At 46.8% G+C, this 72089-nt stretch overlaps 1 protein-coding gene and 1 pseudogene across 1 annotated transcript; one reads left to right on the forward strand and one right to left on the reverse strand.

The window, feature by feature from the left end:
• The first annotated feature begins 22802 nt into the window (after positions 1–22802).
• FOXF2 (forkhead box F2) lies at positions 22803–32774 on the forward strand. Its single transcript, XM_035126261.1, has 2 exons — positions 22803–23814; positions 32530–32774. Exons 1-2 carry the CDS (start codon positions 22854–22856, stop codon positions 32697–32699), a joined length of 1131 nt encoding a protein of 376 aa, XP_034982152.1. The 5' UTR covers positions 22803–22853; the 3' UTR covers positions 32700–32774.
• A 9173-nt stretch (positions 32775–41947) lies between these two features.
• On the reverse strand, positions 41948–42006 carry LOC132592597 (U6 spliceosomal RNA; annotated as a pseudogene).
• Positions 42007–72089: the final 30083 nt, after the last annotated feature.

The following is a 72089-nucleotide window of genomic DNA, read 5'->3' on the forward strand; positions in this document are numbered from 1 at the left end:
GAAATTAGATTTACTTCCAAGAAAACGTGCTCAGCCGGCTGGATTCCAGCCTCCACACAGGGAGTTCTGTTTATTGTAAGTGCACTTAAACAGATCGCTCTGGAGCGTAGATCCTTGCAAAAGAGACGGGGAAGGCGGCATTGGGTCAAGTCTTGATCAGAAACGAATGTCAGCTGCTTAGTTCTTTCACCTACAAGCGCCCTTTGCGCTCCTCCGAGTCTGCAATGGACCCTGGCGTTCGTGTTGCAGGCAGCTCAGCTCTTGCAAAGCCAGATTCTCCCAGGATCCAGGAACAGCCCGAGAAAGTATGAATGGGGGGGGGGTGTTTAAGAAACAGAAGTGAGAGACCGCCGCCCTCCTCCTGTGACACAAAAGCGAAACAAATAAACGGGTTGAAACAATCCTTGCCACCCCACCAACTTCTCCTGAGACATAAATCACCAGGGGAAGCTCCCTGTTGGATTGACCAGACCCTCTGGCTTGTAAACCTGCCTTCAAATGTGTGTACATTTCAAAAAAATATCGACTCAAGGGAAGGACACTCTCTCCGCAGTTGAAGGCTGAAATGGACGGAGATTCCCACCCCCCCTTGCCTGGAGGCAGCGACTAAGTTTGCTTCCTGCTAATTTTTGTAAACCGAGGCGCTTTTTTTTTATGGAGTTGTAGCGTTGCTGTTGCCTTTTTAAAACACAAACTTCTTCTTGACACTTGTTCCTTATTGTTATTTTCTATCACACTGCTGCTTTCACTTTTTTGTTTTTCTTGCTAGTCAGAGGTAGGTTGCACAGTCGCAACAACTGAATCATAGAATCGCAGAATTGGAAGGGACCCTGAGGATCATCTAGTCCAACCCCCTGCAATGCAGGAATATGCAGCTGTCCCATATAGGGATTGAACCTGCGACCTTGGTATTATTATCATCATCATCATCCAGGGCCACTCTTGCTGTTGGTATTCTAAATTTAACTCACATGTCTACATTCCTCCAAGGGGTGAATTGTTCTCCAGTTCCCCATTTTATCCTCACAACAACAACCCTGCGAGGTAGGTGGGGTGAAAGGCCAATAGGTGTTCAAGGGTTATCAAGAGAACTTCGTGCCTGAGGGTGAGGATTTAAACCCTGATCTCCCAGGAACTAATCCAACGCTCTAACCACTACACCGCACTGTCTCCTCATGCTCCATTCCCACTAGACCAAGGGAAGAAGAGTTTCTTTCCCACAATAACTTCATCCGCAAATCAGTTGTGCCTAAAAGTATAGGGGATCTCGGACTCCAACCCCCATCAATTCTGGCTTTGGGTCATGCTGACTGGGGCTGATGGGAGTAGAACTAGTTACAGCTGAAGCATAATGAAAAAGCTAGACTAAGGAGGTAGAATCTTGGACCGTACCACTACAGGCTGAAAGTTTGGGTTTTCCTTATTTTTAATGCTTCCGTCCTGCTAATAATACTTAAAAAATCATCCCTGCATGCAATAAGTTAGCTCACCCGGCAGAAAGGATTGGCACAGTCGTCTCCCTGCTATTCTAGTTTATTACATGCAGAGAGAGATTGGTTTTTTTTTCTTTAACGAGATTGAAAGCAGACAAAATGCTTCTCCTTCCTAATTTTATGTGGTAGCATCCAAAATTCTGCCATCTTCCCCTGTGCAAAATGCGGCTCAGGGCTTTCCACATTTCCATTTCCCAACCTCCCGCCCCCTTTTTCTTTTCTTTTCTTTTTAAAGAACCGTTCCTTAAAGCCACAGCAAAAGCTAGCTTCAGAAGTGGGTCGCCTTAACAAACCCTAAAGCTATGAAAGGGAAAAAAGGTTCAGAAGGAAAGCTGGAGTCGCACAGCGACGTTTTCCCGTAACAAAAACTTAGGATTTTGAGAGTGTTGACGTTTCTCTAGGAACCCAGAGATTGGCAGCCCTTTTAAGACAAGGTGTTAAAACGTGCGTGCTTACTCAGAAGTAATTTCCACCGTGTTCAGTGGGCATACTTCCAAGAAGTGTATAATAGGTTTGCAAACCCAGTTTGTTTTATTTGCAAATTGCAATCGACAGAACTTTCTTTCAATAGCACCTTGAAATGACGACCGCTTCAGGGCGCACTTAGAAATATAAATTCCAAGTGAGCTAGCGCGTGTGTTTAGGATTGCAGTGATTGTGATACTTATTCTGACATTATTGCTGAAATTAGTCTGCCAGCCTCAAAGCCGACATTTTATCCTTTCTACCTTCCTAACCACTTTCAGTTAATCTATTGGTGTAAATATTATTTGATACGTTTTGAAACAGAAACGCTAGCAGTTGGACTTTGCTTTTTAAAAATCAATAGCACGTGTGTTCGCTGTGTGCTTTATTCCTAATCGATGTCATCATGTTGGCCGAAACGTAGAGCTCATGCATGCATATACATAACTGCACAGAACACTTAATCAAATACGAAGAACGTCACGTTTCATTTTTTTAAAAAGGACATGTGTGCTCCTAGTCCTCAAGATCGCCAGTATGAGCTTTAAAAAAAAAACTATTGGGAGGTATAGTGGCATCCTGTTAACTTGCTTTTAGGATTAGTAATCGCTTAAAGCGATTGAAACATTTTACATGCACAATCCGGGTGGTTAAAAGGATGGATTTCCTTCGCTCTTTCAGTGTTTATATGACGAGCAGTGCTTCCAACGTGGTTTTGGGCTGCGGTTTGACGCACATGTATAGCCCAACCCTGTGCATGTTTACTACGAAGTTTAGTGCCTTCGAGCTCAGAGAGGCATTCTGCCACATGGACGGACAATCCTGTACACGTCTGCTCAGGAGGAAGTCGAACTGAGTTCGGTGGGGGTTCACTATCAGGGAGTGAACCCCATTGAACTGAATGGGGCGAACGTCTGGGCCACACACGCGCACTGAATTGCACTTCAAGTTTGATCTTCTGTATGTATTTCAGTCGAGCCAATCAACTCCCCCCCCCCCCGCCCAGCTTCCCCCTTTCTTTGTTCCAAGGCACCCAGATCTCAGGCAGCTAAAGAGCGCGCGTGCTGGGCTTTTAAGCATGTGTCAATGGCAGGGGCCCCAGTGCTCTTCAAACTCTCAGTCCCCCCCTTATCAGCCACTTCAAGGCCTTAAGTGGCTCTGCAGAGTGACGGGAGGCGGGTGGGAGCAAAAGGGACCATCAGCCGCCTAAGGCGGTGGTGCGTTGATGCTGCGCTCTGGTCCTCGGTTTCCGCAAGAGCCCAGCGCCCCCTAGCGGGAAGGTCGAGCCGAGAGACAGAAGCAACTAGAAGCGCCTCCCAAGGTTTGGGAGATCCTTGATGAACGCAAGAGCTTAGATGACAAAGCCATTCTGATACAGGGAGTTCCTGGTCGCCCCACCACCGCCTCCCCTCCCTCGCAATTATGTGCAGGGAGTCACTGACCTCCCAACCTTCTTGTCTCCTGCTTCCTCTGAGCTAGAGTGACTATATAAACGTCCTTTCCTGAGTCTGGTCAGTTCAGAGTAAAAGTGTTAGATTAGGCGTGTATAGCATTGCCTAGGAGCCAGAGGCCATGGGGCCTTCGCTCCCCCCCCCATAAAATATTTGAGGGGGGCCCCAAAGTTGTTTGGCATTGTCATTCAAGCAGAGCCGTCTTTCCCATAGGGCTTAGTGGTGTGTTGCGCCAGGGCGCCGGCCTCTCAGGGGCGCCCAAGCAAGTGGGGGAGTTGTGCAGCTTTGCCAGTGGCCTCCCCTTTCCCTGCACGCCTGCCAGCTGCACCCCGCCAACCATACGGCTGGTGGGCGTGCAGCTTCCCTCCCAAGACTCCCAAGACTCTGTGAGGATCGCTCTCCTCCCAAGGAGGCTTGGGAGGGGCACAATTTCACTTCCAAGCCTCTGCGGGGATCGCTGTCCTGCAGCGGCATGGGGGAGAGTTGCACACATCCCCCATGGCTGGCAGTGTGCAGCTGCAGCCACCCCAACACTATCCATGGTAATTTGGGGGCCTTGCACCCCGGCGCCGCATCTGCTAAAGACGGCCCTGCATTCACGTGGTGTGTGTGAACCACATCATGTGATCAATTATGTGATCCCAATATTTTATTCAATTTGGCACCCCTGCTTCTAAGCAATCAGCCTGTCCTTTGAGCTATTTCAGCACTATTGGTAGCATGGGAATAGTCTGGCCAGGATAGTGTTTCAATTTCCTAGGAGACGGTTACGAACCTTCACTGTAAGCAAAGTAACAATAATATTGCGTGATCTCTCTAAAGAAATCAAAAAGTTCGTGATTTCACTGTAAACAAGATCAAGGAGGAAAACTGTAGTCCTTCAGAGACTGATGTGCTCTTATCACCCAGATCCAAGATTCAATTAAGCAATTACAACTGTGTGAAAAATAGTTAATACTTGTATATGTACACTTCGAGTCCAATTATGAATGGGGGGGGCAGTTACAGGAGCCTTGTTGTCTTTTGCTTGTGGTTTGTGTAGCCCACATACATGGCTGAGTGTAGCTCTACAGGCCTTTCCTTGACCTGTATTAACCCTTTGCATAGCATAGTTGGAAAGGACTGGAATGAAACTCTAGAAGGATGGGGGAATGAATGGGTGTGTCTTGGTAGACATTGTTTGGGCAGTTAAGAGGCCTGCATTTGTGAGAAAGAAATGAAGTGTCCATAGGCTTCCTTTCATTGTCGTGTCTAGCAACAGATATACCACTCAGTAGTGCTGACATACTTTAATTTAAGCCACTGGGCTTCTTCAAGTAATGAGTCAGGACCCACAACTGGGTCATGGCCCAATCTACGGTATGGTGGGTTGCAACAGCAGCACTACCATCGTACAAATACATGGTAAAATTAAGAAATGCGTCCAGTTTACAGGTGGGACCCGAATCTGAAAAGGCTGAAAGTGACTGATTTAAGCCATTTGATTCATTTTGGTGGAACAAAATGGCTTCTTATCAAAGTCCTTGTCTTAGATGAGCCAAGGCTGTTGTGAGAGGGTGTTTCAAGGTCCATGTGCCATGTCATTCATGCTGGACCAAGATCTCCTGAGCCTTCTGCCTTTTTTCAGTTTTTGCTTATGGGTGATTGGGTACCCTACGAAGCACAGCGCTGGTGAGACCCAGCCAGTCACCATTGTAATTTGGCCAAAGATACATGCAATAGCTCTGTGTTCATCACTTTTGGCTCCCTGGGAGTTCTTATCTGTAACTTCTATCATCCCTGACCATTGCCAAAGGTGGTGGAAGTTGTAGTTCAACAATGGGGGAAGGGAGGTTCAAGGTTGAAGGACACTGCAATTGTTGTATGAGATGGCCAAGCAAAGGCTCCAGAAAATCCCATTGGTACCCTATCTTGGACAGCAAGAGAAGCCAGAGTTTTTGTTCTTGATCTTCTGAAAGTTGGCCTAAATGTTCCATCTATTTATATAAAAAAGCATCTGCAAAGCTTATGCAAATCTTAGTCACAGACCTTTGGTCCAAGTTTTTTGTTTTTAAGTACCTAGCAATGCATACTTCCAAAGCATACTTCCTGGGAAGTATGTTCCATTTAAATCAGTGAGATGTGGTTACGTAGGGTGGAAAATCAAAAATCCTGTACACGGGTATTGGAAAAGAAGTCCCACGAGTTTCAGTACAGCTTACAGTACAGTAACCATGTGAGGAAACTGAAAGTCATTCTTGCCTGCCCCAAAATAGCCAATAAAATGGATTTAAAATAACTTATTGTTAATGCCCCACCCCCTACACCTGGTCATCATAGAGTCCAGGAGGGAGACTGGGTTTCCCACAAAGTTATTATCTCAGGACTTGGCAAACTTTTTAGAGGTGCTTATATTTTTTTCCAAACTATTTTCATAATTCATTTAATAATCCAACACTCGGTAACTCAGCCCTACCTTTGAGCATGGGTTGTTATATTTTACGGGCCTTGACTTTTAAAGACAAAATTAAATGAAAACCTCTCACGAACAAGGAAAGGGAGAGAAAGCCCCAAACCTGCTGCTGATTATTAGCACATTTCCAAGTCTGGCTTGCGAACAGCTGGGAGAAGTGCAAAGCTTTCCATAGACTGAGCCAATCGTTCTCTTTGAATATGAATTAATCAATCTGCAATAACAACTGCCACCTGGTTCAGACTGGGTTCACACGAGCAAAGTGAAACAGCATTACTTCTGCAGCAATGACTTGGGTGCAGTTCATTTTTGGTACTGACTGAATATTATCCATGCACAACTCCTCTGTGTTTTTTGGGTAAGTAGGTTGCTGCTGACGCACTGAGAGCCAGAGTGGTCCAGCAGTTAGAATGCCAGGCGAAGAGTTGAGAAGACCCAGGTTCAAATCCCTGCTCAGTTAGGCAAGCTCACTGGGTGACGTTGAACCAATGTACTACCTCTCAGCATATCTTGCAGGGTTGTTGTGAACATAAAAGGGTGGAGGGCCATGTACGCCGCCTTGAGCTCCTTGGAAGAAAGCTGGCATATACATGTGATCTAAAAAGTACTTTTGGAGGCAACTGTGCACCCATGGGACAAACACAGTGTCTCTTTTGATCTGCCACCTCTGGTCAAGATCAAGATGGGAAGGGCCATGGTTCAGTGGTAAAAGAACATGTTTGGATAGAAGAAGATGCTAGGTCCACTTGGCAGCATCTCCAGTTAAAAGTATGTCGGGTCATCACCCATTTGGAAACCCCAGTGTACAACTTGGAAATTCCCTTCTTTGTTTGTTTTAACCCATGCAAACCCCTCTCACCAAGCTGAGTTGTGTTCCACTTCAACAACAATAAGCTGGTTTCATCCCTCTCTTGCAAGTTTCTGAAGCAATAAGGAAGCATGCAAAACCAACTTTGTTGTTGTTGTTGTTTAGTCGTGTCCGACTCTTCGTGACCCCATGGACCAGAGCACATCAGGCACTCCTGTCTTCCACTGCCTCCCGCAGTTTGGTCAGACTCATGTTCATAGCTTCGAGAACACTGTCCAACCATCTTGTCCTCTGTCGTCCCCTTCTCCTTGTGCCCTCAATCTTTCCCAACATCAGAGTCTTTTCCAGTGAGTCTTCTCTTCTCATGAGATGGCCAAAGTATTGGAGCCTCAGCTTCAGGATCTGTCCTTCCAGTGAGCACTCAGGGCTGATTTCCTTAAGAATGGATAGGTTTGATCTTCTTGCAGGCCATGGGACTCTCAAGAGTCTCCTCCAGCACCATAATTCAAAAGCATCAATTCTTTGGCGATGAGCCTTCTTTATGGTCCAGCTCTCACTTACATGGAAAACCATAGCTTTAACTATACGGACAACTTACTACAAGCCAAAATAGGATGCACGTCCATGCCAAGAAGTGCAATCAAACCCTCTTTCAGTCTCTGGGAAGCTAATGCCCATATCCAGTTCTAGCCATTCTCATTTCAGTCCCATCTTAACTACACATTGAACTGATTTAATACTCATTCCCTCTTCCCAATGAATCCTGTGAACTGTGAAGAGGGGCTGGAGAGTGCGAAAAGAGAGTTTTCAGCACCCTCCACAAACTATAGAAAAGGAAAGGGGGGGAAATATTTAGAATCATAGAACTGGAAGGGCCCATAAGGATCGTATAGTCCAACCCCCTGCAATGCAGTAATCTTTCGCTCAACATGGGACTCGAACCCACAATCCTGAGATTAAGAGTCTCATGCTCTCTGCCAAGATCCAGGGAAGTGATCCAGTTCCAAAAGAAATGTTGACTTTTCAAGGATGGTGCCTAGCAGAAGGCCCTAACTGTAAGCAATCTAACTAACCCCTGCTCATACATGATTGAGCCAATTAAAAAACTGAGCAGAAGCTGGTGGTCTGTACACTACCATTGCTAAGTGGCATATGAGATGGGAGAGGGCATGGTTTATACTGGGGGGCACTTTGGCCCTCCAGATGTTGCTAAACTAAAACTCCCATCAGCCCCAGCAAACATGGTAAATGTCCAGGAATGATGGGAGTTGTAGTTCAGCAAGTGGGGAGCCAAAAGTCCCCCACATCTGGTTTATACAGTGATCTTTGGTGACCTGTGCATGGTCAATGGACCATGCAGGGTGCTAGGAGAAACACTTGTCATTTATTAGCCACCACACACATAGGAACACAGCAGCTGTCCTATACAATGTGAGACTTGTTGGATGGTTTTAGATGAGCTGGAAGAGATGTTTTATTTATCAATTATCCTTCCTCTTCTTTCTTGTGTAAGAATGCAGATACGTATTTCAGCAGTAAAAAAAAAAAAAACCCACCAGCTTTTCTTTAGAAGCTTTTAGAAACAAGGTTGTGTAGCCTAGAACACTCATGATATTTAATTACGCTTTTGACAGGCTTGGACCATCTCCCTTCTACGTTTCCCTCTTAACAGACTTCTTGAGCAAACAAGAAAATGTAAGATTGACTCACATTGAAAGATGTGCCAGTGATGAAAATCAGGCAGGCAACACTCCTTAAAAGTTACAGAAGTCCATTGTCAAGCTCAAAATGGTGTGTGCTCCCTTGAGGAGAGATCACAGACATCTCTACCCCATCACAGGTAAGAAAAAAAGAGTGTGCAGTGACAGGAAGAAGATTACTGGTAAGTTTCCTCTTCTTCCCTCTCTTGCCACAGAAGGTTAGAGGATGTGACATCATACAGTCCCCTGTTTGTGACTCTCTAGCAATCATGCATTTGTAATTTGGGCTGCAGATCCTCCCACAAGACAGCTGATTCATTTATCCCAGTATTATAGCGACTGACAGCAGTCCCCCAGGGACTCAGGAAGAGGTATTTCACCTCAGCTAAAGAGACATTGTAGCTACTTCTTTTATATGCAGTAGGTGGCGGTGCCAAGTTCAGTCCCTTATATCTTCAGTTAACATCTGATGAAAGACCCATTTGAGATGCTGGAGAGTCTCAAGGGCCTAATGGACAAATAATCTGACCTGATGAGAGGCAAGGGATTAGCAAAGTACATGCTCGATCACTCTGCTATCGCCTAAAATATATTCCTAAAATATATTGACTGTTATAGCACAAGAATACTCCAAAACCCTACGTACTAGGGTTTAAACCAGGAATCTCAGAGTCTGGATCTTGTCCTGGAGAGCCTTCGTATCACCCAAAAAACTTTCTGATGGTGGCAATTCAAGAATTCAGCTATGACATACACATGCATGTGTGAATCAGACCATCAATGGAATATGTGAGTTGTTTTGATAGCTGTGTTTGAGATGATAATGCTAAATTATATACTGACTGTGGTGTTGATATGGCTATTGCACACATGGAGCTCATCAAGTAATGTTGCAGGTCTCATGTGATAAGCATACACTTATGAACATATCCTTAGTCGATATTGTGACCAGTCATTGACAGTCAACTGCAAGTCAACCTTAGAAGTGAAAGCCCATCATCAGCTGTGGCTTTTGAGCATGGTCTGAGTTAAACTTAAGATCAGAACTTTAACAAAACATCCCCTGTGTTGTCAGCTCTACCTCCAGGCAGAATTGCTGTGAATCCTCACATTGGAACATTGTGAGAGATATCTCAGAACACAGACAGAATTTCTTTAAGAAGATGTTTCACTTGGTTTACTTAAATTAGATTAAGGTAAAGGGACCCCTGTCCATTAGGTCCAGTCGTGACTGACTCTGGGGTTGCGGCGCTCATCTCACTTTATTGGCTGAGGGAGCCAGTGTACAGCTTCCAGGTCATGTGGCCAGCATGACAAAGCCGCTTCTGGCGAACCAGAGCAGCGCACGGAAAGGCCGTTTACCTTCCCGCTATTTATCTACTTGCACTTTGATGTGCTTCCGAACTGCTAGGTGGGCAGGAGCTGGGACCGAACAACAGGAGTTCACCCCATTGCAGGGATTCGAACCACCGACCTTCTGATCAGCAAGCCCTAGACTCTGTGGTTTAACCCACAGCGCCACCTGGGTCCTAACATTAGATTAGTTGCTCTTTAAACACATTTTGGTCAGCAAGCAATGTTGATCGCAAGTGATTGACGGATAGATGTTGACTACACCGACAGTAAAAAGAAAAGAAAAAGATTTTTGTTTTGTTTTGTGTTTTTAAATAATTGTTAATAATTGTCAGAAGAGAAACACGGAGTTACAGTCATTTCAAGTTAATGAATACTACCTTGAATAGGCCGGCTACCGTGATGGTGATGTTAGGATTAATAACTTGGATTGGAAGGAGATCTTGTCTATGCACTCTTTTATTTTTACTACTCATACCAGCCTCTCCAGCAGCCTGGGTTATTTCGCATTTACTTTTCCGCAGACGAAATCGTGGCGTTCAAAAGGGCCCCTCCCGCCTCTTTCAAGTCTGCAATCTGCATAGTTCTATATGAACTTTCCGGAGCATCAAAATAGACCCCCCGCCGCGGTCAGGATATAAGGCTGCCCTTGTCAAGGAAACATAACCCTTCCAAAAATATAAAAACTGCTCTGACGTTGCGGGGGGAGCAATCTTTTGTCCGGGCATCCTTTGCCTGTGTAAATAAAACGTGACCGAAGAGCCACAATAAAACTCACTCCAGATTATATTTACTTGAAATATATGGGAGCTAACCCTCATATAAGAAGAATTAATGGGGGGGGGGTGTCAAGACAGCGCAGGATCCCAGCCAGAGTTAAATAGGCTCAAGGAATAAACCCACGCTTAATTCTCCCGTTGAAATCAAGGGCACTAGCAGCGCTTTCCCAACCCATGTCTACTCAGAAGCAAATATTACTGAATTCAATGGAGCTTACTCCCAGGAAAGTGAGGTTGGGATTCATCAATGGGATTTACCTCCCAGTAAATCTGTTTAGGATTCTTCAGCAGGCGATTTTAAACTTGGCTGCGTCATTCCAACAAAAGACACGAGCCACTTTGCTCTCATTCGCAGCAGCGGGGCTTGCGCAGGAGAATCTCCCAAGGGACTGAGCCCACCAGGGACTAAAAACGCTATTAATAATTCTCCACCGCTGGTCACGATTCCCTCTTCTAACTTTGTGGAAGTCGGGGCAGTCCACGTCCATGCGTCACGACGCCGCTATCACGGGCATAGCCTTGATTTATGTACGGGGTGTAGGCTTCATGTTAGGGGGGGGGCAGAACCTCAGTTAAGGATTTTTATTGACATACTTGATGGGGGACAGCTGCCCCCCTTGGCTACGCCCATGGACGCTATTCCTACTTTCGATAAATTGGACTGGTGAGCCTGGCAGCAAGTCTGGTTTGATTTGGCCGGAATTTGGAAATAAGCCTCTAGGCTCTGCGACTTTATCTGGGAAAGAAACCCCACCGAGATCGATGGGATTTCCTTTACAGGAGACACGGGTTTGGTGACCTGATGGTGACACCCGACTTGGGCTCTGATTTAAAGGACCCCTAACTGCACCATCCAGCCTCTCTTAGCTCAGCTGGTTTAGAGCATGCTGCTGATGACGCCAAGGTTTGATGCCCACATGGGCCACCTGCATATTCCTGCATTACAGCGGGTTGGACTAGATGACCCTGGTCTCCCTTTCAACTCTACGAACCTGTGATTCTATGCATGCTCCGAAGTAAGACCCACTGGATTCCCGTGGGATTGACTCCCAAGTCGATCCTTTACGTCATAGGTGCTAACTCCATGTGGGGCAGAGATTATCTAAGGGGGGGGGGCGACATTTTATTCAAGTTGGCACCCCTGCTTTACCCGGAAAGAGGTGACCACGTAGCAACGAGTCCCACGCGCGACACCTTTGTGATTTCTTGTGGCAGAGCCTTCCGTGGACCAGACAAGTCCACGGAGGTCGACGCCACGCGAAACCGCGAAGGGGGCCGGCTACCGTTTGCCAGCGCTACCGTCGAGCCCCTGAGCTCCGAAAGAAACCCCACTGTTTTTCCATTCGATGGAGGGGGGGCAGGCGGCCACATCCTCCCACGCTTTCAGGTCCCGGCACGGTCCGCCAGAGACAGCGGGGTTGATTCCTGGCCTGCCAAGCCGCAGCCCCGCTCGGCTTCGGAGCGCCTGAGTGCCAAGCCGAGTGTCGGAGATTGCCTTGGCAAGCGCTCCAAGTGACGACAGGAAGAGACCGAGAGAGCAAAAAAGGTCCCGAACCTCGCGAAACTAAAGAACCGGATTTCCCACGGACTTCGGAGGAGAGCGCAGTCCAAGGGAGGAGGAGGAGGGTCAGTCTAACTCGGGGGAAAGACGAGACGAGACCTAGCGCCCTACAGTCTGCAGCCTCTTGCTGGACCTTTATCAACGACTTGCACGCCTTGCCTGCATTGGCGGGGGTGGGTGGGTGATGGGAACAGTAGCTTCCCCACCCCCACAAATCTTAAACCTCAGATTCCCAGATTGCATTTAAAAACAAATACTGTACTAAGTTTCTAGCATTCCTAGAACCTGCGTTGGGAGGCAAAATGGACAGGCCCCAGGTTCTTCGCGTTACGCACGTGTAGCGCTGGGCTGCGAATCCTCTCTTGTGGATTTATGCACAGAGATAATTATTCGACAGGCTCTGCACAGCCTCGTAAAACCAAGGTTTTTGTGTGTGTGGTTTGAGCTCATTGAGCACGTCCCAGGGCAGCACCTTCTATTGGTTTCAATGGAGCTTTCTGTGGGGATTACACGAGGAAATGGTGCTGGCATGTGTGGGAATGACTGAGATCTGGTGCTGGCAAGCCACACCGATCTTCAAGAGTGTGGGCATTAGCATGGCAAACCGGCTAATGTCAGAATGGGAAACATGTGAAGAAGGACAGGTCAGAGGCTCAGGTCAGCAGGGCAACAGGTCACAACAGAGCTAGAAGGATTCTAGGAGGATCTGGAGGGAACTAGATGAATCAGGACAAACCAGATGGGTCAAGCCAAGGAGGGCAACACAATGGGAATGAGGAGGGGGTGTTTACAGAGTGACATGGACAGAGGGCATGGCAAAACAACACGTGGGCTATGGAGGATGTCTTAGGGAGTGACCGGTTGTGACCTTACAGGAAACATCACCTTGTATGGGACTGCACTGCTGTAATTGGCTAGAAGTTACACTGTCGTTGTAATGATTAACTGCATGGGCGTAGGCAGGGGGGGCAGGAGGGGGCAATTGCCCCCCCTAGAAGCAGGGCCACTGGCCAGCCTGCCCCACTGCCCGCCCGGTGCCGTCTCCCTTCTCCCTGGCTGGCTGTGGGGCGGGCGGCGGGAAAGCACCAGAGCCGAGCAAAGCGTTTGGCTGGCTTTCCCTCCCTCCGCCCCACAGCCAGCAAGGGAGAAGGGAGACGTCCCTTCTAGCCGGCTGGCTGTGGGGCGGGCGGAGGGAAAGCCAGGCAACCGCTTTGCGCGGCTCTGGGGCTTTCCCTCCACCTGCCCCAGCGATTGCAGAGGGGGAGGAGGGAGTCGGAGCAGCCCGATTTCGGGCTGATCCTGGCTCCCCCTCGCCCCTTCCGATCGTGGAGGGGGAGGAGGGAGTCGGAGCAGCCCGATTTCGGGCTGATCCTGGCTCCCCCTCGTCCCTTCCGATCGTGGAGGGGGAGGAGGGAGTCGGAGCAGCCCGATTTCGGGCTGATCCTGGCTCCCCCTCGTCCCTTCCTATCGTGGAGGGGGAGGAGGGAGTCGGAGCAGCCCGATTTCGGGCTGATCCTGGCTCCCCCTCGTCCCTTCCGATTGTGGAGGGGGAGGAGGGAGTCGGAGCAGCCCGATTTCGGGCTGATCCTGGCTCCCCCTCGTCCCTTCCTATCGCGGAGGGGGAGGAGGGAGTCGGAGCAGCCCGATTTCGGGCTGCTCCGATGTGGCCCCGCCCCCGCCCCTTGGCCCCGCCCCTTGCTCCCCGCCCCTTGCCCCCCCTGATTTTCATCCTGGCTACGCCCCTGATTAACTGTCATCCTGAGCTTTCAATAAAAGGAAGCGCTCGAGCTCTGCTCTTGGTCGCCTTCCCATTGAGTTCAACCTGCCATGAGTCGTGTCCTCTTTGCCATTACAACAGCTTTCTTCTTAAGGAAAGGCTGGGTTCACACATACTGTACAGGTACATCAGCAAGTATCTCAGCAGTCCACGGTTCAGCTCTGGTGTACTACTTCCGTTTTGGAGGGGGCGAATATGAAACCTCGGGTGTGTGGTCTGTGCTGACTGGTCCAGCACCCCAAGCAACGGTTTGCATGTGTGAATGGGCCACCCCAGCCCTAGCTCCGCCAGACGGAACCTGCGTGTCACGCAGAGTTGCCTCTGAAGCGAGGCTTATCGTTGGAGTCACTTCACACGTGGAACTGCGACTCACCAAATGTTGAGCAATCGGCTGAAGAGAATCAGAGAGGTTTACATGTTGCACGTGTGAACGAGCTGAAGGGCGCTCTTTCTCGCGCGCTCCTTGCGCGCCGACTGGAGAAGTTATGTTTCTCAGAAATTATATCTGATCCGCCCTCCTTCCTCTTTGCCCAGCCTCTCTCCTACCACCACCGCCCCCTGAGCGGCTACAGGAGCGGCCCGTTTCCTTGCACAGGCCTTGAAGCGGAAGACAGCGTGGGATTCACCTCGTGTGAAAACAGTGCCTCGAAAGGACGGGAACTGCAAAAACTAGCGGCTGCCTGGTGGCCTGCGGGCAAACGGAAAGCTAAGAAACTCCTTCTCAGCAGGCAGAAGGGAAAACGGTCTGAGAAGCAGAGCTACAGCCAGGCTGGAGAGTGAAAGTTGATGAACTTCGCCCACTTTCTTAGAAGCCCATCCCAAACAGATGAAAACTACACCAGTCACCAAGGTGGTGAAGCAAACGAAAGGGGAACCAGAGGGCCTTTCAGCAGTTGCTGGACTACAACTCCCGTCATTCCCTGACCCTAGGCCATGGTGGCTTGCTGAGGCTCATGGGAACTGGAGTCCAACTACATGTGGAGAGCAATACAAACGATTCCACGCTGGGTGCTTTAATCTTGTTCCACACCTGGATTCCACACCGGCTAGCACAGATTGAAATTCCAGCATTACCCACCCATGCGTGCACTGAAGGGCTATGGATTTTGGAAATCATAGAGTTGGAATGGAAACCCGACGGCCATCTCTAGTCCAACCCCCTGCAATGCAGGAATCTCAACACAAGGGTCCCCCATCAGATTTGAAACCGTATTGTCCCTGCTTAGCAGTATCAAACCACTTTAAACCGTCGTGGTTTCCCTCAAAAGAATCCTGGGAAATCTAGTTTGTTAAGGGTTCCGAGAGTTGTTACAGACCCTGTTCTCCTCACAGAGCTACAATTCTCAGAGTGGTTTAACAACCCCAGTTCCCAGGGAACTCTGGGAATTGGACTAGAAGACCCTCGTGGTCCCTTCCAAGTCGACAATTCTATGATTCCATCACTCTGACTGATCGTCCCTTTGGAAACTAGTCTCTGACCAATCAGCTCACAATCCCCTCTTACGTCAGTCCCTTAAGCGCCCATCTTCATTTTATTATATTTTTCCTGTGCGATCAGTCCTGTGCGATGGGACTTCAGTTAACACCCAGGTTGTTGTTGTTTAGTCGTTTAGTCGTGTCCGACTCTTCGTGACCCCAACACCCACGAGCCACCCCAGGAAAACCAATATGCCCAAATGATCAACCCTCTCTAGAGTCTATAGGAGTGCTTCTCGGCCTGTTCAAGGGCTTGGGCGCTGAATCGAGACCCACAGAGATCCTGGCAATCTGCAGCGCGCAGGAAGGGGACTAGCTGGCTATAAAAAGCTGCAGGCCTGGGACATACGCCTTTGCAAAACGGAAGAGTTATCCAAATAAACAGGGGGACGCAAAAGGTCCCGCAGAAGAGGCGGCAGTGGGAGACGAGGGACGAAACCTTCCCCTTCAGACCTTCCTCCCTTCCCTGCCCAGTACCTTCAACCTTCCTTCGGAGCGGCAGGGCACTATGTCCTTTTTATCCCCTTCGGACATTTCAAAGGCAGTGTAGAAGCAAAAGAGGCTATTGGTTCATAGGCTACTGTATTGGCTTTCCTTAAATTCTCCAGGCCTTTCACTAAACAAGCACACCATTCAGCATCGTCCGCGTCATTTTAGGCCCATATTGCAGATGGGAAAGTAGAGGCACTCTCTTGCTACCCACTTGCCCCACCTGAAACAAGCCAACTTTCTTGTAGCTCATTTGCTCACCTTCATCTCTACTCAACTTTGCTTTTCTCCACCCCCACCCCCTAGCCAACCCCCTCGGTCTCTTCCCACGCCCACTGCCCACATTTATACTGTAACCTCATCGGAGCAGGGACCTTTCTTTCCTTGCGTTCCTATGTGAAGTGGCATAGTGGTGGCGCGGCGTAATGAAACGACAGCCCATTGTGTCAGAAATGCCAGTGTTGCAACCCTCAAATTCTCTAGGTACCGTATTACTCCATGCCGCTACTTTGCTGTTCCACTTGCAGAAGAAGGGTTCTGTGAAACCAGAAAGCTTCCAAACGCAAGAAGTCGGACAAACTGCGTCGTTTTTTTACCTAATCTGAGTCTCCTCTTCGCTTGGCGCTTTCCTCCTCCCAAAAGTGACTTATGCCAGACTGGACGCCTGTGCAGATCTGGTTATATATTTGAAGAATAAATTCCCTTAAGAGGGGATTTGTCTGCAGCTTCAGCCACGGGTTTTAAGCCAGGGGCGCTTCTTTTCTACGGAATCTGAAGAAGAGAGAGCGTTAGAGAAAGTAAAGAAGGAAACTGAGGCACAGGAGAGAGGGAGAGAGAGAGACTCTTCCTTCGTCTGCTGGCTGTTCCTATTTGACTTTTACTTTTCCCACCGTCGGTTTCGTCTCTTTTATTTATGTAGCTCCCCAGATGCGGAGGCTTAGCATGTTCTGGACAAGAAATTGAAACCCGCAATAATGAAGCGATTTCCTAGAAAGTAGGGCGGCGGTTGTATAGAGAACAACATTATCTGAGTAACCAAATCAGCCCCCAAGTTTCATTTCCGCCTGTTCTGCTCAAACAAACCATTTTGGCTTTCTCCAAAGGCGGGATCAAGCTCGAACGCGAGACACTCAACCCAAACAAACGCCGCCCGGGCTCCTGGTTAATCAGAAGCGCTTGAAAGCGATACCGGCGTCATCACCGGCGAGGGCGCAGCGACAAATTGCTCTTCGGAAGAGTTCCTTACGTTTGGCTGCAATGGCAAGTTCAGGAGGGAGAGAGAGGGGGATGGGGGTCGGAGAGAGGGAGACACAAACAAACACTCGCACACATTTGCAGGGAAGGGAAAGATCTCCTCAATAATCAGCGATCGATATCTTCTTGGTTATGTGCTTCTAGATCGCCTCATTGACCCTTTTCTCCTTTTCTGCAAAGAGACAGGAACCGGGGTGCCAACTTGAATAAAGTATTAGGGGGTCAGGTAAGCCCCGCCCCACATAACTGATCATAGCTGCCAAGTTCTCCCTTTTTTAAGGGAAATTCCCTTATGCTGAATAGGCTTTCTCGCGAGAAAAGGGAAAACTTGGCAGCTATATAACTGATCACATGACTTGGTGCGGGCACACTATTTGAATGGCAATGCCCATCAACTTTCGGGAGGCCCGGCTCCACAAATATTGGGGGGGGGGACGGGACGGGACGGAGGGACCTTGGCCTCAGGAGTTGCTCCTCTGGACTGGAAGATAGATGGGCTGCTGCTGTTTGTGGTCAGTTTTGTAGGAGCACGTTCAGGAACTGTTCATAAGTAGGTTTGCTGCGGAGAGCCCAGGAGTGGTGTTGCCAGATCTTATAACCACTGTACTTACGAGAAGTAAGCAGCGCTGGCTGCAATTGTATATTTAGGATTGTAGCCAGCAACGTAAATATCAAAGAAGTCCTGTGGAACTCATTGTCAGTTGCTCCTTCTAATGTCTCGGTCCTGAATGGGCTTTCTCATATGACCCTCTACTTTCAACCAGACTCTTGGTTTCTCGGCATACAAACACGCTCCAACAGACTTAGCACGACACTTGCTAAGTCACTTGCTCCCATTTTAAATCCCATTGAATTCAATGGGTCTGACTTCGAGTAAACAGGCGTAGGTTTGTGCTTCGTCTTACTAAAGCCAGGATTTGGAAAGAAAGGCGAAGAATTGGTCACAAAATCAAACTCCCCCCCCCTTTTTTTTTTTACTTCGGGTGACATTAATTCGGAATAAACATGGATACTCTCCCTGCGGCATCTCTTAGAATCTCCCCACCCCACCCAAAAGCATTAAAAAGATGAGGGTAAATGTGTTTCTTTCGTCGTTCTTCAACCACCAAGAGTAGAAAGGGATTGTTAAAACTGCGTGGGGGCCGCCGTGTCCCAAGAACACCCAGACCGTTAACACTCTTACAGGAAATTGGAAACAATGGGCGTTACCCAAATAAATGCCTTTGTGACGGGGGTTCCCGGAGTCAGCTCCTTTACGCGCTTCCAAATTGGTTTCCTTCCACGGACGTTTGCATTGATCTCAGGATCGAGCCCCTCCCAATAGATAATGTGAGAGAGAAGAGAAGAGAAGAGAAGAGAAGAGAAGAGAAGAGAAGAGAAGAGAAGAGAAGAGAAGAGAAGAGAAGAGAAGAGAAGAGAAGAGAAGAGAAGAGAAATCACTATTGTACTAAGCTTATGGACCTTCTGCGTTTTGCTTGACTCAACACAGCCATACAGACTATGCAAATAACGTTTGCATTTGGTGAAGGAGCGATCTCAGAACCGTAGCTCATACCTCCGTCTGAGGTCCTTTGTGTTCCATCCATTGGTCGCAAGGGCTGAATTTCCCACATTCAGAATACCCCCGTGAGAATAAATCCTTGCTGTTGAAGCCTGAGTAAATTAACAGCACAAGCCAAATGCACGTTTACACGGAAGTAAAGCGCCCTGGGCTCAATGGGGCTTACTCCCTTGTACGTTTGTCTAAGAGAGAGCCTCATTAAGCAATATAAACTCCTCCATCAACGCGTAGGGGTGCTTGACAGAAAATCTAGAAGCAAAGGTCTCTGCCCCAAGAGCTTACAATCTAAATCTTGGCACTGCAGGGTGAAATACCACTGAAGGAAGGGATGGCAATGAAAGTAGCCAGGAAAAGGATATGCGCTCGTCACAGGTCCTTGTTGCAGAAAATCACTGTGCTATGTCCTGATTCTGCTTTATAAAGACCACTGAGCTGAACTTTCGAGCGTCGCCCTCTGAACAACATACTCCCCATTATACAGCTGGGAAGAAATTTGTCTTTGCAAGATGATTGTGGGCAGCCAGTTTGGAGCAATTTCAGGGCGAATGCCTCCCTTCTCGTGAACCTTTTCGGGGATTTGAGATGCCCTTTGCCAAGGAAGCGATCCGTTGAAGCAAAGGGTCACCGCAGGGAAGGGGAAGGAACTCAGATGTCATTCACGCGTCAGGCTCGGGGAAGCACAGTGTTGTTGCAAAGGGGGAATGTTTGGAACTTGGTGCCGTTTGGAAGCCTCCGGAGGCATCAACCACGGTCGTGGCTCCCGTGCGTGGTGGGAACCGAGGACGCCCCCCCTTCCTCCTCCTCTTCTCCTCTTCCCCCCAGGCTGCAAGGTCAACAATTCCTAGTGACAGGGCAAGACCCCCCCCTTCCCACTAGTCCCCGTCCTGTCCACAACTCTCACCAAAAAAGAGAGGAAAAAACACCGGTCTTGGGCTTAAATTGTGTCGTAAACATTGTCGAGCTTAGTCATGTTTTCTTAGCTGATTTTCAGGTACAATCAAGCCATTTTCGGGCCCTCTTCCCAGGGACGGAGCGAGGGTGATCTGGAGGAAGCTGTCGACGCCTGTTCAGTTAATTTAGCTTTGCTTTGTCTAATTACTGGCGGAGCTTAGGGAAAAGGAGCCCGGCTCAGGGCGGTAAACTGACACTTGGGCTCGGTGGGTGGTATAAGCCAGGCAGAGGGTTGATGGAAAAAGCCTGCTTCCACTCAGCTCCAGGTCACTGTCTGAGACCAGCCGCCCCTCCTCTTCCCTCCTCCAACCACCCCCACCCCCGCCTGCTCCCGCCCGCCTCCACCAAAGGCAGCTCAGCAAAGCGCCACCAACGCTGAGGGCCTCCTTCTCACCGAGGTGGTGCTGGCGGACCTGGGTCTGGGCTGTACCACTTCTCACTGCACTGGGGTGAGGCAGGATAGTCTCCACGCACCCTCCCAAAGTCCCAAATATCGTCCCCCATGGAAAACTGACATATCAGAAAGCGAGTAAGGCTAAACTAACCGAGGACCAGGTTTTGTTTTGTTTTTTGTTTAGATGTAGGATATCTATCATCTATCTATCTATCTATCTATCTATTTATCTATCTATTTATCTATCATCTATCTATTTATCTATCATCTATCTATCTATCTATCTATCTATCTATCTATCTATCTAAAGGGTCCTTTTTCTGGATGAGTTTTCCGTCATTTGACTCAATTTAACACAAGACAAGAACAAGTTTGCTCCCCTCGCTAGGACTGAGAGATCCAGTTCTCCAGGCGCAAGGCTTTGGAACAATACTTTCCCATTTCCCCGCTATTATTATAATTACTTTTTTATTTTCCTTTAGAATCAGGACAGAGAAACGGTGTGGGCTTTGAAGCCAGGAAACGCGTTGGTTTAGTGCACGATTCTATTTCTCGGACCACTGGGCCGGACAGTTGCTGTCAGGACTCAGCGTTCCCAATCTGTAAAATGTGGCTAAACAAGTGACTATTAGGGCATCTAAGTGCATTGCTCTGAAGACAAGCACTCTATTACCGGTAGCACTGTGGGTAAACTTCGGTGCCCGCTGCCTCTGTGCTGGTGTGGGGAGTGGGGCGACAAATGACTATGGGGTTGATAATCCGCAATAGCTTGAATGCCCCGTCCCCTCCTTCTCTCATGTGTTCCTCCTTCATAGACTTCTATTCCATGAATGAATTCCTTACCCAAACCCCAGCATAAGCAGAGCACATGGTTTCTCCCTGGAAATCAGTTTGAGCGGCATCTTTCTCCCCCAGCCCCTCCCACACACAGAGATTCCCCCCTCTCTAGATTACCAGACTACCAGCAGCGCTGCAATCCCGGCATTCCTATACGTACACATTTATCAGGAGACTAGAGGAAGGGAGTCACGGGTCACAGACAGAGATCTGACTGACCTCTTCACAGGGCCCTCAGTCTCCTGTCTGTGAAATGGGACTAGCTGAGTCCGACCTCCCAGGCTTGTTATGAGAAGCAACCAAGGTTGGATTTGCAAAATCAAAATTGCTTTAAAGAAATGATAAGAACGGAAACCAAGCTGGCTTCACTTTCTGATGTTGGAAGGGGAAGTAATGTACTGTATTGTACCTAGATGTTGCTGCAAGAAGCCCTCTTGGGCTTCTCGTGCATGTCTAACAGTCATTGCAGAGGGTTTTTTGTTTTTGTTTTTGTTTTACAATTAGGACCCGAATGTGCTGCTGCGCACTTTTACTGTATAAAGTAGCCTACTGGCGCCTCATTTGATGCGGGTGTACATGCGTGTCCATGTCTGGGGCCACTGGGGCATTGGGAGGACGCGAGAGCGGGTTCCTTGGATGGCGGTGTTTGACCATATCTGTGTATCTTACATCTAAATTCCTGGGTCAAGCTGCGACCTCACAGTCCTGGTGCTTGCTGAAGCCACTGGCAAAAAAAAAAATCTCATTGGCTTTTCAAATGGGCTACGGTTGCACACTTAATTAAATGCAGTATCCAGAGCAATCAATAGGATTTCTTTCCAAGGAAATGTTTTGGGACTAAATCCTATTGATTCATATGGTTTCTACTTTTCCTTAAATGTGCAAGCTAAACTATTGGAAAGGCAGGGGTATGTGCTTAGCGGTTTCGATCCAAAGACCTAAATTAGTTGGGTTTACCACACACACACACACACACACAGAGAGAGAGAGAGAGAGAGAGAGAGAGAGAGAGAGAGAGAGAGAGAGAGTGTCCTAGAATGAGGCATTCGCTCTCACTTTGGCACAATCTGTTACGGAGAATTGAAGACACCTAACTGATGCAATCGATTAGAAGCTACTTGCAAACTTAATATTTGACTGTGTTATTTACATGGCATTGGCATATGCAGGGAATGTTTCTGGAGGGTGGGGTATATGGGGATTGTTATATGTGTTTTTCAGAAGCTGAAAAAGGGGGGTTGGTTTTTTAAATAGTGCGATTCTTTCTTGTCGCAAAAATCCCCGAGCATTCCTTTGAGCTAGCCGAGATCTCTGGCAGTTGTCCTGGCAGGAGTAGGAAAGGAGCAGAAAAGCCACACCACCCGCGCATTACCTTCGGGGTCTGGTGGTGAGCGTGTGCTGCGAGGCTTAGCAACTGTCTCAGGGCAAGCGTGATGGATGGTATAATTGCGTGTAGCGAGGATGGCAGCCAGAGAGATCTGGAGCCTCTGCGGGCAGCTCGCAGGACTGGAGGGGGGGCGGTGGACAGAGGCCAGCTGGAGCGGAGGAACTGCGCCCTTTAGGGCCCCCCTCCCCTTCGCTCCTCTCTTCCCCCAGGCTGATTTTTTGGATAGACTCAATGGGAAAGGAGATTTCGGGAAAGAGGGAGGGGAAAGTTCCTCCAGCAGGCGACAGATTTAAAGTCCGGATAGGCGTCCGCGGATTCTGTTTGGCTGCGCTGCCTTTACGCAAAAGCGGCGAGGGGTTTCGCTGGATTTCCTCTTCTTTAAAGGCTTCAGGATGGCCACCAGGTGGGGGGCAGAGAGCCGAGCCGGAGAGCTGGAGAGAACTGTAGGCTCCTGAGTCGGGGGAGCGGGGGAGGAGAAGGAGGAGGGGGGTCAGAGAGGGGAAAGAGGGAGGGAGGGAGAGAGCGCTGGGCTTGTGCGAAACAGAAGAGAGGCAAACAGACGGAGAAAGGGAGAAAGGGAGGCTTGCGCAGGGAAGGAGGGAGGGAGGGATGCTCAGGGACCGCTTCCAGATCGCCGAGGAGGTGGCCCAGGAGGAGCAGCTTCCATGAGCTCCGAGATCGGGGCCCCGGTGCCTCGCAGCCCGGCCTTGATGAGCCAGCAGCCGCCTCCGCCGCCCTCCGCGCTGGAGTCGTCCAGCAACGGCAGCAGCAGCAACAGCAGCGCTTCAGCGTCCGCGCCCTCGAAAACCAAGAAAGCCAGCTCGGGACTGAGGCGCCCGGAGAAGCCTCCTTATTCCTATATCGCGCTTATCGTCATGGCTATCCAGAGCTCGCCGTCGAAGCGGCTGACGCTGAGCGAGATCTACCAGTTCCTGCAGGCGCGCTTCCCGTTCTTCCGCGGCGCGTACCAGGGCTGGAAGAATTCGGTGCGCCACAACCTGTCGCTCAACGAGTGCTTCATCAAGCTGCCCAAAGGGCTGGGCCGGCCCGGGAAGGGCCACTACTGGACCATCGACCCGGCCAGCGAGTTCATGTTCGAGGAAGGCTCCTTCCGACGGCGCCCCAGGGGCTTCCGAAGGAAATGCCAGGCGCTCAAGCCCACCATGTACCACCGCATGGTGAACGGCCTGGGCTTCCTCCCGCAGGGCTTCGACTTCCAGGCGCCCCCCGCCGCCCCGTTGGGCTGCCACCCGAACGGCTACAACCCCCTGGACGTGATGCAGGCCGGCGCCTACGAGGCGCACCACGTCCCACACATGTCTCCCAACCCGGGCTCCACTTACATGGCCAGCTGCCCGGTGCCTTCCAACGGCGGCGCCGACTACGGCCCCGACAGCAGCAGCAGCCCCGTGCCCTCATCACCCGCCATGGCCAGCGCCATCGAGTGCCACTCGCCCTACGGCAGCCCCGCGGGACACTGGACCTCCTCGGCTGCCTCGCCCTATCTCAAGCAGCAGGCCCTGCCGCCGCCCACCCCCGCCGCCCCCACGGGCATCCACTCCGGAGTGGCCTCCTACTCGCTGGAGCAGAGCTACTTGCACCAAAACGGCAGGGAAGACCTCTCAGGTACCAAAGGCGACCCGCCCCCACCTCCACCTCCCCAAATACACACGCGCTCAACCCTCCACACCTTTGCCCACCTCACAAGTAAGCCGAATGGGGTCCTCCAGCTTCTTTTGAAATAGGAAATCAGCCTGTTGACATTAGATGGATAGATGATAGATAGATAGATAGATAGATAGATAGATAGATAGATAGATAGATAGATAGATGATAGATAGATAGATGATAGATAGATAGATAGATAGATAGATACTCCGCAGATTCCCATAACTTGTTCAAAGGAAGCTTTGGGCTCAGTTCTTAAGCATGTTCCAGCAGAAGTAGTAATATTTTATTGTAAACAGGCAGATCTCGTTCTGGTCATTTCTATTTACAACTTAATACATTTAGGAGCTGATTGATCTTCTTAATTCACCACAGCTCCAACCTCGCTCCCACTGGAGGATTTCACTGCCACTAACTTGACTGGTTTGAGATCCTACACGCGTGATGCTAAGAGCACAATCTCGTGGGGGTAAATGCCATCCATGCAAATAACAATTTTAAAAAGGACTCCGTTGCAAATGGCTCTGTCTGCCGGGCACGGAATGCTGAACAGCCCGGAACGCGCCCTGACAACATCCAGCAACTGGTGCGGATGTGATCCCCACACACCATAGGATGGGTCGCATCCAGTGGGGATTGCAACTGGTTGCAATAAAGCTAGACTAGAGCTTGATGGGGGCCAATCTCTTGAAAGTGCATTATTTGGGATTCTAAACCTGGGAGGCAAGGGCGAGGAATGCAGGATAGGGATCCAGCCGACGGTTGACAATGAGCAAACAAGCTGGCTTGAAACTAATATATTTGGATGAAATCAAGGAGAACATAGAAGTAAGGCTCCTTAAACCAACTTTTTTTGGACTTGCAGGCAGGCCAGGGATGATAAGACGCTGCACACCCTTCCCAAATACATGTGCACACTTCCAGAGTAAGTGGGGTGCCCACCTCCTTTAGAAACTGTGGGCGTAGAATCAGGAGGTGGCAATTGTTTCTGTGAATTAATCTTGATCATTGAGATGTGATCCCGTCCACACTTACTTGGAAGTAAGGGCCACTGGAATCAATGGGAATTATTCCAAGTGGAAGTTGTTTAGATAGGACGGCTTGTTAATGTCTCAGTTCATTACTGCAGCGAAAGCTTCGATCTACAGAGGTTGTAAATACTTTTCTTTTTAATGTGCCAAAGATGTTGGAAAGGAAGGTGCAGAAGGCGCTGGTTCGGTTTCTGAAAGCGAAACCCTGAACAGGAAAGTGACTAGATATTTCAAGAATACCGAGTGGCAGCGATCTTGAGCGCACCTACTTAGAATTAAGTGCCAAAGACGGCTTTGGATCGGGATATTAGAGGGCGCCCATCGTCGTGGCGTCTGGGCGCATCACGCTCATTTAGGCGACCAGCCATTTCATTTCTGACAACGACCCTCTTCATGTGTATTATATATGTACAGATCTCGATAGATGTAGATTGGATTTTGGGGGGGGGGGCGGGGAGGTTCGAGAGGAATGACCTGCGACCTCCAAAACAGTAGGTAGGGTGTTGTTGTTTTTTAATTAAAAAAAAAAAAGAACACCCCTTCGCGGGGAAGGCGGGCGATTGCGAAGAGACTGGAAATAAATCCCTTTGCTCGCTCAGGTTAAAGTTGTAGCTGTCAGATAACGCTGCCTCAATAACAAGCCCCGGTGCTGGGTCTCCTCGGTGTTTTCTCTGAAAACACCAGCTTTGACGTGAGAAAACAAAAGCTGCTTCCAGGGGGGAAAATAGACCTATTGTTCGGAGAGAAGTAGAGCAGCAATTCGGGAGGGCTGGGATGGGGGGGGGATTTGTAGGAGAGAGAGATATGACTTTTTATCCCACCCCCACCCCCACCCCCACCCACGTTCACCAAAAGAATATAGCCGCAGGACATCCTCCTGACTGTGTCTTACTAAAGCCAGGCTCAATTTGTTAAGTAGAATGCCAGAGATCAATGTAAACCACCGGTACAGATAGGTTATTTTTACTTCGCTGCATTATTGATAATCATCTCATTTAAATTCGAATCTCGATCATAGCGCCCAGTCGCTGGCTCGGCACTGCAATTGAGTCAAGATTAGGATTATTAGATCGAGATTAACAATTTGGCCAAACAGCTCCCCCACCCCACCCCTCTAAAATACCGGCTGCTGCAATTGGAAGTCCATGTGTAGCCCACGTTTAGGCATGTTTACTCAGCAGTAAATCCCCACCGTGTTCAATGGAGCTTACTCTCTGTGTAGGATTGCAGCTTTTAGTTTGGAATTTGCTTCACTGAATGCAGCATGCCTAAAATAGCCTTTTAAATATCTCCCGGGGAAATGCACGGGGAAAGGGCTTTTTACTTTGGCTGGATCGTGTCCGTTTTGAATAAAGTGAAGCGCTTGGCGAGCATGACATACCACGGGTTCTTTCCTGCAAATTTCTTTTTTTAGAAAAAAAAACACCCCTTTTCTCAGCCCTGGTGATAGCGAAGAAAGCATAACAAATCTCAAAAAAAGGGTCTCATTACCACAGCGGGAGCAAAAGAAAAAGAAAAAATACCCTGGAGGTTTATAGCCATCTAATTGAAAAAAAGGGAGAAATATTATCTGCATACAGCCTGAGGGATGAGGCTGGGGGGCGGTAAATCTATTCGGATTTTCTTTTTTTAAAAAAGGTGCTAGCGTGAGACTCAGACCCATTTCTATAACTGGAAGGAACTGCTCTGTTGTTTTTCTCTCTTCATAGTATGTTGCTTTTTATAGGAGAAAAAAATATTTCTTAAAAAAAGATTCTTTAGGAAATCTGGGTGGAAGAGAGCGAGAGAGCTGCGAGTGTAAGGCATAGAAATGGGTAAAAGATGTTGGGCTCTTACGGAGGAAATTTTCCAAATAGCCCTTTTAAACGTGGGTCTCGGAGGTTAACTAAACAAAGACAGTCTGGGCTGGACCACACCGAAGGGGATTGGAGCTTGACTTAACCCAGATGAGAGCGAGGTCTTGTTCAATTTTATGGGAATTTCAACAAGTAACAAATACAGACGACCTTGTCCATTGCTTCGCTTTGCTTGTCGGCGACCTGCTGTCAATCATCTGCTGAGCCCAACTCTCCATCTCTCTCTCCCCCCCCACCACCACCACTAGCGCCCCCTCCCTCTCCAAATCACCTTCCTTTTTAGCTTGGGATTTGGGGAAAGAAAAAACCAGAACCCTTCCCTAGTGGAAATGATTCCAGAAGGATCTCTGGAAATTTTGTTTTGTTTTTTTTAATGAGAAAAAGGATGGTGAGGGTTGAATGAAACCGACATCCTAATCTCCCGAGGTAACCATAGGAAGGAAATTTAAATACAGAATTTGGTTTTACGGAGTGGCCTTTAATTTTATTTTTACACCTTGATTCTGACTCTAAAACACAGTCCCGCCATTAGCTTTAATGGGCTCGAGGGCTGGCGGTGGAGAAGTTCCACTGAGTGTAAATGGGTCTTTAACCGGTCAGTAATGGATTGGGGTGAAGGAAGATAGTAATTTAAAAGCACATCGTCTCCCTCCTTAGCCTCCTGCAGTTTCCGCCTCTAAATCCACCCTTCTTTAAAATGCCCATTTCCTGGATTTTAAGGGACTGCATTCTTTCTCAGAATTATCCAACCGCTTTCTGAACGCAACATGCTGGATCAGAAGAAATCTTTTGCTTCTGCGTCAGGATTATTTTCCCCTAAACATTTGGCAGTTTTGACAAACACTATTCCCTGGGGAGTATAGGTCGAGCCAGCCCGATCCACAACAACCCAGAGGCACACGTCCCAAAACCACATTTACATTGATAATCCTATGCATGTATGCGTAGTAGGTCTCAGGAAAAGCAGGCCCCTGCCGAAACTGTCAGCTTCAAGTAGCACTCAGGTGTTTCAAAGACTCAATAACTGGTTAGGCAGGGATTTCTGCTATTACTTTGGGCTTCTTGGATCCCGTGGAGGAGGGGGTGAGGATCGAAGCACCTTAAAGATGTGCAGATAGTAGGCCTAAGGAAGCTTGGTTGATGCTTCTCAATCAGCCAAACCAGCTACCGTATACCGATGTAGGCTCTTCAGAGTCAATGGGACTGCTCTAAAATAAGCAGGTTGCCAATGCGTAACACGAGAGTTTCTTAAATCTTATCCGGATTTATTTATTTTTTTTAAAAAAATGTTTAATCTTAAGGAAGTGGGCAAGGAAACCCAGAAATATTTTTGAAGTTTTTTTTTAAAAAGCATGTTTAATTGGGGAACAATATACTATATAAATCTAGCTCAATTAAAAAGAAACTGCTATGAAACATCATCAGGGAAAGAGAAAGAAAGAAAGAAGGTTGCAAGTGCATTTCCTGGGAAGTAGACAAATCCTAGGCATATTTTTGGGAGGGAATTTTTTCCCAGTTCAAGTAGACATTACAGCAGGGACTGGGGAACCGGTGTGGTCTTTCAAGTGTGGTAGGACTCCAAGTCCCATGAGCCGCAATGGGAATGCTGAATGGTCAGATGAGCTGGGGAGCTGGGGTCCAGCAGCAGCTCCTCACCCCAACATCGCCTCTCCAAGCGAGCCTTGGACCCCAGCATTGCAAACGATGCGATTGGGGAGTCCCGTGAAAGAGTGCATCGCAGGAGTAGTATGAGACTGAAGGACACAAGATCAGGCCATGACATCTCAGCTCCCCGCCTGCTAGAAGTAACCTTCATTGATTTGCAATGAAAGTCTTTCGAATAACTGCTGCCGGGATCGGCGCCTGCTTCCTGTCAGCCCAGTGGCATTTAGCAACCGAGAAAATGCCTTTAGGATCGCGATCTTAAATGAACTCGCTGCTTTGAAATCCTGGCCGGCAAAGCAATCGAGGACGTAAGGTCTCTGCCCCGCCCGGAATACCAGGCGCTGTGGAGCCGCTCGTTTATGAGCTGACAGCGCTGTAATGTCGGTCCCCAATTGATTTTTATCGGTCAATAAAGCCCCATCAAATCATGCACGGTTTAGTGCCGAGGAGATGCTAAACCCCGGCCTCTCCTGAGCCTCTCTCCCGCCCTCCCCTTAAGAAGGGCCGAGCAAGATTGGAAACAGAAGTCGTTTCTCTCGGAGGCTTAGAGGCGAACGGAGCAGAGGGAGGGAGAGGAGGAGGAGGAGGGAGGCGGACATTTTTCGCACACTGTTAAACCAAAGCGAACTGATTGAATCAGAGCTGCAATAAAGCGCGCCGGTTTCATTAGGAGCATACCAGGCAGGTTATTAGAAAGACAGAGGAAATCCAGCGAAATAATCGCTTTTACCAAAGGGACCGCTCCGGGGTGAGCAAAGGGGCAGACGAGAGAGAGAGAGAGAGAGAGAGAGAGAGAGAGAGAGAGAGAGAGAGAGAGAGAGAGAGAGAGAGAGAGAGAGAGAGAGACCCTCTAACTATTACTCAGCACAGCCCTCTGGGGCAAAAGTGAAGTAGGCGTTGAGCGGAGACTGAGAAAATTCAGCAAGCGGCTTCTCCACTTTCCCTCTCGATGGGAGTCCTTTTTCCAACTGCTCAGCTAAAACAACTTTGGATAAAGAGGGAGTTATGGGGAGGGGTATCGATCCGAAGCCCTTCTCATAGCTGCCAAGTTATCCCTTTTTTAAAGGGATTTTCCCTTATGCTGAATAGGCTTCCTCGCGAGAAAAGGGAAAACTTGGCAGCTATGCCTTCTTCCCAGACCCTTGCAGTCTTTTGCATCACGATCAAAGAGAAAGGGAACCGCTCTGCAGCCCTAGAAACGAGAGCCTCGATTGGCAGACAGAGCTATCCAAAACGGTTCCTGAACAGGGAGGGAGGAAGAAAAAGAAATGTATTTGTTTATTGCGTTTTTACCGCATCTTTTTCTCCAAGGAGCCCCAGGGGGCGTCCGTGGTCCTCCTCCTGCTCATTTAACTCCACAAACCAACCCTGTGAGGTAGGTTAGGCTGGGAGGCGGTGTCGTGAGTGGCCCATGGTCACTTTGCACGCTGGTCTCTCCCACGCCCTAGTCCAGCACCCTAACCGCTACACCATACTGCTTTTCTGAAGATGCCCCGGGGGCTGCTCTTCATTTCCGGGGCACGGGCAGATTAACCTATTGAGCCCACTCGTTGCGGGGGGGGGGGGAGAGTTCCTGCAGCTAGCTAGGAAAGAATGGAGAGCGACTCGGTGCCCAACAGCACTCCTGGGTGGAAGGGAAGACTCCCCGGGTCTGGACACCTCGACCTAACCACTGCGGCCGGATCCACCTTGTGGCTGTAACCGCTCCATGTAAACTAACCCAGATCTTACAGCCCGGGAGTCAGACTCTGCGCCAGCGCGGTTTCCAACCTGCTTTGGTCAAGAACCGCCCTGTCGGTTCCTTGAAGGGGCTTATTCAAAAGATTTCAGAAATAAAATAAGCAGGTTGTAAACTGAGGGGGATATGGGGCATCCCACTGGGTCTTCAACGGGAGATGCTCAAGATCCGAATTGCATTCAGTCAGCTAAACAAGAGCACTTCGGTGAAACTAGGATGTGGGCTTAGGCCTCTGTTGCTGCGCGGAGCCAGCGACAGGCATGGAGGATGCGCAACTACGTCCATGCGCATCAAATTGCGCACATCAAGCCGGTGCAAGCAGATCCGTCGCTGCAGAAGTTTTGGGCCAAAAATAATGGCAGGGATTTTTCTGCCTTTTAGTTGACCGAGATTCGGGAGATTTCCTTGAGATAAATGGCTCAGATGCTTAACAGGATTTCGCGCAGCGGCCTCTGTGAAGTCGGTAATCTCAGGCTCCCCGGTCATTGCTTTGCTATCAATAAGGGCTGCATTAGAAGCATCATGCTATAAAATTCTGCTGAGATCTAACCACCTCAACATAGATCACAACCCGAGATCAGCCTTAATAAGGGAAACACAAAACAGCGCATTTATCATGGGGTTTGGGCAGAGCTGAGTCAGAATCACGAGAGGTCCACTGAGTCCCATAGGTTCTGAAACTTCCTCTCTCAGAGGGAGGGGGGCCCTTTCCACAAAACTCTCTCCGAATCCCGCATTTTGACTCGCACTTGCGAATAATAGCAGGAGCTGGAAGCTTTCAGCCCTTTCTGTAGCTTTTACTGAGGACCGAAACGTTGTACTTCATTGTAATGCTAAATGGTTCAGAGGGTTTCTGTGTTGTGAACCGCCTGTGCGAACGATAGCTGAAAGGCGATCGACGGGTGCCGCAAACAAGTTCAGATTATGCTCTGTCCCTAATTTCTGGGTCAGTATTTATCCCTTGAAAAGGGGGAGCGAGGCGGTAGGACCGCTGGGTCTGGACGCTGACTATCGAAAAGGAAGCTCAATTGAAAATCGAAGTGCTTTACTTTAAAGTCAATTGTGTCGTTAGGATCGGGATCTTAATTCATTCGGAGTTCCACATTCCCTTTTTCACTGAACTGTGCGCGGATCCTACAGGCCCAGAATACCTAGGTGTGGAAAAATCCAGGTAAACGGGACAGTTATCCACTTATTGGAGACTGCAGTCTTAGTCACATTTACCAGGCAGTAAGTCTTCTCAAAAATAGTTGGGACTTACTTCGGACTAAACGTCCGTAGGATTGCACTGTGAGAAGCCCTGGAGGCAGTTTGGCGTCCTGCGCGCTTGTGGGGTGATCGGAAGTCAGGAGAGACATTTAGGCCCCAAACCTCTGGCTTAAAGTGAGATGCGTTGTGAATAGGCATAGTTTGGGCAGCGAAAGCCCCGAATGGGTCTGTGGGTCCCCCGAACAGCATTTAAATGTTCGGTAGAACATTTAAAAAGGAGAGTAAAAACAAACAAAAAAGGCTTTGATTGCCTCTATGAGGAAAGGCAGCTATGCGGCTTCCTCTCCCTTCCATACTTGCTTTCTGGCTATCAGTACAGTTACTATTGCAGTCCGCCTTCTTTCCAAGGCGCTCAAGGCGGATTGTTGTTGTTTAGTCGTTCAGTCGTGACCGACTCTTCGTGACCCCATGGACCCTAGCACACCAGGCACTCCTGCCTCCAGCAGTTTGGTCAAACTCATGTTGGTACCGTAGCTTCGTGAACACTGTCCAACCATCTTGTCCTCTGTCGTCCCCTTCTCCTTGTGCCCTCAATCTTTCCCAGCATCAGGGTCTTTTCCAGGGAGTCTTCTCTTCTCATGAGGTAGCCAAAGTATTGGAGCCTCAGCTTCAGGATCTGTCCTTCCAGTGAGCACTCAGGGCTTATTTCCTTTAGGATTGATAGGTTTGATCTTCTTGCAGTCCATGGGACTCTCAAGAGTCTCCTCCAGAACCATAATTCAAAAGCATCAATTCTTAGGCGATCAGCCTTCTTTATGGTCCAGCTCTCACTTCCATACATCACTACTGGGAAAACCATAGCTTTAACTATATGGACCTTTGTGGGCAAGGTGATGTCTCTGCATTTTAAGATGCTGTCTAGGCGGCTTACACTCCTCCTATGCACGCAATAAGCCTGCGGGGATCATGGGAGTTGTAGGCCAAAAACATATGGAGGGCCGAGTTTGAGGAAGCCTGACCTAGGCAGTGGGGATTTTGAAGTCACACCCTTTAACCGTTTGACCACCCCACCCACCCACCCAGTCACGCCCCTCAGCTACCCACCCTGGCTTCTCCAGGGGAACCGTTTGAGCTGTTCTGTGGACTCGCTCGCTCTTTCTCGCTTCTTCCGCAGTGGGGCTGCCTCGCTACCAGCATCACCCGTCCCCGGTGTGCGACAGGAAGGATTTCGTCCTCAACTTCAACGGCATCTCTTCCTTCCACCCGTCGGCCAGCGGCTCCTATTACCACCATCACCACCACCATCAAAGCGTCTGCCAAGACATCAAGCCCTGTGTGATGTGAACACTGACATTGGGAGCTGGATTGAAAGGAGAAGATTGGGGAGGGCGGGGTGGGAGCAAGAGAGAGAGAGGTCCAAAGACTTCACCCAAAAGATCACACGCAACGGGAGGATTCGCGCGGATCGGGCCCAGAGGTCCACGCCGAGCTCCGCGAGCCTCCCTTTGTAAATACAGTGCGCCAGTCACTTAAGGAAAGCCACGTAAGGGCCGGACGCCCCGTTGGATACGCGCGCTCCTTTTCCGCGGGATCCTAAGCCTCTCCCACTGAGTTCACAGCAGGCCTGCACGTGTTCCCTCCAAGTAAGCCCGACCGCGTTCAGCGGGGCTGCCCACGCGTGCAAGATAAGCAGCTCTAGCCCCACAGACATGTGCGCCATATTGCAGCTCCATCCTAGAGCGCGAGAATGTGAAAATAAATCCTACCGACTTCAGCTAGGCTTATTCCCAAGAAAGCGGACAGGTTTGTGTGGGGAGGGGGCGATTCGAGGCATACTTCCTCAGAAGTAAATCCCATAGAGTCCAATGGTTCAAAGCGTATAGGATGGCAGTCTTAGCCTTGAATAAATCCGCAAGAGGGATAGGACTGCGATCCTAAACATACACCTGCATCTAGGATGGAAAGGTGGGCTGTAGCGCAGGAAAGCTTATAGCCATGATGATATTAATTAATAAATAAACACCCGTCTTTAAGGTGCCGCGTGTATGTTATGTATAGGACACAGCCTTAAGCCTCAGTGAACCCAACGAGACTTTCCTCTGAAGAAAGCATACTTGGGATCGCGCTGCGCACAATTCAAGCTATAGGGAATGGGCTCCTGTTTGCTTTGTGTGTTTGGATGAAAGGGCAGAAGGTGATTGCTGCAGCGCCAGGCAGGAATCAGAATCAATTGGGCACATTCCATTGCTAGCCAGTATTTTAAAGAAATGAAGCAGAAGGCTAGTTCTTTTTTTAAAAAAATATTGTTACATTAAAAAACAAACAAAAATAATCAAAGGCAAACGTCTGATAACAGCAACTGCGGTTGGAATCTGCCAGCTTTTCAATTACACAGAAACTGAGGGCGGGGAGATGTCCCCTTTTTATGCCTGATGTCCGTGCAACACAGAAACAATCCGAATCCACTGAGTTCGCCTACTCCATCATCCGAATAAAGCACTTTCGTTTTGAGTCCTGCTTCATTTCAGCTTGAGAGATCTAAGCGTGTCTGGGCTTTGCAGCACAAGGTAGGCTGCGATTCTGCACGTGTTTACCTGGAAGTACGTGCCATTGGACTCCACGGGGCTTACTCCCGAGTAGAAATAGATGGGATTGCACCGTAAAGCCTTTGCGACGCTGAGATTACCTTCCGAGTAAGCTACGTAGGTTCACGATCACACTCTCCTATTGAAATCAGCGACGTCTGTCACAGAAAAGTACCTCTAGCTTTTGAAAATGCATTTTTTTTATTCTCTAGTTTCAGCAGAGCCATTGTTTTGCGGGATGATGTTTCAGCAGCACCAGCCAGTATTAATAAACCTTGTTTTAAATTTCGGAGAGGGGCTGGTGGTGGTGTTTGTGCGTGATTGTGTCGCTTCCAAGAAAGTCCCCAGATTCTGTTTGTTTGTGTTTTGTTTTCCAATATTGCAACAATACCACGTTTGGGGTTTAGTTTATTTCCTTTCTTGCTTTCTTTTTTTACTTTTTTTTAAAAAAGTGTTTATATCACAGTCTTTTAAAATAATTATTTGGAATAAATCTCGTGTATACTCACACACTATCGCTTTTAAACCGGAGAGTATAATTTGCACTTATGTATAACGTTTGTCAAAATATTGTGATGTACAAACTTGTTGGGGTGGGTTTCTTGTTGATGTGTGTGGTGTGCTTTTCCCCCAATAAAATGTATATGGCCAGCGCGCATTTTCCTTTTCCTCTGCATGCTAAACTCCTCGGTTCTTATACCGGATTGTAACAGGAAAAAGAGCGTCCATCTCGCTCCTTAAAGGAAAGGTGGGGGTCCGGAGGCGGATCCAGGAAGCGCTGTGACTTCGAGGTGTGTTTCTGTTTTCCGTGGAACGGGACCAGAATTACTTCGCTTGCGGGCTGCAGCGTTGAACAAACGAAACACCCCATCTATACCCAACGCTTGGTATACTTTGTCTATTTTTGACATTTCCCCCCCTTTAGATGAGAAACGTATTGGGGGAAACACAGTGGAAGACAAACTATTAAAAATATCAGATTAAAAAAAAATTCAAAAGAAGCATCCTTTCCTTTCAGGACTTTGATTTTTCCTCCCCCTCCCCCTTCAACAAGTGTTTACACACAGAGAGAATCCAGAAACAACCCCGAAGACTCCTCTTTGCATTCATTAGACAAAGAATTGAAGCGAGTTATTTCCTCCCCTTTTAAAGGAAGATAAATTTGTCTATGGGTTTGGGAGTTTAGCGTCCGCTAGAGTAAAACCATCGCGGGAAGAAAATGCTGAAACAATTATCTGTTTACCTGGGCTTTTCTTTCTTTTTAGCGCATTACAAAATTGCCGCCCTTGCAAAAGGTGCAGCTCTGTATGTACTTCTTGAAGTGCAGTTAGGGAGTTTTAGACTTTGGGGGGCGGGCCCCGGGGGGATGGCGCGTGTGTACGGTATGTCGGTGGGCGAGTGCTTTCTAGATGCGAACTTGCTTTATTTGGAAACCTGGCAAGCCACGTGTTTGGGGGCTCTCCTGCTGTCTCGGGGTCCTGTACCTCTCCCCCAAAGTTCTGCCTGGACGGTACTACTACTGACCACGCGCTTTCTGTGCGCCTGAGAGAGTCTCCAAAAGTCCGCCTCCAAAAAGTGAACGCCATTGCGTCCGGAGGTGCCCACCTTTCTGTCCGCTTGTGAATCCACGGAGCCTGGGGCCCAGGTGAGGCCTCGGTAGGTAGGAACAGCTCCCCAAACCCAAGTCCTCAGGATTCACGAAGCGATGGCATTTAAATTGCTGCCTCCACTTCCAAGGGAACCGCATAATCTGTCACGGACGCTTTAGTTGAAATTTCTGCATTGCAGGGGGTTGGACAAGATGACCCTCGGGGTCCCTTCCAACTCTACCATTCTATGATTCTATAATTCATCTATTGGGCATTCGCCAACGCTGGGTTAAATGCGCGTGAACCGTCGGTTTAAGCAGGGGGGTCGACGTAACTTACTTGCCGGGTTTCCTCCCTGGAGATAGCGCCTACCCTTAGCTTCAAAAAATAAATACTCCCGAGGGGCAGGTGCTGGAGACAGGTAACAGAGAAGCGCTGTTGCCTGCTCGTGAGCATCTCAGGGGCATCTGAACGAGGATATTGGACGAGATCATGACCTGCAAGGTGACTGCATTGCTAGAGTCGATATCTGGCAACAGTGATGCAGTTAAGGCGATTTTAGACCCTGAGCTTATTGCTCTGAAGCAGTGTGTGTGTGTGTGTGTGTACACGACTTTATTTCCTTCCAATATGTGTTAAGCCAACCCTGCTGCATATGGGGGGGCAGGGGCTGGGCTTCTGCCCCCCAAAGTCGTGCCCTGCTGGTGGTGGCATCAACTGCACCCCAACCCTCACCATTGGGATTGACTTTCCCACCCGGCTGTCCGGAGTTCGGATCCCAGTCCTTGCAAGACAACAGGAATTGCACTCTGAAATTAAGTGCCATTGATTTCAGTCAAACGACGGCTTCCTCCTAGAACAGAAGCTCTTCCTCAAGGAGCAAGGGGAAATGCATTTTCCCCACACACACACCTTTTTTTTTTGAGTTCTCAAGCAGCCCCTGAAAGGGGGATGCGCGGTTTCAGCGTCCCGCTCTCCTTCTCTGCGTTAGGATGGAGCCCAACTGCGGGTTTGTCGCCCGAATCACAGCTCTGAAAGCACCTCCCGCTCCTTTCCAGTGGATTGCACGGGAGGGTCTTTATCCTCAGCCTGCTGGGAAGCCATCAGAGCCCTTGACTCACCAGCGGAACTTACTTCCAAAGATCTCAAGTAGATGTGCTGCTGGCTGCGCCAAAGGGGTGTTTGGAGCGGTTCCCGATGGGCTGGAGGTGCAGGCCTGATCTTCCCGCTCAGAAGCCAGCCAACCCTTGATTTTATGCAAGCTTTCCTCGTGCATAACAACCATGCCCTAAAAATAAAAATATAAAACCCAGCAGCTTCCTATTTAAAATGGGGCACCCCATCGATCTTGCATTTCCAAACAATAAAGCAGGGAGTGGATTTGTGCAAAATCTTTTTCTTTTCTTTTCTATTTTAACTCTTCGTTTTCATATTTATATTCAAGAACGCTGCATCTTGGATTTTCTTGGGGGCCTGCTGTACATTATAAAGTCAGTTTCAGAGTACGCTTCGACCACAGTGCTGTGTTTACATTCTTTTCAAGGCAAGCCTGCATGGACGTAATTTATAACCTAAACACTCGAACGTAACTTGTTTATATAGAGAATGACAAGACCTCAAAGACCGAAAAACTGAATTTGTCCAACTGAGAGCTCCAACGAGGCTCCACTGCCCCCTAGTGGGCAGACAGAACTGTGGGAAGGAATTTTTCATTTTTCAAAAAAAAACCTTAGCTGTGCAGTTAGTTATCTGTCCGGCAGGCAAGAGCAATTGTAGCCAGGGGAACTTAACTTCCAGGAAATTAGGCACAGGGTGAGCTAGAGAGAGATAAATGGATCCATTTCACTGGATCCCTTTCTCAGAGAGTGATTTCTCTTGCAAAACCTTTCAACCACAAAGTTGCTCCCAATTGTTTTTACGGGCAAATCTCATTTCCCCTCCCAGATAGAGATCCAAAGTACCAGGTGGTGCAGATACGGTAGTATCATGTGGCTCCCGGCTCTCCTCTCTGAGAGCTGGTGGCAGCAAAAGGGGGGGCTGCTGGGGGAACAGATGTTCCTCACGGGGTTCTTCCCACTTCACTAGTGTTCCTGCGGCTGTTGCTGCTCTGAGCATATGTTATCGATGGCTCTCAGCCCTTAGCCTTCTCGGAGGCCGTGACTGTTGGAGGAACTGGGGGTTAAGTGATGTATAAAGTTCTCTCCCCAGTCCTCCTGCTGGTGTTGCTTCCTCCCAGGTCCACACCAGTGGCCAAGAGGAACAAGCTTTCCCTTCCCAACAGGCTTGGCAATCATGCTTGCGGGTTTTTATGAAACGAACTAGCAGGCACAAGGAGGGCAGTTGCTCTGGGGAATGCAGAATGCAGGGCAGTGGGGAGAGGTTTTTAGACTTTCCATCTTTTCTGAGACTGGACGTTCTCGTATCCAACAGCTGCGGCTGCCGGCTTCGCACCTCTGAAAAGCGTTGGTGGCAATGGAGGGCAAAGGTTCTTCAGAGTGTGGCATGTTTGAGGAATTCAGTTTCTGCAGATCCTTATGCAAAGGTAGACCTGATCGCAACTACCTCCTAGATGTGTGGCTCGACATGGGATGATGCTTTAGATTCTGGCACCTCTCCGAATTTTGCAATACAGTTCCTGGCTCAGAAATATGTATTTCACGACGAAGCACATTTCAGAAGTGTACTTCAAAACAAAGGGATGCATCTTACGGTAAATTTTGGTGCAGATATGGATGGGTCGCTCCATTTTTCAGAACCGTCTGCCCAGGCCAACAAACTTAAGGACTTGACTTAAATTTACAATAGCTTATTATAAATGTAAACCATAGCACTATATACAGAACACCGCACCAGAAGGAAAAGAAATGGAAAGAGAAACCCAGGCTCCTTCTGGCCTCTTATTATAGTCAACATGACCTTGAAGAAGAGATAACAGAACCAGTTTAAACCAGCTGTACTCAGCTTCTCTGAAGAAATAACCCAAACATCAGGAACCTTCTGCTGGTTTCTTTCACACAGAGAAGCTCCCAGAAACCTCTTGAATTAATCAGAATAGGAAAGATCTCTACATATCAGATCAATACTTTCTGCACTAAGAAATGGAAACTGGCACAAACATCTCTGCTGCAAACAGCTGCTGCTCTAAACAGATGGTGTCAGTGGCTCCCAGTCTTTAAATCTCCCAGAGACAATGGCTGTTAGAGGCACAGGGAAGCAGTGACATAAGAAATCCTTTCCTTTCCATAGCCTTTTTGCTGGTGGTTGCAAAGGAGAAGAGAAGGTTAAGGGGTGATATGATAGCCATGTTCAAATATATAAAAGGATGTCATATAGAGGAGGGAGAAAGATTGTTTCCTGCTGCTCCAGAGAAGCGGACATGGAGCAATGGATTCAAACTACAAGAAAGAAGATTCCACCTAAACATTAGGAAGAACTTCCTGACAGTAAGAGCTGTTCGGCAGTGGAATTTGCTCCCAAGGAGTGTGGTGGAGTCTCCTTCTTTGGAGGTCTTTAAGCAGAGGCTTGGCAGCCATATGTCAAGAATGCTTTGATGGTGTTTCCTGCTTGGCAGGGGGTTGGACTGGATGGCCCTTGTGGTCTCCTCCAACTCTATGATTCTAGGAGAGTCCTGGGACTGTAGAAGGTAGGAAGCTGCCCCATTTCAAATCAGAACTATGTTCCATCTAGAACAGGATTGTCTCCATGGACTGGCAGAAGCTCTCCTGGGCTTCAGGGAGGAAACTTTCCCAGCCGGAAAGGACCTTGAGGTTCATCTAGTTCAACTTCCTCCAATGCACCTGTCCCTTATGGGGATCAAACATACAACCTGGGCATTATCAGCACAAGAAGAAACCTAATAAGAGTCAGGTTAACACACAAGTAGGATTTGAAATGTAATCAGCAGTAAAAGAATTTAAATACTAAGTTAGGATGGAGAGGGATGATAGGTTTAATACGCAGCAGGATAAGGGGAAACAAGGAAACCAGGAAATAGTGGATCAGAAGTTTGCATTTGTTAAAAAACATTGGGGGAAACCAAATATGTTATTACTGTATTTTTCTTTGTGTATGTTGCTCCCATGGATAAGACGACCCCTAATTTTTTTTGAACCCCAAATTAAGAAATCAATATTTTAAACATAAAACAGAACAACTTTGATATTTTATTAAATATTCAAAGCACCAGCATAGCAACCTCTGTTGGCACCTGGGGTGGTGGGAGGGGTGCATGCATAATTAATAATAATAATATATTATTTATACCCCGCCCATCTGGCTGGGTTTCCCCAGCCACTCTGGGTGGCTTCCAACAGAAACATTAAAATACATTAATTTCTTAAACATTAAAAGCCTCCCTAAACAGGGCTGCCTTCAGATGTCTTCTAAAAATCTGGTAGCTGTTTTCCTTTTTGACATCTGATGGGAGGGCGTTCCACAGGGCAGGCGCCACCACCGAGAAGGCCCTCTGCCTGGTTCCCTGCAACTTGGCTTCTCGCAATGAGGGAACCGCAAGAAGGCCCTCGGAGCTAGACCTCAGTGTCCGGGCAGAACGATGGGGGTGGAGACGCTCCTTTAGGTATACTGGACCGAGGCCATTTAGGGCTTTAAAGGTCAGCACCAACACTTTGAACTGTGCTCGGAAACATACTGGGAGCCAATGTAGATCTTTCAAGACCGGTGTTATGTGGCCGCTCCCAGTCACCACTCTAGCTGCCGCAGCACAGCATACCCCACCAACAGCTGAGATCGCTCTAAGTTGCTGAGCTTCTTCACGGCAGCTGCTGGAAGGTGAGTAGTGCTTTTTAAAACTCCTCTGCACTCACCATCTGTGTATAGGACAACCCTCAATTTTGAAATAATTTTTTAAAAGCAAAAAACCATAGTCTTTTACAAGGAAAAATACGGTAAGTTTTTTTTTTGGGGGGGGGGAAATGTAAAAATAAAATAAAGAGGGATCTTTCCCAGCCATACCTGGAGACTTCTGGTGATTGAACCTGCAACCTCCTGCACGTGGTTTGCTACTGAGTTATGGTCCTTCCTCAGTTCACCAGGTCTCCCTGCCGTCAAAGTGATTTCTTTTATTTGCGATATTTTTATACCTCCTGCCCATGAAAGAACACAGAGTTTTAGGAGGGAAATTTTCAATTTACACATACCTTCAGATGTATCAGTTTTTCAGCGCAAAACCCTAACAGCATTAAAGCAGACAAATAAATACACAGAAAGTCTGGCCATCAAATAAGTGCTTATATCCTTGCCAAGTAATGGAAAGAAACTTCAAACAGTATCTTTATTACACTGAACAACATACAAGTTGACAGAGGCAGCTCCAGCTCTAGCAGCCAAAACCACAGAGGAACCCGCTCGATAAATAACGGGGCCTATCCTCACCCAGGCGCAAATATTCGATATTCTGGTTAGCCAAATCCTCTTGAGAACACGAGCTAGCTATTTCTACAAAGTGGGCAAAGCTTTTGATTCAGACAGAGCTTGTGATTAGGCAGAACAAAAGCTACCCACACAAACACAGCTTGGGGCCAATAAATTGCAGCTAATAAGTTTGTGGAAACTCAGGCCACAAAAGAGCCCAGCAATGTTCAGTTGGCCTTACTTTCCGGGAAACATGCATAGGATTGTGGCAGCAGTTGCTTTTTTAAAAAAAAAAAAAATTGCTAGCAATAAATCATTATTTTTTACAAAAATATATAACCACCTAAAAAACAGAACACGCAACATAAGGAGCACCATCAGAAACTTGCTAAGTACCAAACCTTCCCAATATTTTGGAGGCCTGCTACATACACCTTCATTTGCCCTGCCTCTCTCACTTTCACTTTCTTTTCAATAGTTCCTTTCTAAGCGCACAAGCGACCAAACCCTGTTGGCATGTGCTTTTGTGCAGATTCTGCTGGAGAACTTTCTGTTGCACTGCTACCCCTCCAATACAAAAACATCCCCATTTTGCCGCTGCAAACTGCTACTGATGTTTATCTGCTGTTGGGCCTTGACGCAGGGAGGAAGCCATTAGCAACCCCCCTTGCCCAATTCTTTGGAGGGAAATTTGCCACCAGCAAGTTCTCTGGAGGCGGCAAGAATCTGGTTCTCCCTGTCCTTAACAGTGACAGCAGCAGGAATAGCAGGAAAGAAAAGAGAGGCAGGTTGAATTACAGGTAAGACAAGGGACACCGGGAATGGCCATGCCTGCCTGGAGAACTGTATAGAAAAGGGTGCTCTATTGCCCTCTATGCTTCAGGGCTGGGATATCACAAACCCATGAGCCTGACCCAGCCTGCCAAGATTTCTCTATTGCTAATGAAACAACCCCTGTGTTGCAGACTTGAGTAAAATACCAACAAAAAGGAGGCAACACGGACGAAATATATCTGTTTTTATCTTTGCTAAATATAACAACATGCGAAAAAATATGGAACGCTTCACGAATTTGCGTGTCATTCTTGCGCAGGGGCCATGCTAATGACCTGCATGCTCGCCAGCTGCGCCCTGCCAACCATAAGGCTGGCGGGCATGCAGCTTCCCTCCCAAGCCTCCCAAGCCTCTGCAGGGATTGCTCTCCTCCCGAGGATGCTTGGGAGGGGTGCAACTTCACTCCCAAGCCTCTGCGGGGATCGCTCTCCCACAGCGGCATGGGGAGAGTTGCACCCCGTCCCCCAATGGCTGGCAGTGCACAGCTATGGCCACCCAACACTATGCGTGTTAATTTGGGGGCGCTGGGTGGATATTTGCACCCCGGCGCCGCATCTGCTAAAGACGGCCCTGTTTTAAACTCTCCCTCATGGAACGATGGCCAATCAGAGGCCGTTCATTAACCATTTGCTGGCAAGGAAAGAAAGAAGAAAGAAACCCTTTTTGATCCAACCTGTCCAGCAAAACCAACTTTTCACTCACATTAGACATGTTATATTAACAGCACAATTCAATGCATGCTTACTCAGAAGTAAGCCCCATTGAGTTTCCTTTCACGTACTATTAGGCAAGTAGTGCGTATAGGATTGCGGCCTAAATTATCCTAATATGACTATGGAATTTATAAGCGGTTTACAATCCAGATGCTGAGCCCACTGAAACCATAAAATGTTTTTTATGTATACACTGACTTACTGTTCTGCAACGCCAGAACAACTTCATTGCAATACTGGCAGAAGTACATTGTTTGCATGTTGCATGAGCCAATAAAAGTTCAATTCTACGTGCTTGTTTCTCTGTAAAACTCCTAAAATCCAAAGAGGTAAGTCTAGAAATGCTATATAGAAATGAGAAAGAAAGGAGTTAGAAATGAGCATATTTCCTAGAATACAGAAGAAATTATTCAGATATAGCAAGATATATCACACTGAGGTGATAGGTTGCCCTTAGTACAGCATAGAAAGAGGCTCAAAATTGGCTTCTTCTTTTTCTCCTGCGTACGCAGCCTAACACAGTAATTCACATTCAAGCCACTGATGTCTGCTGGTGGGGGAAGAGAGAAAATCAGCCAGACAATACTTGACAGCAGCAGCGGCAGCCAGTACCATCACTTCAGAGCATGGAATTGATGATGATGATGATGACAATAAAGTGATAAAACATCAAACATTAAAAACTTTCCTAAACAGGGCTGCCTTCAGATGTCTTCTAAAAGTCAGATAGTTGTTTATTTCCTTGACATCTGATGGGAGGGCGTTCCACAGGGCGGAGGCCACCACCGAGAAGTCCCTCTGCCTGATGCCCTGTAACCTCACTTCTCGCAGGGAGGGAACCGCCAGAAGGCCCTCGGAGCTTGGAGACACTCCTTCAGCTATACTGAGCCAAGGCCGTTTAGGGCTTTAAAAGTCAGCACCAACACTGAATTGGGCCCGGAAATGTACTGGGAGCCAATGTAGGTCTTTCAGGACCGGTGTCATGTGGTCTCTGTGGCCGCTCCCAGTCACCAGTCTAGCTGCCGCATTCTGGATTAGTTGTAGTTTCTGGGTCACCTTCAAAGGTAGCCCCACATAGAGTGCATTGCAGAAAACTGGGAGATTCAGCAGCAGCCTCACTCAAAAGATCCAGCCCCACTTGTCACTCAGTGGAGGGCAGGCTCCTAGATGAGAATCCTGCCCCCGCCTCGCCAGCTCACCACCCGCCCATTGTAGAAACGCTGAGCTACAACGTCACGAATGGAAAGCAGAGAATTCTTGCGCTCCAAATAGAAATAGATTTTACCAGCCTTGTCAACATCCATCTTCATGAAATATAGCCTTGGCTAATAAGAACACCCAGGCATTATTTATACATGCGGCCATTTGAGAGATACAAACGAGGAAAGGGGTAAATAGAGGCCAGAGTATTTTTGAACATGAGCTCAGAGGTTCTTTGAGAGTTTAATGATGCAGCTGACTGGATGACAAAGAATTCAGAGCAGCCCGCAGGAACTTGCCAACTACTGAGCACAGCTCCAAGTCATCTGTAACTTTTATACAAAGTTTTCAACTCCTCATTGCCTCCAAGTTGATTTGTGGAAATAAGTTTGATTCTCTACCCCGCCCCCCCTTTCCCTTTGCACCACGCTAATTCATATAAGATGAAATATGCTGTTAGTTCACACAGGTTTGGAAAGAGCTCATTGCCGCCACCAAATCACGGTGGTTAATGGGAGTGTTTTAATGCTGAATTTACAGTTGTATTTAAGTAAGACTGCATAGCAATATACTACTAAGGAAGAGAATGCACTGCATTCTATATATTATATTCTATATAACTCCGAGGTCAGGGAACCAACTGTCTGGCACAACTGCTTCATATTGCTTTATGGCAAGGGAAGGTTTGCTGAGAAGTAAAAAGCTGCGGGAGAAAGACGGTCTACATAGACAGAAGTGAGGGCTTAGCTGATATACCTAGATCAGGGTGGTCCAATGTATGGCCCAAGTGTTGCATGCGGTCCTCAAGGCTTTTTTGTGGCCCTCAGCAACATTTTACATGCCCCCCCTAGCCCTCGCACTGCCTTCCCAAAGCCAAGTAAGCAAGGCACTGGGCTTTGGGGAGGAGGTGTGAAGGCTCTGGTGGGGTCCTAGAGTCCTTCTTCCTCCTTCCCAAAGCCTAGTTAGCACTTTCCCAACTTTGGGGAGGAGGTGGGAGGGCTTTGGGACCCTGCCAGAGCCTTCCCAAAGTCTGGCGCCTTGCTTAGTGACAGGTTTTTTTTTTTGGAAATGATACATAATGAATTGAAGAATGTTTAAAATACCAGTAGTTATCCTCCAAAAGCCTGAAGCATTTCTTTTGGGAATAATAGGGGCAGGTGTCCCCAAAAAGTTGGTTAAACTGTTTATGTGCGCTACCCCTGCAGCCAGAATTCTGCATGTGCAGAAATGGGAAGAAGTTTCAACAAAAGAGGAGCGGACTTCGAAATTATTGGACTATGTGGTGAAACTGACGGCAAAAATAGGAGGCAAAAAAAAAAAAAGAATGTTTGTGGAAGAGTGGAGACCGTTTTCAGATTACCTGAGAAAATATTACTGTATAGTCAAATGAAATCGCAGGCAGGACTTGAAATATAAGCAAAAGAATGAGAATGGTAAAGGGATGTAATGTGGGGTGTATGTTATAGAAAAGAATATTGTGTTTACAGTAGTAGATGAACAATTTGAACAGAAACATCATGGGAAGTAAGGGTGGGAAATCAAAATGTTACTGGAATTTTGTATTGTTTGAAAACCAATTGAAATTTATAGGGGGGAAGGAAGGGAGTGGGAGGGCTAGAGGGGGTATCAAAGTTTGGGGTCACTTCTCCCCCCACTCTCCCCCCCAATAAAGTGTTCAGCTTTATTATCAATCTCTTCAATGCAGTGTGAGAGCCAAGAGGAGTAAGAATGACTCAAGGAAGTCCAGGGTGGGCGGGTGGAGAAAACAGCTAGCTTACTAACAAGAGAAGTATTTGCAGAACAGGATACGGGAACAGAGGGTTTTGTGTAAAAGTTTCAGGGAATCTGCTGGGCACGATCATGGAGGTGATCTCTCACGATTCATTGGCAGAGCATGGAAATCCAGTGCCCTTCTGACCTGCAGCCTATCTAGACTTACAATCTACACATTCCAGCAAGTTTGGCTCATGTTGCTTTCTACAGGGAGGGGCAAGGATAGAACCAGTGCATGCGCAGATGTGGATGACAGCTTCATGAATAGGAGTTTGGGGAGCTGAAGGCATGGGGAAGCTTAACAGGTACTGTAATGCGCATCAGGTGAGCACATCTTCACCTCTTCTCTGCTGTGCACAGCAAGGTGCAAGTGTGATTTGAAAGGCAGCAGTGTGTGTGCATAGCTGCCAAGTCTCCCGTTTTTCGCGGGAAACCCCCAAATTTCGTTACCGTTTCCTGCTGTTATCCCGACTGATTATATCCCGTAAATATCCCGTAAAGCTCCTGCTGGCGGCCATGTCCCAGCTCCTGGCTGTCTGTGCATGTCTGGACATGCGCAGAAGCGATTTCTGGTGCCCAAACATGCAGACACGGGCAGCTCGGCACCGGAAGTCGCTTCTACGCATGTCTGGACATGTGTAGAAGTGACTTCCAGTGCCGGGCTACCCATGTCTGGGCACCGGAAATCGGGCGGCGCCGGCACTGGAAGTCGCTTCTACGCATGTCTGGAAGCGACTTCTGGTGCCGCGCCGCCGCTGATCCCGGATTGAAAAATCCAGGAGTTGGAGGGTATGGTGTGTGTGGAGTATGACCTTTGAAATATACTCGGAGTCATGTAGTGATTTCATGCTCTTTATTGCAGCTCAAAAAACAGTGAATAAATTTCCCCCAAAACCTCAGGCTTTATATACATTATTTACACAATGAGTCCTGTCTGATTGGTTGATGTTTCCCTCCTGGAGCCTGATTGGGCTGCTGCTGCAGGCCAATCAGTCATCGTATCCTACCTGCCTATTGTTGTAGGTTCCAAGCTTAGTACATAACAACCTTGCTGTGCTTTAAGTCACTAATGTGTATGTAGCCCAAGTGTGCTGTCCGAAGAAGGGCCAATTGATCCATTCCTCCTGCACCAGTCCTCTCACTCCTGGAATTCCTGGTGGGTTACCAGGTAAACTGTAAACTGTAAAGTGTTTCAAGTGTATCTGAAGAAGTGTGCATGCACACGAAAGCTCATACCAAAATAAAAACTTAGTTGGTCTTTAAGGTGCTACTGAAGGAATTTTTTTATTTTGCTTCGACTCAGACCAACACGGCTACCTACCTGTAACCAGGTAAACTGTGAAATACATGACTGTCATAAATACAATAACAAAAAGGCAACACTGAAACTCCCATAAATTTGAACTTTGGGGTACTTGAAGCTAAAGGCAGATCTGCACCACCAATTACCCTCTCCGCAAATTTCTTTCTGTCCCCGGAATCATGCTATATTGGCAAACGGGGGTGCAAAGAAATGCTGTTTTGCAAGGTAATGTGTAATTCTGTCCTAAGACTCTGCAGATGCATTTGTCTGCTGTGTTCCCCCTTCTACCTGTCATGTGCCTGATGCAAAAGGGTTACTATGAAAGGATTCAGGCTTCCCCTTTAAAAGAGCTTGTTTCTCTCTTATTGCTTAAAAACGAAAGCACACCCTGTATTCAGAATCATGTGTTCTTAAAAAAAAGAATAAAAACCATAGCCTTTCTGGGACCTCACAGTTGGATTGACTGCCAATTTATTATCAAATATCTGAAGTAAAGAATGGGCTTTGCATTGACCAAATTCTTTAGAGAAGTAGCATTCTTTCTTGGGAAAGAGTCTTAGTTTTATATACGCAGTAAGGTGAAAATCAATGGCCTCCTTGTCCTTAGGAGAGGAGGTCCCAAATCCATCTACAAGAGAGAGAGAGAGAGAGAGAGAGAGAGAGAGAGAGAGAGAGAGAGAGAGGAAGTCAGTATCCTCAAAGCATGCTTCCAAAGTAATAAAGTCATCCCAACAAACCCCTATAAAATGTGCAACGTGACCATCAGCCTGTAGGCTTGGTATCAGGGAGGGCGGATGTTCTGCAGAAGAAAAGACTCAATGTTTATCCAAATGAGATCCCTGGAGAGCGCAGGAACACAGCAGACTGCCAACAACAATAGGAAGCGGCAGAGATATGAAAGACCACTCTTGTGTGAGAGACAGTGGTAGGAGCAGCAGTGGGCACCAGAATCTGGGCTCCCTCCTCCCAAAGGAAAACAGTAGCCTGCATTTTATTTTATTTTTAAATAATGAGTCAGCCTTTGTTAATGCATGTGTAGACTAATCGGGGGTGGGCACCTTGATCTGAGCTGGCAGATGTGTGGCAAGCATTTCACGAGACCAGGAGAGGCAGCCATTGTGTGTGATTAAATCGCCTGCAATTAACCAATGCCACTTTTGCTCACGATGAGCACAATGGTCGTTGGGTCTCTTGCGTTTGCACTACAATATACCTTTACTCCAAAGTGGCTGCTCAGCACAGCCCTTGGCATGATCTGCTAAATGGGTTCGCTTCTTGAGCTTCGTGAAGGTGCTTCAAAGCAACCCAAAGACTTGCATTGTGAATTATTAGCCGTTTTCATTCACTGAAGCTTACTGTACGATTTGCCGTGCTTCGAATCAGATGCACGTTGCATTCCTTCAATTTGTACATTGATCATGCATTTTGATCATTGAAATGGTATGCATTTGGAAGATTGCTTCTATATCTAGAACAGATTGGATTGTACACAACCTTTCCCCCTTTAAGTCCGAGTAATACGAATAAACAAACTTTCCCCCCTTTTTTCTTTTTACTTGCCTCCTGATTTGCTCTTCAGCGTTATACAATCACGTTTTCCAGCATGGCCATGCAGCTACTAGAATTAGAAAGCTGTTTTAAACAAATGCTCAAAAACTAGACTCCCAGGATTTTTTTAAACACACACACACACACACACACACACTTTTTCTGTTCTGCTTTCACATATGAGAGAGGGAGAGTGTGTCAAAGAAATCCAGTTTAAGTTCACAAATATGTTATTAGTCAGAGAGACTATTTTAAAACAGATTGCCAGTTTCTGAAGTCATGGCTGATTTGCTAGAGAGATATAAAAGGTGGTTTATCGTAACATCCCATTTTCACAGTGTCAGGCCATAATAAAGAACTCTAGCAAATAATTTACCCCTTTCTCGGAAAAAGCATATACTGGAAGATGAAGCAAACAACTTGTAACAATAACTTACTGCAGTCTGAAGTTTCTAAATTTACAGGAAAGGTCTTGGGGAATGTTTTCTGCTGTTAGCTAGAAGCCAAAAAAGCCTTCCTTCTTGCCCCATAGAACTGGCAGACTAATGAATGAAGCATGAAATGAAAACAAATAGTAACTAGCAGTCCATAGATAGAAATTGTAATTATTTCATTGCATGCCTGCTTATAAAAGGATAAATAAATAGTGGGCCTCCATTTGTCAAATGATCACCTCTAATCATATTGTGATAAATGGAATATATACAGTATATCGACCTGGGGCAAGAATTGGGTATTTTCATCGTATAGCATCCCGAAAGCTCATTTCTCACTGAGTAACTTTCCCTCCCCCGCCCTTTTTACAAAGGTGGTTTAAGATACAGTACATTTAAATACTGGCATCTAAGAGCTGATCCCAACATAATGTCTTGGGCTTGTGAGATGTCTCTCTGATCTGAATATATACATTTAAAAAGTAGGGTCATGATGAACCATATAAAAGCGATTCTGCCTGGAAGAAATCCTTAGTTGGGGTTGGCGGTTACTTTAATTTGGGCAAACTGGTTGTTGTTGTTGTTGTTGTTACTGTCATTGTTGTTATTCATTTCTATTGATTTATTGGTTTGTTGCTTGTATAGGATATTTTGTTTTTAATGTTTGATGGGAAATGTGTGTTTGTGTGTGTGTGTGTGTGTTGTAAGCCACCCAGAGTGGCTGGGGAAACCCAGCCAGATGGGCTGGATATAAATTTTAAAAATGTTGTTGTTGTTGTTGTTGTTGTTGTTATTATTCTTTGGAAGGAATCAAGACTCTCACTTAGAAGGCCACCCCTTGAAATATTACGTGGCTTAACCTATTCCTGATGTAACATCTCCATAGTTAAGGGCTTATCCCTGATCATTCCTTGATGAGTCGTTCCAAATGTTATGTCAGGAAGAAAACCAAAGGGATGAGTGTTCCCCTTTTTTGTCCCTTCAGAGTCCTGTTTAGTCACAGCAGCCTTGCCCTGTGCAGCAGCTCTTTCAAGATCTTTTAAGAACAGGCAGAAGCAGATAATGAGGCCACAGGAGGAGAATCCTCCAGGATTTCTTGTTTGGTTTGGAAATATTTAAATGTCTCCTGCATTTCCTTTAAGTGCACAATGGGAGCCTGTGAGAGGGCAAAGCTCTTTGTGTTGCTTGCACGGTGTCCTTTGGGGAGAAAGGATGTGGGAGGTAGGGGAAGTCAAGTATTTTCTTTTAACCATGGCTGCCCTCCCCTGTGACCAGTGTGAGTGACACTCTCGTGCAGACCAAGTCCTCACTACCAGCAGCTTAAAAATCTAAACAGGTTGATGAAGAGGTTTCTGAGCTTAGTTTACAATCTCCATACCACAGCCGCTAGTGGAGGGAATCACAATCCCTTCCAAAACCATGCAAATGCAGTTAGTTAGAGGAGCTGAAACCTATGATGACGATGATGATAATTTATTATTTATACCCCACCCATCTGGCTGGGCCTCCCCCACCACTCTGCGCGGCTTCCAACAAACATTAAAATACATCAAATATCACAGATTAAAAACTTCCCTAAACAGGGATGCCTTTAGGTATTTTCTAAATGTCAGGTGGTTGTTTATCTCTCTGACCTCTGATGGGAGGGTGTTCCACAGGGCGGGTGCCACTACCGAGAAGGCCCTCTGTCTGGTTCCCTGTAGCTTTGCTTCTCGCAGTGAGGGAACCGCCAGAAGGCCCTCGGCGCTGGACCTCAGTGTCCGGGCAGAACAATGGGGGTGGAGATGCTCCTTCAGGTATACTGGACTGAGGCCGTTTAGGGCTTTAAAGGTCAGCACCAACACTTTGAATTGTGCTCGGAAATGTACTGGGAGCCAATGTAGGTCTTTCAAGACCAGTGTTATGTGGTCTCGGCGGCCGCTCCAGTCACCAGTCTAGCTGCCGCATTCTGGATTAGTTGTAGTTTCCGGGTCACCTTCAAAGGTAGCCTCACATAGAGCGCATTGCAGTAGTCCAAGCGGGAGATAACCAGAGCATGCACCACTCTGGCAAGGCAGTCTGCAGGCAGGTAGGGTCTCAGCCTGTGTACCAGGTGGAGCTGATAGACAGCTGCACTAGACACAGAATTAACCTGCGCCTCCTTGGACAGCTGTGAGTCCAAAATGACTCCCAGGCTGCGCACCTGGCCTTTCAGGGGCACAGTTACCCCGTTTAGGACCAGGGAGTCCTCCACACCTGCCCGCCTCCTGTCCCCCACAAACAGTACTTCTCAATCTCAATCTCTATGAGTGTTTTGGTGGATTTAGGCATGAGTTTGTAGAAGTGGATGTCCACCATTCTAATAGGAGAGCGGCACTGTCATCTCCCTGCTCTTATTAGTTTAACAGAAGGCTCAAAAAGCAGATGATTATTTTTTTTTTTACTGTATTGTGTTAAAAGTTTTCACTGCAAAGCTCCTTGGAGATAATTTTTTTTATGAGGCCCAATTCTCAGTGGAGACTAGCCACCTAGCCAAGTCTCAGGAGGCTTGACTACCCTTGAGGTGCCTTACCGACACACCCTTCTGTCTTTTTGCATCAGGCTTCTTATCCAGAATTTGTTTGAATGTATTCTGAACCTGGAATAACACTCTTTTTAAATTAACCACATACCCTAATTGAGCATCCTAGTAGGTTTTATCCCCTGATTTTACCCAAGCACAAGAAGCTCCAGTCATGACTAGCATACCTTGCAACAAAACATTTCGGGAGGGCAAAGTGGGGGACATATCTCCCCCGCATGTGCATCATCCCACCCACCCAATCTTTGCACACCTTCACACACCTGCCTGCTTGATTTTCACTTTTCGTTGGCCAAATTCTTGCAGCACCTGGGAACTTTGGTTATAAACTGGCTGCCTGAGAAAGCTTGTGCTCATTTATATCTCGTTGCTTCAAAACCTCAGTCAGGACCCAGTGTTTATCATTTATTTCTCAGTATGACAGTACAATACAGTGGTACCTTGGTTCCCAAACGTCGAAAACCCAGAATGGAGTGTTCGGATTATCAAACGTTTTTCAGAAGCCAAACGACCGATGCAGCTGTTGGCTATTGTTTCCGGGGCGCCTGCACCAATCAGAAGCTGCGCCTTGGCTTTTGAACATTTTGGAAGTCAAACAGACTACCAGAACGGATTAAGTTTGGCGCTTTTGTTTTTGTTATTTATTTTGCATTTTTGATTTTGAGGCTTCTTTGGTTAATTCGTTTTTGTGACTGTGTGGAACCCAGTTCAGCTACTGAATGATTGATTGTGTGACTGCGGAAATGGATAAAAGCCCCCCCCCCATCCAAACAATGACTATCATCAGTGCAGGTAAGAGAAAAAAATTAATTTTAATTTTTATCATCTACAATACTTTCTTGTTTATTTTATAGTACAGTACATTGGTTATTACTAGGGACCCAGGTGGCGCTGTGGTCAAACCACTGAGCCTAGGGCTTGCTGATCAGAAGGTCGCCGGTTCGAATCCCTGTGACGGGGTGAGCTCCCGTTGCTTGGTCCCAGCTCCTGCCAACCTAGCAGTTCAAAAGCACGTCAAAATGCAAGTAGATAAATAGGAACCGCTACAGCGGGAAGGTAAACGGCGTTTCCATGTGCTGCTCTGGTTTACCAGAAGTGGCTTTGTTATGCTGGCCACATGACCTGGAAGCTATACGCCGGCTCCCTCGGCCAATAATGCGAGATGAGCGCGCAACCCCAGAGTCAGTCATGACTGGACCTAATGGTCAGGGGTCCCTTTACCTTTACATTGGTTATTGCTTTCATTTTATGGATCAATGGATCTCTGTTAGTAAAATTCATGTTAAATTGCTGTTTTAGGGGTTGTTTTTAAAAGTCTGGGATGGATTAATCTGTTTTGCATTACTTTCTATGGGAAAGCGCACCTTGGTTTTGGAACGCTTTGGTTCTGGAACGGACTTCCGGAACGGATTACGTTTGAGAACCAAGGTACCCCTGTATATGAACAATGGTCCACAGCACTTAAACAGCTTCAGAGAGAGTTGCTGCACCCCACCTGCCATGCCGTTCCAGCTTCAACGCCTCTAACTCACTGGTAACAGTGAGGTTTCGAGTGGCTGTGGCTAGGGACAGCAACACCCACCTGCTGACTGCTAGCCAATAGAAAGAGGACTTTGCTCTGACTGAGCACCAACTTCTGCCAATGGTGACACAAAAAAGGCGTAGGGCGTTGTTGTTGTTGTTTTTTAAAAAAATCTCCTCACTGATACCGCCACTACATTTCTGGAACTACATTGGCTGGAAAGCCGTGGCAGAAGAAGAAAGATGAGTGGGCAATGCTAAGGGGGAAATGTTAGAAAGCATCTTTGGGTTCTGTCTGGGACATCCGAGATTGGGATCAGAAACCAGGAAGGCTTCTGTTAATCTGGGATGTCCCGCTTAAGATGGGACAGTTGGGCTGTATGGGGTGGTGCAGGGATCCCCAAACTTACCCAGCTTCGGGCCGGATGCCCGCCGCGCTGATAGTGTGGTGGGCCGGAGGGTGGGGGAGTGTGCACGGCGGCACAGGCCCATGCGCATGCACAAATGCTATTTCTGGCACACTCCCGACCTGGAAAGCGCCGGAAATAGCTTGTGTGCATGTGCAAAAGCCTCCTCCAACCCGGAAGTACACCAGAAATGACGCTTGCGCGTGCGCACAAACTATTTCCATCGCTTTTCTGGGTCAGAAGTCGGCAGCTGCGCCGCACCGGTAAGAGTGGGCGGCAGCAGCAGGCATCCCTGGGGGCCTCATAAAAGAGCCTCGGGGGCCATATGTGGCCCCTGGGCCATAGTCTGGGGATCCCTGGGCTGGTGGTTTTTGGGACAGGTAGGGTGGTAGGCAAGGAGGCCAACAGTAGATGGAGTCAATGACAGAGAGAGCCCATTGATTCTAATTTTATCTGCATCCTCCTCCCTGAGTTCTACAAGTGCAACACAGAGATTAAGAAGGTGCCAGACAGTGCCAACCCCCTGGGTTGGTTGTAAATAAGAAGGCAGGTAGCTGGGGCCTGGTTGAGGGCAGGCTGAGGTTGGGATGACAGCGCCCCATTTGCCCAACCAGACCAGCCTCTACTTCCACCCCTTGATTTTTTTAAAAACACACACACCCATCCACAGACAAAGTATTGTTTACAACACAGTTTGGCAACTCTAGACCTGGGAAAGAGATAATTGATACAGAAGAACCAAGGGTGCCAAGAAGGGATTACAGTCACAAGGTACAACCCCCAGGTATTTGGAAGCCCAGCAGAACTTTTGGGGAACCGCCCGAAGCGCACAAGCCAGCAGTCCGCTACGACTTATTTTTAAGCACCACACGAAAAAGGGAAATGAAATAGGCTTTTACTTGGCGAGGTTAGAAGGTAACTGTGCCATCTGTTTTCGTTTCTTCCTTCCAGACAGTCTATTAAGTCACACACTCTTCTCTTCCATGACAGCAAAATCAACATGCTTTTGAAAAGAAAAGTCCGCAGAGAATGCCTCACTCTAGAACTTACCACAATGAGCACACCTTCCCCTTAAAAATAGCTCTTGGGGGGCTGCTGAGTGTCTGTCCAGCGACGTGCGTTGACAGAATCCAAGTTTACAGGCAACAGTTCAAAACAAAGCCACTTATGAAGGTTTTCTCATGCGGCGGAGCTGGAAACTATGTAGAAACGTGTCTCAAGTCTCGGGTAAAATCCAGAAACTAGTGAAGTCAGTGGGAATTCTGCCATGCAGACTGCTGCGGCCAGGATTCCACCTCGGCACAAACGGGCGCCACCACTGCAGGCTCAGAGCCCTGGCAGCTGAGGCGCGGCAGCAGGCGGGTTGATCTAGTGGGCAGGGGGATGGGGCAGAGGGAGAGGAACCTGTTGGAGGTGAGCTCCATTAACCCTCTGCAAAAGCTCTGTGTGTGCCCCCTGGCACATGCCCCCATCCCAGCTGCCCAGTCCACCAGGGGGCGCAACGCTTGCCCTGCCATGGGCACCAGCAACCCACGTTACACCACTGGGTCAAGGAACTCCCCGTCCCCTCTATAAAGTAGAAAGCTCAGTTAGTAGAGCAGGAGAGTCTTAATCTCAGGGTTGTGGGTTCGAACCCCACATTTGGCAAAAAGATTCCTGCATTGCCGGGGGTTGGGCTAGATGACCCTCAGGGTCCCTTCCAACTCTACAATTCTATGATTCTATGAAACCCTCAACACCGGTAATGACATTAAATGCGCCTGTGCTGCCCATCCTCTCCAACAGCATGCGTCACACCCCCAATTAAGAAGAAGAAGGGGAGAAGAGGAGAGAGTGGGAAATGATGATTCTGTTAAAATTACCTCATCCCTGCTCTGTAATTTTTTTCGGATTTAAAAATAATAATAACAGAAAATGAGTAATTATTGAGGCACCTGGCACACACTCCATACTTGGCTGCATTTAAGATACGCACTCCACCCCCCACCCCACCCCCCCGAAGAAATATGTCGCATAATTTGTCCAGTGTATTTTTAAGTCTTTTCCACAAATTCCAAAAGATAAATATATAAGCAGTGAAATACGCTTAAGCAGGCTGGTTCTTTTTAATACACAGAAGAGGCAGTGTGGGCTGCATGTCAGGAGAAGAGGAGAGTTGCATTCTATTCCTGGCTCTACCTCTGACGCATGAGATGACCTTAGACAAGTCGCTACAGCCAGGATTTTTCAGCCTTGGCTGCTTAGCCCTGGGCACCTCTCTGGGCCAAAAAATGGCTGAACTGGCAAACCCCTTTTGTTTACCCTTCAATAAGAACGGGGTTGGGATCGAGCGTGTTGGGCTTCAAGCCCCTGGAATCCAGCTGCGTGCAGCTCCAGAAGTGGAAGCATTTCTCAGGATCCTTCGATCCAGATTTTAACTCTTGAGCAAATGCTGACCACCGCGCTCAATGTTCTCTCAACATCCAGAGAGGCAACTCCTGAAAGGGTAACAACCGATTGTGTGTCATCAGCCATGCTGTGTCAAGTATCAGAGTTGCCTGCAGCAGGGGAAAGGATGAATCGGTGCAGTTCGCTCCATCAATTCAACTGGGCCTGCAACCAGAGCCGTCTTCCCCATAGGGCTTAGTGGTGCGTTGCGCCAGGGCGCCGGACTCTCAGGGGCGCCCCAGCAAGTGGGGGAGCTGTGCGGCGTTGGCGGCGGCCTCGCCTTTCCTGGCACACCCACCAGCTGCGCCCTACCAACCATAAGGCTGGCGGGTGCGCAGCTTCCCTCCCAAGCCTCTATGGGGATCGCTGTCCTCCCGCGGAGGCTTGGGAGGGGCGCAACTTCACTCCCAAGCCTCTGTGGGGATTGCTCTCCCGCAGTGGCATTGGGGAGAGTTGCGCCCCCCCCGATGGCTGACAGTGCTGTGGCCACCCCAACACTATCCATGGTAATTTGGGGTGGATATTTGCACCCCAGTGCTGCATCTGCTAATGACGGCCCTGCCTAGTATCAACTACCATTTGGCCCCCCTTGCCCAACATATTCTTCTCATTGGCCATTTTTACCTGGCCATTATGAAAGTGGGAAGTTTGGTTCCTGAGGTAGCTTCTCCCACCCACAGCCCACCCCCTTCTCTCCCTATATATAACATATATTTAAAATTGTAAACTTGAGAGCAGGTCCCGGGTCATCTCGTTGTACAGAAACTTTTATATATATTAGTGTTGTTATCAGCACTTTTTTCCTGGGGGGATGCAGGGGGAAACATACCCCTAAACATTTTGTGAATCTTTCGACTTTTGTCCATTTAGTGTGTTTATGTTTCCCAATTTGAACTGTAAAATGGTGATTTTCTTGATTCAAAATCAAAGTACCCCTAAACATTTTTTAATTATTATTAAACACCACATCATGGTTACTCCAAGGGATTCTGGGTCCAACATTGCTTCTCCTGGGCTACAAGCTGCCAAAATTAACCCAAACATTTTAGTTTTGTTGTTCTGACATCTCCAAATTCCCCGAAAACCCTGGTGGCTAAAATTCACCACTCATTCCATGAACACGTTTAATTTAAACTTGCTGTGTTCTTATGGCATTTTTATCCTTTTTCCTGCAAGTGTCTCCATTTTGTTTTAGGATGGCATGAGGCAGTGCTTTTTGGAGGGGGGGGAACGCAGGGGGACATACCCCTAAACATTTTGTGAATCTAAGTTTGGCCTCATTGAGGGGCAGTATTTCAATATGTGTAGGAAAATGAGAGTACCCCTAAACATTTTTTAAAGGAAAAAAACTGGCACGAGGTATAAACTAAACTCCAACCTCAATTAAATAGTTATACAGTCTTGAGACCACAAAGGCAATGATCCAAAAGAAGATTAGGGTCAGAATCCTATGCATACTTACATGGGAGTAAGCCCCCTTGACATTATGGGGCTTACTTCTGTGTAAGCATGTGCAGGATTGCCTGTATATGTTTATGCAGCCATAAAATGACAAACCTCATAATAACACTACCACCCCAAAAACACACACAACATGTGACAAGATACAACATAGGTTTGGGTTGTATTTGCTGGAATGCTTAAATTTAGAGATACGGGTTCTTACTTCACTATGTTTGTCCTTTAACACCGTGGCGCTTTTTAAAATGGATCATATTTATTTTACTTTTCTCTAACACAAACAGGATTTGGATCACGTGGATGGTTTGTATTTGCTTTTATTCTGATAGCTGGCACAGAAACACCTTAGGAAATGACATAACTGACTAAAATCTGGTTGGCCAAAATCATGCTGTGATGAATCAAAATTGAATGCTCATTAGCAGTCCTTTCAGAATACAGTAGTGCCTCGCTAGACGAATTTAATTCGTTCCACGGGTCAATTCGTATAATGAAAAATTCGTCTAGTGAATCCCATAGGAATGCATTGAATTTTATTTTATTTTGCCCATAGGAACGCATTAATTGAATTTCAATGCATTCCTATGGGAAACCGTGATTCGCTAGATGAATTTTTCGTAAAACAAATTTGTCTAGTGAGGCAACCTCCGCTCAAAATATCTCTTCGTTAAGTGAAAAATTCGTCTTACAGGGCATTCGTCTAGCGAGGCACCACTGTATTGGCTTTCACAAGAAACATCTTTCTATCCCTAGGAGTTTTGGAGAAATGTTTAGAAATGTGTGAGCAGCAGCTAATGATCCAGAAACTCAAAATTCGGAACAGGATTTTCAGCGATCAAACAGATTCCCTGCAGCACAAACTCCCTTCCCCCTAATTATGTACTAGTCAAAAGTCAGTTTCTCATTGGTCCTCATCTGTATGTGTATGATTTCTACAAAGCTATTTAAAAAAACCTATTTCAGATGCAGAATCTTTTCTTGTTTTAGTGCAGAGGTCTGTTGCTTATGAACTTGCAAGACACATTACTTGCCAGACCGAAAAATGCTTCCTTTAGATGTTCCCACTATAACACAGTTAATTGCCAAAAAATACCCGTGTAATTTCAGCCCAATTTTTGACTGCCAAGCTACATTTTGACTCTGCTAAATGTCAGTAGGAAAAATCCAAAATTAAGGCATGGGCGTCAGCATGCGCAATTCTTTGGCTCTGGCATATTTGCCTTAGTATCGTTATTCCATTTTGAATTCGCAGTATTCATGGCAGTCCACTGAGCAAAGCAATCGGTGCAGACTTAGCATGGTGAATAGATGTAAAAAGCATCAAACATTTCCTTTTTGTATCAGCATCCACTGGCGCTTTATCAACTTGATTTCTTTTTCTCCCAGTAACTTTCACCATTTCTGCATACTCCATTAGTTTTTGTATCCATTCTTCCTTTGCTGGGACTTCTGCTTCTTTCCATTTTGGGGCAAGTAACATTCTTGCCACTGTAGTAGCATACACGAATAAGTTTCTGTACAGTTTAGGTAGTTCTGTCCCTATAATTCCCAAAAGAAAAGCTTCTGGGTGGTTTTTTTAAAAAAACAAAAGTTATTTTAAACATCATTTTCAATTCATTATATATCATTTCCCAGTAAGCTTACTACAAGACCACCACATATGATAAAAAGAACCTCCTTTCTCTTTACATTTCCAACACTTACCGGTATTTGATTTAGATTTATACATTTTTTGTATAAAGATTTATACATTTACTCAGTATTAGATACCATCAATATATCATTTTCATATAATTTTCTCTTAGACCATAACATGCTGTCAATTTTATATTCATATTCCACAATCGTCCCCATGCTTCCATGTCTGTATTATGACCAATATCTATTGCCCAGTGTGCCATTGAGGATTTCACTTGCTCATCCTTTGTCTCCCTTCATTAGAGAAATGTTGGAGGGGGTGTTATTACCCCCATATTACAGCTTGGTGGAGGAGGTTTGCCTGAACAAGCATGGCTTGCCTAAGGCCACCTAAAAGGCAGACAGCAGCGTCATGTTGGTTCATGAGAAAAATTCAGAATCTATAGTCAGGCAATACTTGGGCTGAAGTCACATAATCTCCACCTAGCCAGTCTTAAACTGCAGCATAGGAGGAGCTGGAGAGCGCTCACATCAGGTTGGCCACTGTGGGAAACAGGATGTTAGACAGGCCTTTGGTCTGATCCAGCAGAGCTCTTATTATGTTCCCATGTTTATGTTCTTTATAACTTAATTCAATTAAGCTACTAGAGCAATAGCATGATGAGGTGCTGTGCAGGTTTCAAACTGCACTCAGGGCTGCTAGGACAAAGAAGCACATGTTGCCCAGCTGTGGACTAAGGGCCATCTAGAGAACTGGTGGCATAAAGTGAAATCTGAACAAGGAACTTCCTGCTTCACGGCCCTATCCTCTACACACTGGGAGGAGGGATGGATTAATCAGCTTTGGTTCTCTATATTTCTCAAGTTTTACAATCTTCAGTGCTTTTGAAAAAAGAATGTTTAGGGGTACTCTCATTTTGACTCAAGAAAATCACCATTTTATAGTTCAAATTGGGGAAAATAATTACAGTAAATGGACAAAAGTACAAAGATTCACAAAATGTTTAGGGGTATGCATACCCCTGCATACCCCCCCCCCCAGGAAAAAAAGCACCACCAATCTTAAATTCAGTTCTCCACATTTCTGCAGCAATTTGCCCCTTTAAAAAAAATCACAAACCCATCAACGTTTTGTGCAAAGTTCTCCAAATAAATACATATTTGTATGCAGGTTTTTTTTTTACACCTTCTTGCAATCTGTTTCCCCCTAACAGAATTCATTTTTGTATGTTCTTTTTGCAAATATATACAGTCTAGAGCATCTAACAACAACAACAACAGCGACAACAACAACAACAACTTATCTCCAGCCTGCCTGTCCCTGATCTTGAATTGGGGGATGGCTGGTTTGGAATCATGAGGGGAAACCAACTTAAAATCTGGGACACAACTAGAATATTCAGACCTACAGACACTGGATTTTACATATACAGTAGGTCCTTAGAAAATGCCTGCTGGGACATGCTTGCCTCTGTATGTGTTCAGGCAAAATGTAATCCATGGTCCTATACTACATAAAGCCTCTGCACACGACAGCCTCATCTGCAGCTTCCTACTTTTGTAACAGTGTTTTCAGCTTGCCAAAATGTTTCATAGTCTTTCATCCTCACAACAACCTGTGAGGTAGGTCACAGTACAACTTTAGCAATATGTAAAGCAAAGAGAACAGTACTCCCACATTAAAGACCAAAAAGTGTATTACAGCATAAGTCATTAAAAGGTGAAGGTAAAGGACCCCTGGATAGTTAGGTCCAATCAAAGGTGACTATGGGGTTGCGGCGCTCATCTTGCTTTCAGGCCGAGGGAACCGGCGTTTGTCTACAGACAGCTTTCCGGGTTGTGTGGCCAACATGACTAAATCACTTCTGGTGCAATGGGACACAGTGCCATGTGGCAGAGTGCATGGGAATGCCACTTACCTTCCCACCACAGTAAGTACCAATTTATAGTATCTACTTGCACTGGCATGCTTTCGAACTGCTAGGTTGGCAGGAGCTGGGACAGAGCAACGGGAGCTCATTTCAGCAAGCCCAAAAGGCTCAGTGGTTTAGACCACAGCGCCACCCGCTCCCCAATAAAAAAAAAGTAGCATTAAGAAGACACTAAATTCAGTACAGTAATCTCTTTTGTAGAACAAGGGCTCCATCTAATGGACATAATTTATAAATTCAACTAAAATTAGGCTCCGGGTCAAAAGTATACACAAAATAAGAATTGTATTATTCTTTTCGACTCAAAGTGACCTGAAGTAGGTTAGATATGAGTGAAGTTTTAGCAGCTGGAGAGAGACTGCATCCTCAACCCTATATTGCCCTGTCCCTTTTTAAATTCAGGTATGTTAGGAGCTGCAGTCCAAAACACCAGGCTACAGAAAGGTATTTTAATCTGTCTTATTTGATTATTTTCCTGCCGTTGAAGTTTTTAACTGTTTCCAAAAATTTGTAAAACTGTTTTAGAAGGGTGGTGTTTTTTGTGTTAGTAGAGGCTATAATTGCATGGTTTTATTATAGGTGTTTGTCACCTCGGCTTCCTTGGGAGAGATGGGATATAAATGTAATAATAAATAAATATATTGTTTTTCTGTGTTTATTGTTGCCCTAGTGTTTTAACAAGTTTAATAGAGATCGGAAGCATCCACTTCTGTTTAGTGTTAACTATGGTTTATTGACGCAGGCCATGTTCATTAACCACAGTCTGGAATTTGCCTGTTTCAATAAACCATTGTTAACAATCTGTGGAGCACTTTTTGGCCAGCACCAGGCATAATGGCAACTGGAAACAAATGGATAAAAAAGGAAACAAATGATTCCAGTGGCTTGCCAGGTCTCTGTTCCAAATTTAAGCAACAGTCATACAGAAGATGGTGTTTGGGCCACTGTGAGGCAGGAGCAATAGCCACAGATAGTTCAGCTATCTGTGGAGCACAGCAGGGGTTGAATAGAGTTCATCCGGTAAGGTAAAAGGTAAAGGACCCCTGAATGGTTTAGTCCAGTCAAAGGCAACTATGGGGTTGTGGCGCTCATCTCACTTTCAGGCCAAGGGAGCCGGCGTTTGTCTGCAGACAGCTTTCCAGATCATGTGGCCAGCATGACTAAACTGCTTCTGGCACAATGGAAGACCATGACAAAAGCCAGAGTGCATGGAAACATCGTTTACCTTCCTGCCACAACAGTACCTATTTATCTACTTGCGCTGGCCTGCTTTTGAACTGCTACCGGTAGGTTGGCAGGAGCTAGGACAGAGCAACGGGGGCTCACCCCACCACGAGGATTTGAACCACAGACCTTCCAATAGACAAGCCCAAGAGGCTCAGTGGTTTAGACCACAGCGCCACCCTCATCCCCCTCATCCAATACACCAGGGATGGACAACCTGTGGCTCTCTAGCTGTTGTTGGACTTCATTTCCCATCAGCTCCAGCCAGCATGGCCAATGGTTGTTGATGATGGGATCTGTAGTCCAGTAATACATTGAGGTCTGCCTTGAGTCCTATCAGGGAAAAAGTGGGGTATAAATAAGTATTATATTATTATTATAATTCCTCACCCCTCCTACAAGTACTCCTGTTGGCCCTGACCTGTAAAGAATTAAGCTCAGAAGACAAAATGCAATTTGTTCATTGGTTGGTTGGTTGGCTGGGTTTTTTTTTAAAAAAAAGCAAACTCTAATGTACAGTTCATTGAAAACAAACCCAATAGCAAGAATCACAATGAACTTTTATCAATTGGTATTGCATGCATATACCAAAAATTTAAAAAAATTAAAAATAAAAATAAAATACCCAAGTCCAAAATAGAATGGATTACATGTAAAATAAAATAACAATCATAATACACTTTTTTTTTTGGGGGGGGGAGTATCCCCAAGAAAGGCAGTAGCACTATCTGTGCAGTGCCCATTCTATATAATAGTCTGCTCAGATGCAAATTACATGGACCTTAATAAGGTAGGTAGCCATGTTACAGGTAGGTAGCCATGTTGGTCTGACGTAGTCAAAACAAAAAATAAAAAAATTCCTTCCAGTAGCACCTTAGAGACCAACTATGACAAACTTAGTTGGAACTTAATAAGACTTCATGCATAAGCATATATAGGAGTGGAACCTAGTTGTAATGTTACCAGGAATCACAAGGTGGTGCTATTATATAGAACTGCCTAACTTTCACGTTGCTAGATACTGTATTGTTAGAGCTTGCAGTTGCTCTCTTTTTATTTGTCCTTACGATGGGTACCACAAACACCCCCCTACCATTTATTCCCTGCCTTATTTCTTTGAAAACAACTTTGTCTCAATTGCTTTATATTGAAAACCATAGCGCCATGATCTTACCATCATTAACATGCATCATGTTCATATGAAGCAAGAGAAACTGCTGTGGAAGAAAGAGAACTGCAAAATTTCGGGGAGCGAGGCAGCTCAATGACCATAACTGGATCTGGGAGAAATGAGGGACACTTGGGTAGGACTTTGACCAAGCAACTCTGATCAGTTCCAAACAGAAGTTGTTGCCTGGCCTCCCAGAAATTCTGTCCCGCTTTCCTTTTTTCAGGAGACTGAGGCCAATGAAAGCAAGGAAGTTAGGGAAGTAGCTGAGAGCATGAATCCAAAGTACAGGGGAGCTAAGATTAAGAAATAGGCCAAAGGAGCAGGGAAATCAAGCAAATTCTGGAGGGGTGTATATGCTGAGTACCTGCTTGCCTCGACTATGCAGAAATTTTGAAGGCAGTTGCCTGCACTTTTGGAGGAAGTGCACAGATGCAACGGGGCAGCTCATCAACTGGGTGGATATGAATGAGAGCCTTTGATCTCCACCTGCCGTCCCCGGGATGGACGTAGTAGCAAAGAGGAGGAAGTCAAGAAGTGGCAGATGTTGAAAATGAAAATAACGTCTTGCCCCAGCTCTTGATCTTTTAATATGCTATTGTTAGGCTCCTGAGCAGAGAATAAGACAAGAGGAAGGAGGGAGTGAATGTTTTAATTCACCAAGGGTAGCTTTAAAAAAAGGGGGGGAGCCAGCCCTACTAAGGGAGAGAAAACAGTGCATATTGCAAGCCCCTTCTTGTAACAATATTCAATAGCTGGAATTGAGCTAGGGCAGGGTCCCCAAACTAAGGCCCGGGGGCCAGATGTAGCCCAATTGCCTTCTAAATGGCCAACTCCCATCTTTTGCAGGGGCTCAATTGGTACCAGCGCCTTCTGTCAAGAGTTTGGGTGTAACCTTTGACGCCTCCCTTTCCATGGAGGCGCAGGTTGCATCCACAGCAAAGGTGGCATTTTTCCATCTCCGCCGCATCAAGCAGTTGGTCCCTTACCTCTCTCGCCCCGATCTGGCCACAGTGATCCATGCGACGATCACCTCCAGGCTTGACTATTGTAACTCGCTCTACGCAGGGTTGCCCTTAAAGCTGACCCAGAAACTCCAGCGGGTGCAGAATGCCGCGGCGAGGCTCCTTACAGGGTCCCGGCCGCGGGATCACATTCATCCAGTGCTTTACCAGCTGCACTGGCTCCCGGTGGAGTACAGGATCAGGTTTAAGGTGCTGGTTTTGACCTTTAAAGCCCTATGCGACTTGGGACCCTCGTACCTACGGGACCGCCTCTCCTGGTATGCCCCGCGGAGGACCTTAAGGTCCACAAACAATAATATTCTGGAGATCCCGAGTCATAAGATGGCTAGATTGGCCTCTACTAGAGCCAGGGCCTTTTCAGTACTGGCCCCAACCTGGTGGAACGCTCTTTCCCAGGAGACCAGGGTCCTGCGGGATTTGTCATCTTTCCGCAGGGCCTGCAAGACAGAGCTGTTCCGCCTGGCCTTTGGGTTAGACTCAGCCTGACCCCTGTGTTTTTCTCCCTCATGGCTTGGATTTATGGCCTACTTGAAATGAGGCTGCACTTTAAATTTTAATACTGTATTTTAATCTGTATTTTAACTAATTGTTTTTATGTTTTATTGTGGTTCTGTTGGTGTCAGCCACTTATGGCCTACTTGAAATGAGGCTGCACTTTAAATTTTAATACTGTATTTTAATCTGTATTTTAATTAATTGTTTTTATGTTTTATTGTGGTTCTGTTGGTGTCAGCCGCCCTGAGCCCGGTTTTTGACTGGGGAGGGCGGGGTATAAATAAAAAATTATTATTATTATTATTATTAAATCCGGCCCGCGGACGGTCCGGGAATCAGCATGTTTTTACATGAGTACAATGTGTTCTTTCATTTAAAATGCATCTCTGGGTTATTTGTGGGGCCTGCCTGGTGTTTTTACATGAGTAGAATGTGTGCTTTTATTTAAAATGCATCTCTGGGTTATTTGTGGGGCATAGGAATTCATTCATTATTTTTTTCCAAAATATAGTCCGGCCCTCCACAAGGTCTGAGGGACAGTGGGCTGACCCCCTGCTGAAAAAGTTTGCTGACCCCTGGGGATTTTGAAGGGAATAGCGCACACTGGTGGGTTCAAACACGAAAGCAAAATAGTGGATGAACTGGTCAAACGTAACACTGTCATTCCCCCAAACACTATGATCACTGTTCTCCTGAAGGCCTGTGGTATGGTTCACTCACCTTAGAGACTCTGGTCTCTATGGTCTTTAGATAGCAACATGCTCATTCTGCCAGGTGGGGCCTTTGATTTCTTCTCCAAAGGCCGGCACTAAAAAAGATCAAAGTGTGGGGATAATTCAGATGGAAAGTCCCAGGTGTCAAAACAAGTTATTTATATATGCCTCTACTGCGGTCTGTGTTTTGTTAGCCCCAAAATGGAAAAAGACAAAAATCCCAATTGAAGAAGAATGGCAACATAGACTGATGGAATATGCGCAGCTTGCAGACCTAACTTACAGAATAAGAGAAGAACATACGTTTAAAGATTGGAAAGTGTTTATTGAATATATGGGGGGGAATTGTGTACATTTGAAAATGTTGGCAGCGCTAAGATAAATCCAACAGTGTCAATAAGTTTTGATGGATGCAGCGGCGGAGCAAGCCGATTGGGTGCCTGGGGTGGGGCCAGCTGCTGCGGGGGCAGGGCCACCCACCCACAGGGCGGGGCAAGCTGGGGCAGGACACTCCGTGGGGCCTCCGAGGAGTCTGCCTGCCTCCTCCCTCTCAGCTGCCCTACTGAGGGGAGGCAGCTGGCAGACCATTTGGGCAGTGCGGAGCCTGTGCGCGCCTAAGCCACCATGTCTCTCCCAGTGGCTGGGTGCACTGTAGGCCCCACAGTGAGTGCCACCTGGCATTTTGTCACCCCCCTCAGTGGTGACACCTGGGGCGGACCACCCCTACCGCACACCCCTTCCTCCGCCACTGGATGGATGTAATAATGGCATACTGAATGGTTTAGTTTATATAAAATATGTAGGGATTTGTGTTATGCAAAATGAACCATGGAAAGAGAAAAGGGGAAGTCATTGATATTTTAAGGTTGCTTAAATTAATATTTTGAATTGCAAAACATTGTGTGTGTGTGTGTGTGTGTGTGTGTGTGTGTGTAATGTATCTACTGCACCTTTGCAGGGATTATGCATAAAACCATGTCATCAAATGAGCTTTTTTATCATTCTTTATACAGATAGTTGCATTTATGTATCAGAGTGGTTAGCAGCAGTTGTATGCAAACCCATACGATAAAAACAAAAAACAAAACAAAAACTCTACTGCTCCACATCAGATCACCAGACAGATCACCAGTAATCTCTATAACAAAAGGATCTTATCAATAGGCAGGATTCAACCACTTTCAGTAGCTCTTATCACTCCACTGAACCTCTCTTGTCCAAATCTTACAACGCTGTAAAGAAGTCAAACTCCATGGCCCCATTCCCCTCAGTGTTCCCAGGAATAGTTGAAAACAAGGGGACTGGAAATCTGCAGCCTTCCCTAGGTTGTTCGACTGCAGCTCCCATCATTCCTGACCATTTGCCGTGCTGGCTGAGGCTTGAGTCCCACAACACAGGAAGAGTCATAGAGTTGTAAGGGACACTGAGGATCATCTAGTCCAACCCCCTGCCATGCAGGAATATGCAGCTGTCCCTTACAGGGATAGAACCTGCAACCTTGGTGTTATCGGCACCAGGCTCTAACCAGCTGAGCTATTCCATTTGCAGATTCTCTTTCTCTGATCTATGAGTGTCCTTCACAGTTGGGGGCCTGGAGCCAAACTCTGGCACCCGGTAAAAGAAGAACTTTGCTGCAAATGGTAAGAACAGGAGTTCTTGCATGAGCAAAAATAGTGATACATGCAGATATTAAAAATGGTCACCACGAAATCCAGAAATGAATGCCATTGTCGTGAAGTATGCAATGTTTTGAATTAAGCCCCATCCCTAAGTATTCAGGCACAAAGAAAATCCTGTGTTTTTGTTACCCATGTGTTGATGGCATATTTGTAGGTAAGCTATTCTAAAGATTAAATGTTCCCATTAGTGTTAGCAATTTAGCAGGCACACAGCTATTTCCTCCCCTCAGAAAAACGTGATGCTGCAAGAGCCAAAATAAATACGTCCACATGCAACCAGGTTGAAATGCACGTAACTTCAATAAGCCTCAGCTTTAATAGAAGTAAAATACAGCATATAAGGGCTTGGCTGGATTAGCAAAGGAGAGGGGGGAAATACATAAGATGAGATCCAAAGCACACTTGCAATTTATTACAAAGGAAAAGGGATAATTACTACTTAATATGTGGAATTTTGCACAGAGATGCCTTTAAATTAAGATTATTAAACACATGTGGTACAATTACGCTCATAAAAATAAACCCACGCAGAAAGCAATGTTGTTACTGGGTAATTATATTGATTATTTATAGACATATAATGTTGTTCGGGGTGCTTTATACCAAGTATAAAGGCATTCTGAACAGAAAACAAAAATCTAGCCTGAGAGAAGTCCCAGATGGGGCTCAGAGGCCGATTTCCAGTAAGCCAAGCCAGCCTTAAACCTTCAGTAATGAGGCTGTTAGGAATTCTTCAGCATCAGAGGAAATTCCCTGTCTGCGCTGATCATCAGTCTTGGCCAGGACTATGCCAGCATTTGTTACACAACCCTTGTCCGACACAGAAAGACAACACCTGATGTTGACATTAGTATGTAATGTGAAAAAGACACCTCATGTTTTCGTGGTGGAGGGTCTCAAATCGTATCCGCTTTAAAGACCACAGGGAGACTTACAAGGCAACGTGGGAGTTTGGCCCATCAGCATTGCCTTGGCTCATCAGAGTCACGGTTTATCAATTGGGATTTTAACAGGTACAGTGCCCAAACACAGTTTTTATTTGTAGACTTTATAGAATGTTACTGCGGAAGCACACCAAAAGGGCAGGTCAGCCAGGGCACAGGAAGAGCGTACATAGAAGCTGCCGAAACTATACCATGAAGACTCATTTGTGCACCTATCGTGAAAGACATTGGCTGCATAATCTGGTGGATTAGATAAGCACATTTTTCAGTCCAAGATGTGCTACTACAAAATGGCAGGGGGAGTAGATCTGGTTGCTTCTTCTGGGGGACAGGACATTGGAGATTTATGGAGTCTTTGTAACGTTTGCTTTAAACAAAACATGCAAGCGGAATATATGTAGAGAAAAGTACTGTAATGAGTTTTTGGGTGCTAGATTCCCACACACTAAAAGCTAACTAAAGGGTAAAGGTAAAGGGGCCCCTGACCATCAGGTCCAGTCGTGTCTGACTCTGGGGTTGCGGCGCTCATCTCGCTCTACAGGCCAAGGGAGCCAGTGTTTGTCCGCAGACAGCTCCCGGGTCATGTGGCCAGCATGACAAAGCTGCTTCTGGCGAACCAGAGCAGCGCACGGAAATGCCGTTTACCTTTCCGCTGGAGCGGTCCCTATTTATCTACTTGCACTTTGATGTGCTTTCGAATTGCTAGGTGGGCAGGAGCTGGGACCGGGCAACGGGAGCTCACCCCGTTGCAGGGATTCGAACCACCGACCTTCTGATCAGCAAGCCCTAGACTCTGTGGTTTAACCCACAGCACCACCTGGGTCCCGTAAAAGCTAACTAGCTTGACTAATTTCAGAGGGTATGGAAGGTATGGATATGGAGAAATGTTGGAGGGTATGGAGTTATGTGACCCCCAAACCAAGGAGATAAGTAACTATAGAAGACATCTGAAGGCAGCCCTGTATAGGGAAGGTTTTGTTTTTTTAATGTGTTATGTTTTATTATGTTTTTATATATGTTGGAAGCTGCTCAGAGTGGCTGGGGCAACCCAGTCAGATGGGAGGGGTATACATAATAACATGAGGATGATGGAATAGGACATCCCTATTTTCACTGCAAAAATGATGGAGGCTTTGAGATATATATCTCATACATCTGCATGCTTTCATTGCAGAAGATAGGTTTTGCTGTTGTGAATGTCACATAAAGTTAACCCTCTTCTGCGTAGGTCTGTTGCTTGTGTTTGGTTGCCAAAATCCTGGCTTTGGAATCAGCATGTCTTTTCCTCACATTAAATTTATTAGGTTGGTAAGAAGCCAGAAAGCACAAGGCTCCATGTTCTCTACTGACCTGTTTTCCGGTACTCTCTGGCAAGACAAAAGCATTAGCCTTAAAAAGATAGCAACGTGTTCAGGCTTCCTGCCTTACAACTCCCAGAGGAGCAGGTTGGTCTTTCATGTGCACTTTGATGTTTTAAATGAAAGGGCACTTTAATAATAACTTTGCTACTGTAATGGATATGCAAATCTAAGATCCTTGTTATCTGTTTCACTGGATGCCAACTCAAAAGGTACGAGCTAAAAAAAAATCCCAACACACAGTCCTTTCCCCAATTCCTCGGAGCGTTACCCACAATACTTTGCACTCAATGAATGGCAACAAATCTATTGTATTTGCAAGCTAACCTCCCTCCTTTTGGCCTGGGTGGAAGTGTGATTAAACACATTGGCAGGTGTGTGTATCAACATCATCATCATCATCATCATCATCTAATAGATTGTGTCATAGTGAGGACACTGTATTGAAGGATGATAATGAGACACATGCTATTTGTGGCTCTCGAGGCTTTATAAGCAGACAAGACACAATCATCGTTCTAACTGAACAATTACCGGATTCGCACCCACGAAAGAAGCAGAACTTAAGCTGCTATTTTATTTTATTTTATTTTATATTCTGCTCTATACACACAGGTCTCAGGGTAATTCACAGAATAAAATCATAATATAAAACCACAAAATACATAATCAAAATAAAAAAAACAACCTAAGCTAACCACATACATTAGATTTTAGAGGCCTTTCATTCAGTGTACAGTATGTGTCAATGCAAATGCTCTAAAGACACCAGGCAGTTTCATATAACAGCCCTCCTGCTTTCGGATTACTCTACATACTTCAGATTGGAGAATGTTACAGAAAGCACATGTGGGGATGGTGTGCACCCTCAGAGATGACACACAGTAGATTCTGAGCAGTAAGGTGATAATGGAGAGTGATGGGGAATGGAGGTAGCTCGCTTGTCCTCACCTTCACCCATCATAGGTCGGTTAGGGCTGCCGTACGTCCAGAATTTCCCAGACATAGCAAGGATTCGGCCGCCAGAAAACACTTAAATGTCCAGGAAATTCCAGATGTATGGCAACCCATGTCGGAAGTGAAGGCAAATTTCCTTTAAAATATTTCCACTTTTTGAAATATGGCAACCCTAAGGTTGGTTGAATACAGAAGTAGAATGGATGAATGGTTGGCAAACAGTATTACAGGAAGCTCCACTGCAATGTTCAGAAAAGGGAGAGTGTTGAAACCATTTAGGGGTTCACTTTCCATTCACTTAGGATACCGCATGGTGTAGCAGACCTAGGTGCTGTGAAGAATGACAATGAGAGCTAAAGGACTCATCTCTTTAAGAATTCCTCTGCCTGCCAATGGACCATCTACTCTGATTCCCAGTGTCAGGCCTGACGTGGTCCTCAGCATCCACCAAAGTACACACATTCAGTCTAACAGAAAGGAATGAGAATTCATTTTTAATTCTGTTTCCCTAGGTTGAAAACGTGGCCAATATGGTTTATACTACCCAGACTGTTTTTGCGTAAAGATAGAGTAAAAAGAAAAAACAACAACCACTATTCATTATGGTGACTTTCCTGATCTGCTGAGGTTGGATCTGCCTTTGAATCCAAAGGATCAAAATTCTACCCTCATCATGGAAGACCAGCTAGCCCCAGACAGACTGTAGGTCAGAATCGCCCACTGTGGGGCTCAAACCCACGACCCTGAGAGGAGTCTCATGCTGTGCTGACTGAATTAGCCAGCCTCAACAAGCCTTCCTCAGAGAGGTTTATAACCTTCTTTCTATTGAACTATCCTCGCAAATATAGTGAACATGTATACCTCAGGCCATTGCTTGCTCCTTTTGGCTGCTGCACCATGTTCAATGTGCCCATATGCAACAACTATCATTGAAAATCACCCCAAAGCAAGGAGGAGGATTTGAGATGCTCAAATGTGTTCCCCAAGAACAACCACGCCCCCACCAAGCACAAGATGATACCGGCACTATTTCTGATCTCCGTTGATTTAAGCAATACCCCTAACATGCCCTCATAGAAAGGAGTCTAGCCGGCGAGGCTGTTTCGAACCACATGTGTCAGACTGCACAGGTCAGGCTATCAAATTATCTCTGTCATATTGTTCCCACCTCTAAAGGAAATACGTACATTATTCGATGAAAGGAAAACACACCTCGCTACTGAACCGTTAATTGCAAAAGGCATTCGAGGGACAGGAAAGAAGGCAAGCTGCCCCGGAATGCAAACGAAGCGGAGGGGTTTTGCAGGAGACAAGAACGAATTCACGTTCCGTGCCACAGAACACAGACAGCTTCATAAAGTGATGGTCGGCAATGCTTCCTTTTATTTTTGTCCTCCAGCAAGCCAAACATCCGTATGGCACCATGCTGTTATTTATTTGCAAATGATTGGTGAAGAGAGGGTTTTTTTAAAAAAAGGAAAAAAGAGGAGGTCCATCCCTAGGATTCTATAGCAGATGTTTCCTTTGCAGACTGTCAAGTCAGCAGGTGCCGGGCAAGGTGACTAATGCTATGGATTTTATAGTTCCCACGCATGATTTATGGTTGAGGAAAGCTATTAGTCACCATTTTATAAAGCCTCTATAAGAGCAACGTTTTCAGGCTCCGCTGCTGTTGCTTTTAAAGGGGAAAAGTCACAACCCTCGGTAGATTAATAAAAATGATATGGCCGGGGTCAGAAAGCACACACGACTTCTGAGAAATGAGGCGTTATTGAGCTTGTGAATAGAAACGAGAGTTTTAGGTAAGACAGGCTCTCGGTGGCGGGGGAGGGGGGATTATGGAGGAACATAGTAGCCTATGAGTATGGGATGAATGT

Source organism: Zootoca vivipara, chromosome 8, assembly GCF_963506605.1.
Source record: "Zootoca vivipara chromosome 8, rZooViv1.1, whole genome shotgun sequence".
Taxonomy (NCBI): Eukaryota; Metazoa; Chordata; class Lepidosauria; order Squamata; family Lacertidae; genus Zootoca; species Zootoca vivipara.

Bases quoted from the DNA above. Each gene is read 5' to 3' on its own strand.
- FOXF2 (XM_035126261.1), top strand. From the start codon at position 22,854: ATGAGCTCCGAGATCGGGGCCCCGGTGCCTCGCAGCCCGGCCTTGATG. The intron at 23,815-32,529 runs GTACCAAAGGCG...CTTCTTCCGCAG, and splicing joins CGGCAGGGAAGACCTCTCAG to TGGGGCTGCCTCGCTACCAG.